Genomic DNA, 71002 nt, shown 5'->3' on the forward strand with positions numbered 1-71002 from the left:
CCAGCACCAAAATATATATTTAAAAAATTAAAAAACACACAGCCCCACCCCTCACACACACATCACCCCAAAAGCCACACAACCCAGACCAAAAGGGAAAACAAATCAAACTCAATGCCCTCACACAAAAGAAGTCTTTGAATTAGGATTTACAATTTTATATAGTCTTTCCTATGAAAGAACAAAAACAAAAAACCAAGGGGTAAGAGAAAACTTCTCCATAAAGGCCTGACAAGTCTTGGGAAATCTGAGAAAGCATATGTTTTGCCTAGAAGCTAACAAAGCAAATAATGACCAGTGCTTTTCGTAGGTTTGAGTGGGAGGCCTCAGTTCAACAATATCCCCTCCTAACCGAACACTCCATGGGGGTGCGATCCTTCAGGAGCCAAACAGCAGGAGCGCCCTGCGTCCTGTCCTCGCCTTCAAAGCATGCCCAGGGTGCAGAGTCTGCACCACACTGCCAAAGAGACAGTGCCATTCACTGCACGTTTTCCAGCACTTAAAAGGGCCACACTTCCCTTTAAAAAAGATGCCGAGTCAAATAAATAAATAAATAAATAAATAAATAAATAAATAAATAAATAAATAAATATAAAAAGGGGAAAAAAGAGTTCTCTACTGCAGTCAAAATCTGAGTCACAGACGGCTGCTCTGAGGAGTCCCTGCCGGGGAAGCACAGGGCCGCCGGCACGGACTCTACTTGGGCTCCTCGATCACACCTTTGCTGAGGTCTGTCATTTTGGGATATTTTACTTTCTTCTGGTCCAGCTCATTCTGAGCCCAAAGGAGTAGTTTCAGTAATTTTGCCAGCTTGGGTATTGACTCATGATTTTCATAATCTAGGACAGCTTGGTTAACTTCACTCCACACCTTCTACCTCTGCATCATGTGAAGCAGGTCCCCAAACGGCAACTCTTCTGGGTTGTCAAGGGCCAGCAGGGCCAGGGTGCGCTCCGTCTCCGTCAGGCATTCCCTGCTCTCCTCACCTTGCTCGGCCAGCTGGGTCTGTGCGAACTCCAGCGCCGCCTTGGTCTCACGCTGGCGGATCAGCTCTATGAGGTGCTGTTGTTGCAGGTGGAAGTAAAGGTACCGGTTTGTGGCCAGGAGCTCCGGATGGAGACTGTTGATCAACGCAATAGCCTCCTGGATCTGGCCTTTCAGGATCATCTCATGGATTTTGATCCGCTCATCAAGTGTTTCTAGCTCCACACTAGGTTCAATCCCAGATTCCATTCGAGATTTCTCTGCTGCTTCCTTAAAGCCCTCTGTGACCAAGTAGTTCATGATGAGGCGGTTCATGTCTGCCCGCTGGACATGCAAGTTATTGAGTTTCTCCATCCACTCATCTTTCGTGATTTCATCGGGTCTTTCTGCATAACTCATTCTGATTTATTTCGGCTCCAGCTCCGCTGCGCTGGTGCAATAAATGCCGTCCTCCTCGTGGAGCTCAAGCACCTCGCCCTGGGGCTGGCCGCCCCCCTGCAGGCCGGAGCCTTCGCGGGAAACACTGTCCCTTGGCAGGTCGCCTCCCTCCCGCGCTTCGCGGTCTCCACGGCCTCCACGGCTGCCTGCCCGGGAGCCGCCTGATCTTCACATTTTAAAAGGCAGATATTATCAGGCTGGTGTTACGCTGCCAGTATCACCAGTGAAGCTGTCCTGTGAGATGAGAAGTGGAACTGCAGTCCCCCCCTGGCTCCACGCTCCAAAGGCCACGTGATGCCTGCTTGTTGTGTCACCTGCACGCACATGGCTGATGCTCCAGTCTAGCATCTAGGATTTATTAGAAGGTGCTAGGTCGCTTTCTGAATTCCCAGGAGGGCCAGAGAGCCAAGTCAGGAGTAACACTCAGCCACAAGGAGAACTTTTGCAGGAGGATCCCCAGCACCAAGGATGGGGACGCTGGGATGTGCCCCATACTGCCCACAGAAACCAGCACCTCTGCTGCACACAGCCAGGCAGCAGCCACCCTGGGTGCCTTCCTCCACTTCATCGCCTGGCAAACCTAGGTCACCAGCATCGCACATGGAAGGAACTGGCTCTGGCACTTTGTCTGCAAGTCCAGGGACAGGGACGTGTCACAGTCAGCTCTGCCCTCAGAGAAGAGAGAGATTCCAGGCTTGTCCCCTGATCTCCCTCTGCTGTGTTACTGGGCCTCTTCTGTGAACCAGGGAGCATCCGACAGCTTTGTATAGAATGATTCAGCTCCTCACACAAATCCACAGAGGTAGGTACTACGCTCATTTTACGGACAAGGCATGGAGGTGGCACAGAGTAGCTTAGTGACTTGGCCGACGTCACACAGGATACAAATCAGGGCAGCTTCCTCTGGGGCCTGTGTTCTTTTCCACTAGCATTCTTCAAATGTCAATGACGGTGACTTAACATTTGACATGACTTTGGGTTTGCAGGGTCGGTTCGGCACAATTACAGAACATTCCATGCTGCATGTTACATGCTCACTAAAGACTCAAAAAGTCAGGCAAAGAGCACTTTGGTGTGTTCCCTCCCTATTACAGGATGGGGTTCCAGTTACCAGGTGGGTGCGCCCCCCACCCAATCCCACCTCTGCCCAGGCCCCGCCCCCGCCCCACTTGGCTCCGCCCACCTGGGCTTCCGGGCACCCACAAGGGCATCCCCTCCAGCTGTGGGGTGTGCCTGCGCACTGGAAGCCCGGTCCCTGGGGGCCACCAGCCTGTTGCCCGGCCCCGGGTCTGGGGGCAAACACTGGATGCCTGTAAATGGGAACAGCATCGCTGAGGCCGCCGCTGCACCCAACCTGCTGGTCTTTGGCGCCTGACCCCTGCTCCTGCCTGCGGGGCTGGGTGCTCGGCCTGCCTGCCCACCTGGCCCCTTCCTGCAGCCCTCTCCCTGCCTCGCTGTGTGGCTGTGTGTCCTTGGAGGAAGACAGGGACCTCTCTGGGCCGCCCCTGTGCTTAACAACAGACAGGAAGAAGGTGCTTCTGTGGCTGCCCTGAGGGCAAGGCCAGGCTGCCCACTCCCCCTACACACACACACACACACACACACACACACACACACACACACGAAGCTGGTAGCCACATGCAGTTAGACCTTTGGGGGGCGGGGCGGGGAAGCACCTAAGTACATAGGTCCTTAACTATAGTTTTATTACAGGAATAAAAAAGAACACATTCACATTATCAAAAAAAGTAAAGCATCCACCCATGTCCACTGCATGTTCCAATATGTCATTTTATGACTTAAAAGAAGAAAAGCAAAGTCCTGGGCCTTTTTCCTTGTCCCTAAGGGCCAGGAAGCATTTCCAGGGTTGGGTGTGCCTGAGCTTGCCTCACCACTGCCCCCTGGAGGCCTCTCTCGGTTGTTTCCAAGGTTTTTGGTTCTTTTTTTTTTTTTAATAAGTTTATTTTTTATTGGTGTTCAATTTACCAACATACAGAATAACACCCAGTGCTCATCCCGTCAAGTGCCCACCTCAGTGCCCGTCACCCATTCACCCCCACCCCCCGCCCTCCTCCCCTTCCACCACCCCTAGTTCATTTCCCAGAGTTAGCAGTCTTTACGTTCTGTCTCCCTTTCTGATATTTCTCACACATTTCTTCTCCCTTCCCTTATATTCCCTTTCACTATTATTTATATTCCCCAAATGAATGAGAACATATAATGTTTGTCCTTCTCCGACTGACTTACTTCACTCAGCATAATCCCCTCCAGTTTCATCCACGTCGAAGCAAATGGGGGGTATTTGTCATTTCTAATGGCTGAGGAATATTCCATTGTATACATAGACCACAGCTTCTTTATCCATTCACCTTTCGATGGACACCGAGGCTCCTTCAAGGTTTTTTGGTTCTAACCGCAGAGGGATGCTGGGGCGGCCCCTTGCTCCCTGGCCTCAGGACGGGCAAGCCCTCAGCCGCCGCACAGGCTCTCCGGCCCTGCCGGCCCCCATCCCAGCCTGGGTGTATGCAGGCGCCCTGGGGCCCCAGGTCTCCTGAGCACCGCCGGCCGGGTGGCAACATCTGGCCGGGTGCCCTCGCCCCAGAGTCGGGGGTTCAAGCCACACCCAGCCCCAGGCCCGCGGCCTCCCCGGGTCCTGTGCCACCCAGCTGATGCTTCCTGTGCACATGCTCCGCTCAGCACTTGCCAACATTTTAGTTTGTGAAAAGCTGTACCTCTCAAGTCAACAAAGGGTTTCACAAGTCCTGCTGCTTTTGCAGACACTGTGCGGGGCAACCCGAGATCAAAGCCGCCTGTCAATGTGGCATGTCAGCCTCACTTTTCCAAAAGTTCTATGTCCTGGCCCACAACCATCATGCTCTTATGTGGCGTCCAACTCGGCCACGAGTGGCTGGTTTCCATCAGCAACTTTCTTACAAAGAAACCCAAGTTCCATTACTTCTAGGTACTCGGTCCTTCTGTGGGGAGTCGTGGCAAGGACGTGCTGGGCAGAGTGTGGCCAGCCCCCTATGCTAGCCACTGCTCCCACACTCCTGCCCCCAGGGTCATGCTTCCAGAAACTTCCCACTTGCCGTGTGGGGACGGCAGTGAAGAGCTAAGTCACGGGCGTTGAATCTATAGGTGAGAGGGATCCGTTGTCCACACCACAGCACAGTGACAGGAGGGTCATAGCACAAGTGATACAAACAAGGAAGAGAGAGACCCTCTGAGGCTCTTGGATGTGGTGGCATGGGAGGAATAAGTTGTTTGTCCAACAAAATGAAGTTCACCATCTTAACGTGCTGCACAACTGGGTGGTTTTTGGCATCTTGGCTGTATCATGCAAACATGATAACCATCTAACTCCAGAACATTCCCCCTCCTGCACTTGCAAACATGACCCTGCTCTACGTCTGTGGGTTTGCCTATAAGGGAAGTGCAACTCAAAACCGCGAGATACCTCTTCATACCCCCTAGGATGGCTACGATCAAACAGTCTGACAGTACCCAGTGTGAGCGAGGATGTGGAGAAATCAGAACCCTCCTCCACTGCTGCTGGGAATGTAAAATGGCAAAGCTAGTGTGGAAAACACAGGGTTGTTCCTCAATGGGTTGCACATAGAACGATCTTATGACCCAGCACTTCCACCCGTAGGTGTGCCCAAGAGATGAGAACAGATGTCCACAGAGACTTGTACATGAATGTTCAGAGCAGCACTGTCCAAAACGGCTTAAAGGAGGGGGGGGAACCACCCCGATATCCATTAGCCAATGCAGGGATCAATGAAATGCATGCCCATACAATCCAGGGTCAGTCGGCCGTAAAAAGGGATAAACTTCTGCTCAGTGAAAGAGGGCAGACACCAGAGGGGATGTCCTGCAGGATCCCATTCGCAGGAATAATACGGTAGCAGGTGGCCGTGAGCGGAAAGAGCGGGGTAGGTAGGAGTAACAGCAACGGCCTCAGCGAAGCCTCGCTCTGCACAGGTGCTGCCTCTTGGTCCTCACCACAACCCCGAAGCAGAGAGTATTCCATCCCCATTTTAGAGACAAAAACAGTCCCGGGCCAAGACCTGGTCTAGGGGATGCTGGGTGGCCCCCCAACCAAGCTGGCCGGCTGCAGAACTCAAGCCCAGAGCAACGTGCTCCTGAGGGGATAGGGAAAGAGCCCTCCACAGCCGCCCCCAGGTCTGCAATCACCCTCCAGGCCAGTGGCAAGGCCCACCTGACACCCCCCCCCCGCCCCCGCCAGCTCTCTCTCGGGAAACCCACAGAGGCAGGGACATAGTCCCTGAACTGGATTGGTCCCCATTGTCCTGCTCCCCAGGAGGCTGGTGACACGTCATGGCCTTAGCATTGCTGGCACCCCAAGTAATGAGCAGCTGAAGAGGTGACCTGGCTCCCCTTCGCTCCCCCGCTGCGCCCCAGGTCTTCCCCACCATCAGCCCTCCCCACTGGGCGGTCCCTTCTTCGCCAACATGAGGAGGCCTCTTTGGGCCGCAGGCGTCCTGGGGCAGGAGGGCACCGTGGCTGTGTGTGTGTGTCCCCAGGTCCCTGTGTGGAAGCCCGACCCCCAGTGGGACGGCCTCTGGAGGCAGCTGGATGAGGGGGAGCCCTCAGGACAGGATCGGTGCACTTCCTGTAGGAAGAGGGAGGCCCACCTGTCCTCACAGGCCTGCGCCGGGGAAAGGCCGCCCGAGGACGAGGGGGAGGCAGCCAAGCACCCGCCAGGACCTGAAGCCACTGGCACCCCACCTTGGGCCTCCAACCTCCGGAGCCGTGAGAGAGAAACATCTGCCACGGCACCTGTCACAGGGTCGAGCTGGCCCAGACAGGGCAGAGTGAGTCGTGGGTTGGGGTACAGGGTGGAGCAGTGGCCTCCACACACTCCTGTCCCTGAACCTCAGAATACGACGCTGATTGGAAACAGGGCCTTGCAGAGGTAATGAGGTTAGAATGAGGTCCCTTGGATGAGGGTGGGCCCTCACCCCAAACCTGATGGAGGGAGGGACATCCGGCCACGGACACAGACGGAGGGCGGCCACGGGGAGACAAAGGTGGCGGTTGCAGGGACATGTCACAGGCCGGGGACCACCAGTACCTGCACGGCCGCCACAAGGAGCTGAAGGGCAGGAAGGTTGCTCCCCGGGGACCTCCGGAAACAGCATGGGCCTGCCACGCCGGGACCTCAGACTTCCAGCCTCGCAAGTGTGGGAGAATCAGGTCGTGCTGGCCCCGCGTCTGTGGTGCTGTCCCGGCGCCCTGGGGACGCTAACCCGGGCCCCAGGCATTCCCCCCAGGACAGCCACGTGGGCCTGGGTGTCAGGCGGGGACGGGGCACCTGCCGGGGCCGCTGCACCCTCCCCGCCCTGGCACTGCTGTGCTAGAGGACACGGGAGGCGAGAGCCCAGGGGCAGAGGCGGAGCGCGGCCCAGAGCAGCTGGGGTGCCCCCCAACCACCCCCCAAAGTGCTGACGCCACCAGCCGTCTCCTGGGGTGCCCAGGGCCAGACCCCTAGGGTGCTGTGGGGCCAAGGACGGCTGGGTCCTTGGCCCCATAGAGTGGGTGAACATTCTTCTCAAAGGCCTGAGCCCCACACATGGGGCACCCCCGCAGATGGGGTACCCCCACATATGGGGCACCCACATACAGGGCACCCCCACATACAGGCCCCCACATAGGGGCACCCCCACGTACAGAGCACGTCCTTTCAACCGCCAAGGAGCCCATCCTGAGCGGGGCCTGTGGAGTCTCCCTAAATCAGCACTGTCAGGAGCCCTAATTTCTTCATTGACGCTAAGGAGGGAAAGGTTCAGTCAGGATGAAAAGGTTAAGTCGGAGAGATTCAAAGCGTTCCTGCCATTTTCTAGGGCAGGTGGGGTCCACTCGGCACCGTGTCAAACGGAAATTTAACTGACATGGTTTCAGGGAGAAAATGCAATTCCAGGAAGGCAGAGGCCGCAGGCCCCGGCTCAGGCCGCCTGGTGCGGTCTGAGGAGTTTGACGTGTTTGCGCACCACACACACGCACACCAGCGATCCCACCACCTCTCCGGTCAGGCGGATCATTCCAGCCTTTCCCAGACTCGCTCATGGCAGCAAGATGCTGTCCCAGGCACTGGGAACAAGCAGGCATTTCTTCCACCAGTCATCAGTCCTGTGGGTAAGAGTGAGGCTGGGAGCAGGTGGGCTTCATGGAGGCAGTGACATCGGGAGGGTCTTGGAGATTCGGTAGAGCTTCCAGATGGACAAGAGAGGTCCCGTGTGTCCTGGAGAAAGACCCTGGACCTCGGGGCGGAGTGGACGCGAGCCCTCCCTGCAGCCCTGCCCAGACAGCATAGCTAGAGGCCCGTCACACCTCCAAGCCTCTCGGCCACTGCAAACCGCCATGCCCGACCTCCTCATCCCTTTGGGGTCCCTCCAGTCACCACCCTTGGCAACATCAGGCACTGTGCCTCTCCCTGGCTGGCAAGCGCTGAGGAAGAGCTCTGAGAGCCCCGGGAGCCCCGAGGACCCAGTCCTGGTCCTGGAGGCTGTCACGTTGTGGCTGTGCCTGGGTCCTCCAGCCCAGCTAGTCTACGCAGGGCCTTTGTGATAATTAGGAGGAGGTGCTCCTTCCTCCAGGCAGGTACGGTGCCAGCCCCGGGTGCAAGGAACCACCCGCACAACCCAAAAGTGGCCCCGGGGAGCCCAGAAAACTCCCAGGTATCTGAGGCTCTTGGGGCAGGCAAGTTGGAGCCCTGCCCCAGTGGGGGGGTCAGTGTCATCCTAGCAGATCAGGGCGGTCCCCAGACGCGTCAGAGAAGCCCTCTGGGGTCAAGGTCCACCAAGTAGAGCCAAGGAGAAACAGAAGGGCAGGTGGGGAGACTGAGTCTGGCCCCGCCTCTGAGCTCACAGGACAGAAGCAGTGCCTGGTCCAGCGAGGACAGACCCCAGCGCCAGCACGGCATGGCTCTTGGCCCAGGGACAAGGGCGATGGGACTTCAAGTGGCCTGCGTGCAGAGGCAATGACTCCATCATTGCCCCATTCCTGCCCCCAGCAGCCCCTGCTCCCTCCCCCCGGGATGAAAGGGCAGCGCAGAAATTCGCCCAGAGGTGCTGACCACAGAGGAAGTGCAGATGGCTGTGCCTTCGGGGCGGAGCATTCCCAGGGACGGCCCCCACCTCCTCCTCCTCCCCCTTCCCCTTCCTCCCCTCTCCCTCCCCCTGGGAATCTCTGGTGCTTGAAGGGACCCTGCTCCCCCAGCCTCCAGCGGTGGGGGCAGCTGAAGGCCAAGCTGAGCCCACTGGGCCATGCTCTCCCCTAATCAGAGGTTGGTTTAGGGGCTGGGCCTTCCTAACAAGCAGATGCTTAAGGATCATCTGTGCACCAGGCACCGCTCAGGACTCCGGGAACACGGCAGCGGAAAATGCAAAGTCACGGGATTTAAGTCCTTCTCTCATGGGAGGCAAGGCAGTCCCATGGCTCCCCTGTCAGGTCAAGGGGACCAGTGAGTCAAGCGTGGTCCGAGATTCCCCATCCAGCTGAGGTCAGGCCCGAGCTGGGCTTTGTGGGGCGGTGTGATTCCTGCCAAGCTGCTACGGCGGAGGAGCAGTCCCCAGGGAGAGTTCTGGAAGCCACACCATACATTCCTGCCCTCCCTCGACAAACAGCTGCTGAGCATCTGCTGTGCGTTGGGCTAAAGCCTAAAATTCAGACTCAACATTCAGGGCCACCTCCACACCTGGTGAAATCAGGTCAGAGGGGCCTCAAAAAGCTCCCCGCCCCACTCTGCTCCTGCAGATAAAGTGCCCTAGACAAGCCTCTCTCCTTGTCGAGGAGGAGGTTCGGCGCCTGTGTCTCCCTGGTCCCCCCAGTCCCCGACTGACTGGAGGGACTGGTTGTGCCCAGGCTAGACCAACACCTGCTTCCTCCCTCGGGTCTGGCACGCTGGTCCCTGCTGGGCCGAAGGAGCCTACGTGGCCAGATCTCCATGAAAACCCCCTGAACTCTAATGACTTCCCTGGTAGACGGCATCTCACCCGTGTCCTCAACCCCTCGCTGAAGGAATGAAGCCCGTCCTGTGGGATTCCAGGGGAGGGGGCTCTTGGCAGCTCACATCTGGTCTCCCCTGGACTTCACACACCTTTTCCCTTTGCTGGTTCTGCTCTGAATCCTTCTGCTGGAATCGATCTTAGCCATCAGTAGGACTCCCTGCTGCAGCCTGGGGCCCTCTCAGCAGATCACTGCGATGGGATGGGCTTGCGAACCTCACCACGAACCCCACATGATCACCAAGTATCGGGGGACCCACACCAGCGGAGCGGTTGGTGCTCAGGACGTGCTCGTGGGCTTGAGCCCCACACAGGATGTTGTGCTGTGACACTAAGGAGACGGGCTGAGCCTCCTGCTGCCGTCCTGAAGGCAGGCAGCCCCTGACCCTGCCCAGCCAGAGCCACCTGCCCAAGCACCTACGGAGCAGCCGAGGGTAGCAGCAGGACAACTGCCAGAGGCAGAGGGACGCGGAGGGGGACTTGCGCGGGCTGGGAAACGCTGACATCACGAAGCTGGCAGCACACTCATCGCCACCCACCTGGCAGCGTTTTGAAGACCTTGGCCTGATGAGGGGACTTAGGTGACGAGGCAGGTGAGAACACCACACCTCCATCGACGCTGGACGTCAGCTGCCGCCCTGGTGTCGGGGACCCTCGAGCCCAGTGGAAGCTGCTCCGAGTGAGGACTGCAGGATGGCCAGAGCTTTCGGCTCCTGCCTGGTCAGGACCCTCTCCCTGAGGCTGGCTTTTGGGGCCTCATGGGAGGTGTTGGTGGGGGCTGGGAGCTGTTTGGATCTGAGACAGCCAGGAGCCCCCCGGCCCACCCCTCTGCCAACCAGAAGCCCCTTGGGCCGGGCAACAGATCTGAAACGCACTCTTAGTTTGGGACAGGTGAGGCTGAGGTGGACTCCGCGGTCACCCACACCTACCACCCATGCGGAGTGCAGGGCACCCAGTCAGGGCCCAGCCTGGGAGCCCCTGTGAGCTGAACCTCCAAGGCCCCCGGCACCCTCGATCACTCAGGGTGGCATGTTAGCCACGGTAGGAAGTCTTCCTGGCTCAGGCAAGGGGTCAGGCCATGCTTGCTCCCCCCAACACCTTCCAAAGACTTAGATCCTGGTGTCCGCCTCTGAAATCTGTCACCTGTTCCCTAATAGGCGATATTCAGGAAAGCCCACTCTCCTGTCTACACAGAACTTCCTCATGCCTGCCCTCCGGGGTCACCCTCCCAACTGCTATGCAGCCCCCGGGGGCCTGGGTGCCGCCCCCACCTTTGTCGTGCAGTGAAGGAGGGGTGGACGAGGCCGGCAGGGGGCCGGTGGGGGAACCAGGAGCCCCCTGTGAGTGGTGACGTGGATTGAATCACCAAAAGCTGGGAGAGCTGCCCATTCCTGAGCTGAAGTAGCTTTCATGATCATTCAGTTCAAACTGTCAGATACACAAAAAACTGGATTCTGGGGACAAGGTGGGTTTCTGAGAAAAAGCAGGAATTTCCCAGATGCCTCGGGAACCTCAGGGACCTCGGGGCACGTCCACCTGCTGAGCTGTGCGCGCCTTCCATCCCCGCGGCGTCTCGGCCTGTCCCTTCCCGCCGGAGGGGAGGGCAGGTCGGGAGGTCCAGGGGCATCCAGGGGCGGGGGGTGGGGACCAGGGGAGCTCACCCCCCGGGGCACCCCACCCCTCAGGGCTGATGCAGGCGGAGGGAGGTGGCCGTGACCGGAAGAAAGAGCAGAGTCAGGCTGTGAAGCGAGTTGTGGTGTTTGTCCTCACACGAGGAGGAATATTTCTTCCGCATCTACGCAGGTTCCCCGTGTCTACGTGTAGAGCGTTCTCGTAAGGGGGCCCTAAACCTAACGGTCAGGTTCCCGGCCCTCGGGAGCCACGGCTGGCCAGCGCACGCCTGCGGCCACAGACTGGGAGGGGGTGGCCCGTCCTGTCCCCAGGGTGTGGCAGCCACTCCACCCCTCCCCAGACCCCTGCGGCCTCGCTGCGGGAGGGGTGGGCTCGGCCTCAGTGCCCTGGTCACCGGCCAACCTCTCCCTGAGGCCCGCGCGGCACCTGGCTGCGGTCGTGCAGCTCCTGGGGGTCGCTGCCACGAGGCCTGCCCTGGACTTGGGCCCAAGGCAGCTGGAATGAGAGCCGGGGGGTGGGTGCTGGGGGGCAGCAGCTGTGACCCAGGATCCAGACGCCCGGGCAGGAGAGGTGCGTGGGGCAGCTGGCGCTGTGCCAAGTGCTTTGGTGCAGAGGTTCCCATGTGGGCTCCCTGCCCTGGCCCGGATGCAGGCTGCAATGCCCTGTCCCCAGGCGTCTCCAGGCGGAGGGGCTGAGACACAGAGTCCCTCCCTGGCCCTGGGGGGCTCACAGGGCTACTGAGGGAGGGCGACAGATCAGGAGCGTCCTCAGCCCTGTACGCAGCTCCTGCTCTACTTCCCACCCTCCAACACCCCCAGAGTCCCCCAGAAGCCATGGCTTGGGGGTCGGTGTGCAGGTCTCCTCTTAGCACGCTGGGGACTGGGGACAAGGGTGACAAGAAGGACAACCTCCTGCCCTGGGCTGAGAGCAGCTACAGGTGCTGCACAGAGAGCGGGAGCCTGGCACCCCCTGCTGCGGTGGCAAGAGTGGCCCAGCCCCCACCGCTCCCACATCCAAAGTCTCCAGCTCCACCCCGTTGCCACTGTTAGGATTCGACAGATCTTTCCTTTGTCCAGCAGGAGAAACAAGTGGCAGCCTTATTTCCCGGTCCTTCTTTTTAACCAGAGCACACGGTTTCAACTATTAACTTAATCACAGGCTACCTGGGGGGCCACCCACCCCCTCCGGGGACCCTCTGGCCCGGCCCGGGGCTGATGTGCAGGTGTGCGAGCTCTGCGGAGGAAGGGCAGGGCCGTGGGGACGGGGAAGAGGTTCGCAGGGCTGAGGAACCCAGTGGTGAGGCAGGAGCGCCCCCTCTCTTCCCTGCGCTGAGCCGCTCCCACAGTCAGAACTTCCCTCTGGAAGGGCCCAGGGGCACCGGCTGCAGGACCCCAGTGGGAGGGCACTGCCCCTCCCCGGGCAGGCGGCAGCAGGGAGGGAGGTGGGCCCGCCTGCGGGGTAGGGGACGGACTCGTCAGTAGATGCGCCCCCTCCAGGGGCAGGACACAGGACACCAGGGAGCCAGGATAAGGCCAAACAACAAAACAAAATGTTGGCAATGATGGGGCTTCGCTGTGGCTTCAGCCTTCCCCCTTCCTGGGCTGACAGCTGGCAGGCTCACGATCACAGCACCACACACAACCCTCCAGCCACAGCCTGCAAGGAGGACTTGATATTTAAAAAGTCTGGTACGTATCCAGGTCCCAAGTTTCCTACAGAAAAAAAGACACCTTGAGTCTTAACCGATTTGCGGCCGTTCTTCTTAACGCGAAAACATGTTTTTCCTTCACTCAACTTCTGCTGTTTGTTGCAGACTTTCTGTGACACGTGGTAGCAGGACAGGGGAAGGGGTCCAGCACGGAGCTGACCCGGGAGGAACACCACGCACAGGCACACGTACACACTCCAGAGGGCTCACGATCTGTACGGAGGAAAGACGACCCACGTGTTTCTGACCATGACAGAGCGGATGTCAGAAATAGCTGATTAACTACTGGCCAGTGAGGATTCCAGGACCTGACATTAGAAGAGAGGAAAACGATCCTCTGGCCCCCTCCAGGTGGCTCTGGGGGGAGAAGGGCCCTACCTGACATGGACGAAGGGGTCAGTCCCAAAAGGGAGGGTGGAAATCGAGGAGGATGGGGTCACCCCCAAGGACGGCCAGCATCACTCTGCTCCACCTGGCACGGCACGCGCAGGTGCAGATCAAACTCGGGCAGGACCCCCTCCCTGCACCAGACCTATCCCTGGGGTCCTCTATACTCTGCATCCCTGGGTGGCTCAGTGGTTGAGCATCTGCCTGCGGCTCAGAGCATGACCCTGGGGTCCTGGGATCAAGTCCCATGTCAGGCTCCTCATAGGGAGCCTGCTTCTCCCTCTGCCTATGTCTGTCTCTCTCTGTGTGTCTCTCATGAATAAATAAATCTTAAAAAAAAAAAAAAGTGGCTACAGCATTTAAAAAAAAATAAAACTGCATTGAGCTGAAAATTGAGGACATGGAGAGGGAGGGAGGCCAGCCCAAAACACCCCAACCGCTCTTTGTTCTACAAACTCAAGACAGAATTCAGCACCGTTCATGATACCCTGACCACGCAGATGCTTCTCCAAGGGCCAGGCTCTGTGGGCTCTGCCCACCTGAGTTTCTCTCACAGAGCTGCTAGCAGAGGATGCTCCGCTCTGGGCCTTGGTGCATCCCTCTGGAGCTGGGAAGGACACCTGCGCCCTGGTGTGCAAACCACAGCGCTACCCGTCTGCCGGGCCCTGACGTCATTAGCTCACATCCCATGAGATGGCCCAGGCCCAGCGTGGCCCCAGGATTCCTCACCCTGCATGCTGGGCCGAGCAATTTCTGCTGCCCAGTGGGCTGCTCTGTGGGGAGCCATGAACAGGCTCAATAGTAATGTAAAGTGAAGATTTTCCACCCAAAATGAGCAGCTGTTCTCACACCATCAGAGAACCAGAGGGGGCGTCAGGCTGCAGGCCCCCCACCCTCCGCAGTCAGGATGCCCGCTCTCACTCTGGTCCCAGCTTGGGGGCTCCGGGGGTGCCGCACGCCCGGCCCTGGGGCACCGCTCCCGTCGGGGGGCTGGGGTGTCCTCGCCCAGGCAGGGCTGCCCCCCGGGCTCCAGAGCCCGGCCACCTTTCAGGGTCTCTCACACCTGCCACAGCCACCCAGTCATCACCACGAAGATACTCTGCAAACACAGGCAGGCAGGACCCAAATCTGCCTCGGGTCACACACTGGTTCCCAAACTGTAAGTGACCCGCCAGAGGGCCTCTGTATGGCCTTGAGCACTGCTGGTGCTTCCGCGGTTCAGAGGGTGTGGATGCTGAGCACGGCGTCGGGAAGAATCCAAGCCGGCCCTACTGATGTGGCCTGGACCGCGCCCCGGGGCCCGGGAGTCATGGCGGGCCCGGCTGCAGGGCCCAGTGACGCTGGGAGACACGGGACGAGCTCAGTCCAAGGGCCCCCGTGACCAGTCGCTCACGAGCTGCCCAGCCCCAGGAGCCGCGGAAACAACCCGAAGCCTGTTGCCGAGCCGTTGGGGATAGAGAACCAGCCCGAGCGCGGGATATTCAGCAGCCGCTTCCCCTCCTCCATCAGCTCCCGGCGCTCGTCTGTTACCTGAGGACTGGCCCAGGCTTCGCAGGTTGGACGCTCCAAGGACGTCGAGGCGACAGGGCGACGGAAGCGTAAATGTGCACACGTGCACTGGCCTGTCCACACCGGGACGTCGCCACTTCCCGCGTGCCCCTGCAGCTTGGCGCCCAGGCCCAGGATCAAGCTGCGAGGACGTCCCGGGCCGCGGCCGAACCCTCGGACCCCCCGTGGCTGGGGACCACTGCGACCTGCAGGTGACCACCCTGAAGCCGAGCATGGGCGGCGTGCGCGGCGAGCGGCCATGCTGGGCACCTCCCGACAGCCCAGCGGGAACACAGGGACCCTCTCGCCTCCCCTGAGCAGATGGGGTGACACTGCAGGTAACGCGGTCTCCCCCTCCCTGGGGCTCCAGCTCACAGGTGTGACTTACCTACTCAATGGACTCCTTCCGGAGGCCTGGGGCTCCTGCCCGTGGTGCCATCCAGAGGGCTGTGGGCCGCCAGCCACCGGGGCCGGGGCACTGCCCTCCCACCTGGCCAGCCCATCAGGGGGCCTTGGCAGCCCCAGCCCACCAGGGCCCTCCCGTGGCAGTCGCCGCTCCCCAGGACCACCCGCCAACAGTCCATCCTCCCGTAAGTGGCCATGGGGACATAGAAACCCCCTGCTTTCCCGTCCCGGCTCACCTCCCTCCAGCCTCTGCTTCTGCACCTGCTCCCAGCCATCGGGCCTTGTTGCTGTGCCACCACCGTGCCAGCTCCCGTGGGCCACTCAGCCCCAGCTCAAGGCCTTCCCAGTGTCCCACTCATAGACACTCTGTCACTCTGCCTCCAACACTGTTCAGAGCACTGACACCTGGCACATTTGTTGTTTCCTGCTCTGTGGGGTCTTCAGCAGCCCTGTCTTTGTGGAAAGGGCCTTGTGTCCTCAGGGCAGCACCTGCTAGGAGCACTCCCGACACCCTTGCAGAAGCAGATGAACAAGGGTTGTCCCAGGCTCCGTGGTGGAGCATTCCAGCACACACTCTGGGCGGCAGGCGAGGCATGTCCTCCCATCACTCACTGCTCTGTGAGTTTTTAGATACTTCCTCACAAATTCTAAGTATGTTACATTCTAAGCTACTTTTGATTGCTTGGCTGTTTACAATGGGTTACTCTCAGGGGCACCTGGGTGGCTGTCGTGAAGCGTCTGCCTTCAGCTCAGGTCATCAACTCAGGGTCCTGGGATCGAGCCCCCGATCAGGCTCCCTGCTCAGTAGGGTGTCCACGCCTCCCCCGCCCACGCTCTCCATCTCTCAAACAAAAAAAATGTTTTTGTTATTTTTAAGTGATCTAATTTGATGTAAGCCAGATGTAGAAGGCATGGTTTCCCTGGAGAGTCTCACTGGTGCAGTATCCCGCAGCTGGCTTCTCAGGAACGGCACGTCAATAGTGTCATGTCAGTGACGTGAGTGACCCCCCGGGCACAGAACGTGAGGGCAAACAAGGGGTGTCAGCTGTGATTCTTCTGTACAAAGCCTGCAACCTCAGCTAGATCCTGAATTTCCTAAGCCGACCGTAACATTACTTTAAATGGCTCTATTTAGAAGGTTCAAGAACATTAAATGGTAGAAGCTGCCCTTCCCCTTGAAAGGAAAGCACACACTCCAAACACCACCTGGTTTCCAAAGTTTATTAAAAATCAAAGAATAGAAAAACTTTACATAAAAATATGTCAATTTTAGCTTCCACATTGTTGTCTACACACAAAAAAAAATCGAAACATGATATCGTTTTGTTCAACCTGTAGTGCGTGACCACAGTGGTAGCCAGGCCAATTCATTCGGTTCACCATGACGGGGATGGAGCATGGCGCCTGTGTCTGTGAATCGAGCTTTAAAATGCACACCCCATGGGACACTCGCCCCGCAGGGGGTTCCTTAATGTAGGGTGAGTCAATATTGCTAATGCGTGGAGATTAGTACAGGCCTACGTATCAGTTTTTATAAATATTTCTTTATCAATAGATTCACAATTTAAATATCTTTAAATATTTTTGATAACTTTCAATCAAGAACTGCAGACAACATGTGCTACTCTATTCTGGAATGCCCCTGGAGAACCCGCAGCCGCAGCCGCAGCTCGCAGCTCCCAACGGCGCCGGGGGACCGGTCCCGGGGCGGAGGCCAGCCACGGGCGCATCAGAGGCGTCCTGGCTGGACCTGGCCCTCAGTCCGCACTCCAGAGCTCCCCACTCTGCACATCAACCAGGCGTCATGGTAGTTCAGTCTCTCAACGCGACACTCTCCACTAGTGGACTTCAAAGACCGACCTACCTGTAGTGTTCAGCAGGGCCAGAACCCCCCATTTCAAAAATGGGGAGTCAGATGACCTATGAGATGCAACTCACACCCAGGACAACTGTGGTGCTCCAAAAACTCAGGGTTAGGCAGGATGGATATATTCTTGTTCAAAAAAAGGTAACAAAGACAGTGGTTGTCATGGCGGACTACACTTGCATAGTATTCCTGTACGCCTCTGCGGTCGGGCGCCAGCTGCCCCGGCCCATCCCTGGGCTGTGCTCTCCTGCCATACGGTAAAAATACTCCCCCCCGGTGCAATGAGCAGCTGAAGTACTTCTCGTAGATTTGCTCTTAACAGAACGAACACATACTGCTATACAGATTCCTCAACGGAATCAACATAATTCCTTTCTCCACATTCCTAAATCTGGGCGCCCTTGTCCGGACGGGTACTCACCGGCCTCGTCCTTACAACAGGCTCTGTGACTGACACGGACTGAGCACTTCAACTTCACATTTTTGTTTTTTGTTTTTTTTTTTTAAGATTTTATAATGTGACAACCCTTCGTCCCCTTAGAAAGTTATACTTCTGGCACTTTAAACGCTGGATTTGTTGTCTACTTTAAAAGAACCGAAAACCAAAACGTGAAAGCTCTGCGGTCAGAGCGAGACAGCAGACAGGCCGGCCGGCAGGGCCGCGGGCAGCTGGTCAGAAGGCCGGGGAGCCGAGCCCCCTGCAAGGAAGCGCCCCCCGCCCGCCCGCCCGCCCGCCCCACCCCGCCACGAACTCGGAGGCCTTGTGTCTGACCACAGGAAAAACACAAAAATAAACCCCGAGCCCGTCACTCACGGTGTTGGTAGCGGTGCTCCTCAACCAGCCGACACGATGAACCCAACTTAGAAAATGCGACTCGGGAAAGGATCTAAGCTTGTTTAAAAAACCTCCTCCCTTAAATATAACTTATGTGAAAATATGAATTAAATAAAAATATCTGATATTGCACAAACCATAAGTTTTCAATATTTACATAGAAAAACAGTTCTGAAATCTGAAACAAAACGTGAGGGCAGTGACACAATGGCGACCTCCCAACCCTACCCACTGGGGAAGGAACGAGAACGGGGGCTGATCTCTGTTGCTCTGGCGGACGTGACACGAAAACACCCAAACCGCGAAGGAACCAGACTGGCTGCTGAGAAGCGCCGAGGCCTGCGTCCCGTCCCTGCGGTTCCCGGTCCAGACCTGACCGGGCACGGAGGAAGGATCCGGGAAGGCAGAAAACTGCGTCCATGTTTAATAAGGCTTCACAGATGAGCACAAGGAGCTGTTCTTTAAGATGGACGTGACCACCACACAAGGAACATGCAGAGTGATCAGCGGCGGGCGGCCCCCGGGGCCCGGGCCCACGTGCTGGATGCTGGTCTCAGGTCCCGGCGGGGCGCTAGTCTGTGGAAGAGCGGGGGGCCAGGCGGCGCCCTCAGGGGCCATTATCTGCTCAGACTGACGGGCAGGCTGTCCCTCGTGTGTGTGTGTTTTTTCCTCCTCCAGCCGGTGCGGTTGTACTGGTGGTGTCCACGGTTGCCCACCGGGGGCCGCACGCCTCCGCTGCCAACAGAGCCGTACGTGCCCCCCTGGCTGTGGTTGTGCGAGCCTTTCATGGACAGCTTCATGCCGCTGTGCTGCTAACGAGACAGAGAGGGACAGTGATGCTGGAGGTGGCGCTGGAGACCCTGGTGGGGCCCCCCCCCCCACCTCGCCCCCACCGCTGGGCAGCGAGCCTCAGTGTCCCTGAGTTATGTCCCTACCCTCCTCCCCAGAGACAAGGCCCGGCCTGTGGAGAGGGACTGTGTACAGAGGCTGCCCAGGGCTCACACAAAGTGGTCCCGTCCCCAATGCAAGTGCAGCATCTGCATGACATTTAATGTGAAGGAGCTCAGAGCAAGCCATGCTTACAGGTCACGGTTGCCACCACGCGTGACATGGCAAATACCCTGCCCACTCAGTGACCCACCGAGGTAGAGGCCGTACACCTGGATCAAAGCACACATGCACACATCCGCAGACGTGAGCATCACACTTCTAACTGGTCCTATGAGTCCACAGAACTAAGACGGGCCCTTGTTTTCTTTCCCCCACCTCAGCTCTGATGTTCTGGAAACACCTGCAGGAATTCCAACGTCCAGCAGGCTGGTGCTCGAGCTCCTGTTTGCAAAGTCATCACCTCCCCCTGAGTGTTTCCAGCAGGCCGGCGTGATATGCCTGGCAGGGCACTGAAAACCCCATGGTGACAGGAGGGGCAGATCCGAGGAGGAACGTTCTATTACTTAGCTCCAAATAAGAGTAACAGTAGGACTTAATGACACAGCTTCAAAGAGCCAACCCTTAAGCATTAAAAATTTACTGGCAAAAAACGATCAGATAAATAGCAGAGGAACCGTCTGAAGTACTGGAGGTCAGCGTCCCCGATACCATCAGCACCTGAGGGAAAACATGCGCCCTCAGAACCTGCATGGTCCATCACAGTTCTCGGAAATACTCGGACCCTTCGAGAGCACAGGAAACGAGTAACAACCTGTTTTCCTCCTACAGAACAGCTTCTCCTGTGCAGAATCTGGACTTAGAGAAGCCACAAGGGAGCAGGCAAGTGCATTCGTGGGGACCCCAGGTGCAGGCCCCGGCAGCAGGCCTCGCCCCCCTCTGCCCTACAGCGCCCCAGAGAAGGGGGAGGGGGCGAAACCCCATGGGCCCGGTGACACTGCGCACCGGGTCACACCAGCATTTGTTCCTGATGGTGTCATTTGCTTCTTGAAAACCAAGGTAGCTGGCATATAAATTAATTCAATAGATAAATGTGAAAATAAAATATTCTTCACTTTGAACCTTATTTCGAACTTTAGTTTTATGCTAACAAGTTCAATGGAAAAATGAAGAGTGATGCTAAACCGTATGACATTTAAAATAACACTTTTAAACCCTATGCACCACAGAGAAAAGCAAAAATGAAGCTAAATGATGAGAAAACAAATTCTATTTCAAAACACATCTCTGCGGAGCCCTGTGCCTGGCAGAGAGTGCGGGGAGCCCAGGCGGGGGGAGGCCTACCTTGTGGTACAGGTGAGGGCTGGAAAGAGGATTGGGGGAGGCGGACGGAATGGCCGGGGAAGACATGTGGTGAACGGCTTTCAATGCTGGAGTCCCTTCAACGCTGACTTGTCTGCAAGGGACGGGGGCCACTCCTAGGGTCGGCGGAGGTATTGTAAACCTGGTCTAGGAACAGAACGACCAGAGACGTCAGTGAGACATCGAGTGGACAGAGGTCAACAGTCCCCACGCCAAGCCCGCCAATGGAGGGCACTGCTTTCGGTTAGTTTGCATTTTACTACAACCCGACAGGATTCTGTTTTGCATCAGAAACATTCTACGTTCTCATACAGCAATTACAATAGAAAGTAACCAAGTCATAAAGTGTCATTATTCATTGAAGACCAAGCAACAACTCAATAAATCAGTCCTCAGACTAACACTCATCCCTCGATCTCTGGAAAGAACAGAAGCGTGGCCACCACCCCCCTCCCACCCCCGCACCACAACACAGGCCCGTGGAGAGATGCGGGGTAAGGCTGGTAACCCTGCTTCCTCTGCCCCTCTGGTCCTGGACGACATCTATCTCTGCATTACGGTGCCCACTGGCACACGGGTGCCGGTGTAAAGCCCTCTCAGGCCCCCAAGAACCGCACTGCTCACATCTAGACTAACTGTGGCCCCCGCTCTGAGAGCAGTGATACCACAGGAGCTGGGGTCTCCCAGATGGTGCTCCAGGGGGGCTGACCAAGCAGCTGCAGGGCAACAGGGGCTATAGAGCACATGCAGGGAGCCTTCCTTACGCTTTACCTAAGACCCCGCTGGGGCTGTAGCACATAGGCCCTCTCCTCGGTGGGGGCTTGGCTCCCCCCGGGCACCGCAGCACCAGAAAGAGCCCCCTGGTGTCCCCAGCATTCAGTGCCCATTTCATCCCGAGTGAGGCACTTCATCTCTTGGTGAGCTTCATGGGAGAGAGCGCCCATGATGCTGTATGGTGGGTGTTTCCTTAGTTACTACACTAGAAAGTCAAGTTTGCAGTTTAGAAATAAAATGAGAAAGTGGGCCTTGAGCCTTGGCTTAAAATATGAGCAATCTTAGCTTTAATCTCACTGGCTGTTAGCAAAGTGACCTATGAGACCAGGGCACCAGCATTTGATCTTCAACCTGTCCTGGACATGTCACACTGGGGTCAGATGCTCACCCTGGACTTTGTCTAAAGCCCCTTCAGTGCTCGTGAGCTCAGAGACCCTCACTGGGCAGGGAGGACCTCGGGGACACGGTCTTTTACAGAATGACAGGAATTACATGCTACAGGCCCAAAAAAGGACAAGCATGTCCTGCAAGACAGAAATGTACCTTCCAAAGATTTCCAAAGATCTATTTCTAATCCAAAGTATCGGCTACTCCTGGAGCAGCTGTCACAGCTCAGACGTGGCTCCCAGGGGCCCATCTCCAGGAGGGGGGCCAGCCAGCCATGTACCTGAGTGTTAGTTGTCATGACCAACGTTCTGGAAGTAGCGGACTGAGGTTTGCCACTCGGCATGGGCAAGGCGGTGGGTAAGCTGGCCAGCAGAGGAGTTGGCGCCTGTAGACTGAACTGGTAAACATTGGGCGTTGTGCAGGGTGGTGTGTCAGAATCCTGTGAGTGGAAACAGTAAGAGGGAGAGCTGCACAGAGGTGCACTGCTTCTCAGTTAGGAAAGCAGTGTCTGCAGTGTGGTCACGAGCACGCGGCCATATCTGCTGCTTCAAGTCCTCCCAAAACCCAAGAACGTTCAAGTGACACAGGACAGACCCCTCACTTCAATGTTTCAGCTCCAAACAAGTGTTTACAACAACTATCCAAGGAAGTCTCCCACAGCTGTACCATGAGCGGCACAGCTGCTCCCAGGCCCCAGGGACGGAGTCTCTGACTGCCAGCTGACACTCGAGGCACAGCGGGGACCCCTCGGTGCAGTCTTGGGGTGCCCCCACACACACACACACGGAAGGGAGAGAAATGAGCACGTCAGTAGAGGTTCAACACCCACCATGGATGTTTCCCCAGCACGCACACTCACAATGTCACTTCCAGAAAGCGAAGACACAGAGGAGGCAGAGGAGCCGGACGAGAGCAGCTGGGGGCTGGGCAGAGACAGGGTCAGGCGCTGGCTGTAGGGGGACTCCGGGTCTCGGCGCTGCGGCTGATCCCCATCACATGCACTGATTCGCTCTTTTATCTTGATCCTGTTATCTGTGGGGAAAACAGCCTGGCTGAGTCCCTTACCGTAGGACGGATGTGCACACCCCACCGGACAGCCTCCAGCCACAGCTGCCACTGACTGGACATGCTGCTAGCCAGACTGACAAACTGAATTTCTAATTTTACTTAATTTTTAAAATTATTTTTGTTTCAGTTATTGGAAAACCTTCAAATGTGCCTAGAACAACCTGGATACATCAACAGTTTTCAACTGTAAATCTTAACAAAATGTAAACCCAGTGCACGTTTCTGGAGAAACTAGGGCAGGATGTGCAGCAAGGACCCGTGGTCTCAAAGGCCCAGTGCCAGAATGGGGGCAAAATCTCTCCAAACTTGTTTATGCTGATTACATGGTGAAATGTTACTATTTTGAACACAAAATTGAATAAAATACATTAAAATGAATTTCACCTGAGTTTCTCTTCGCATTTTTCATGTAATTACTAGAAGAAACATTAAAGTCCATGTGTGGCATGCGTTGTACTCCCACTGGCCTAAATCTCCCAGCTGTAAACTCTTAGAGAAAATGCAGTGTTTCCTTAGTGTGAAGGATTAGCATTGAGGGACAAAGAGACACTACCACGTCAAGGTGTCAGAAGGTCAGGAGTAATGACCAGATGGGCACTCACCAAGCTCGGGCGCCGGGGGGGCCTTGCCGCCCCACTTTTCCTTGATCCACCGCCGGTAGTCGATCACTTCCTGAGTCACTTTGATGATTCTTCCTAGAGTACTGCAAAGGGACACAGCGGGGAATCAACGTGCCGCAGAGCTACTACGGAGCCCACGAACCCTTCTGACCAGTTCTTTTGTATTTTTAACAACATATCACTTTGCCAAGTGAAAGAGGAAAAAAGCTAAAATAATTCTATAAAATACATATAATTTCTGATGCTTGAGCCCAAATGTGCTCTGAGCTCACAATGTAGAAGTGGGTTCCCTCCCACACACATCCTTGAACCTACAGCTAGCTACTTCGAAAGACTGTTTCAACCCAGGGCCTGAGCAGGGGAGCATCCCCCGCCCCTGCCCAACACTCTTGAAGGTCTGGCACAGGCACGTGGTGGGTGCCAAGACTCCAAGCACCCAGCACAGGGCCCACCACCCTGCTGGGAAGCACTGTGAGCGGGCAGAGGGGTGCCAGGCCTCAGAAGCACCATGCTGCACTGTGTAGACAACCACTTCCCACCATCTGATTATTCTTCCTTTCCACTGCCCGCCCCCTTCACTCCCTCCCTCCGCCCCCCAATCCCACCACCTCCCAACCACTCTGCAAGTATTTCTCACTACCAACAGAAGGGTACACTGCAAAAGTGTGCTGTGATGCAGAGTGAGGGATGAGTTTGCAGGAGAGGCGGGGTGGGGCCTGTGGACCCACGAGCACTCACTTAGAACGCGACATGTGCACCGTGAGGACGGCCTGAAGAGAAAGCAGCACATTCCAAAGCGTTAAAAGGCCAGAAATCACTTCCCCAATAAAATACCCTGAAGAAACGGTCAACTCCCCAAAGAAGAAATTTTCAGTGCTCAGCCACGGATGAACCAAACATGGCCACCTCAAATGCCCGCAAGGCCTCCTTATCAGTAGCTCCACGTCCAGCTAGCACGTGCCGGCACATCCTCTAACACACTTCCTGAAGCCCGTGACAGGTAAGTGGTGCCAGCTGCGCAGAGGCTGAGGCCTGGAATTGCCATGCCACGGGGGCTGGGAGCCCAGCACAGCGACCCGGGGCGTGAGTTACCTTTCAGAGTCTCTGTTGGGGTAGGACCTCGCGAGGGGCGACACTGCGTGACTGAGAACAATGTAAGCGTAGTCAAACACCTGCTTCACCTGCATGGCCCCATAGGAACTGCGGCCAACATCATTTCCTGAAACAGAAAGGCGGCTGTATGACTCTGCAGATGCCGGGCCCTTTATCCAGATGTTTCTGATCTGCTCACGTAAGCTATCCTGAAGCGGGCCCTCGCTGCGGACACGCTCCCAGACCACATCAGCGGGGCTGCAGCAGGCACCTGGGAAATCTCCCGACGGCCACGGGGCCTGACCTGCAGCCTCAGATCCGGGTCCACCTCCATGAGATGTCATTCACAGAGACAGAGTGACAGTTCTTGAAGTCTGGTGACTCCCGAGGTGGTGAACACACCAGAAAGCCAGGGCGGCAGCCTCTGTGAGACCCAGCCGCGCTGACCAAGCGCGCGCACTGCGGCGGGCACCTGGCCAGGGCACCTCGCAGCTCAGTTAGCACTGGGACCTGCGGGAAGCAAGTCCTTTAGGGTAGGACATTCCAGGGCTGACCGCTCCCGTTTTAAGGACCAGACAGGTGGCAAATCAGATGAAGCCATCACTGAAGTCACCAAGTGAGCCCCAGTCGAGGAACTTAACTTTTTATAACAGCACAGTTTGGAATTTTAACTCACATATACATTCTTCACAATTCAAGTGAGCAGGATTTTTAGGAGCCATTCTAAGCTCTGGAATTTTATCTTTTCTAGATTTGATAGTACAATCCAGCAATAATGTGGGCTTTCATCTTTCAAGTACATTTAAACAGACACTGAAGACACTGGAAATCCCTCCAACTTCACTGATCGAACACAGACAAACAGATGTGAAAACATGTTCCTCTGCTGCCAGGGAAAGCCCTTCTGAAGAAGCATGGCCGAAGTCCTGTCATTTATCAACAACAGAACAGTCAGGAGGTTTCCTGTCACAAGATTTTTAAGAAGTGAATTTCACATTCCAGCAGCCATGAAACAAAACAAATCACTAAATTTGAGGACATTAAAATATACATATAGGAACTGAACAGTGAAAAATAGCAAATACAGATGCAAGGGACAAACTGGGGAGAAAATGTACAGCATGACAACAAGGAGGCTTCCCTAACACACGCAGGATCTCACAAAGTCACCAGGAAACAGTCGGCAGACAGATGGACAGAGACAGATGGACAGAGCATGTGAACTCGCACAACAGAAATACAAGGGCAGTGTACCTGGAGCGGACATTCTCCACCACCTTTTCTGTCACCTGTCCGTCACTGACTTTATCACCAACAGTAAGAACAGTGTCTCACCTAATAGATGCTCAATAAACATTTGTGGAATGGATAAATAAAAATTTGCTTCACCTCACTCATCATTTAAGAAATGTAAACTAAATGAACATGTATGTTGCACGGCTCTATCAGATCGGCAAAGACTAAAAAGACTGTCCCTAAAGGAAGGGGAACAAGCACCCCTCACTAAGCTGATGGACTAACACCGGGGAGACCACAGACCACCTTGAGACAGTCAATGCAGCAATCCTCGCAATGGAACATGCCTTACACACAGGGAAGGGGGCTAGGATTTGTGGTTAATTGAAAACACAAGCCGAAAAACTGTATTACGTGATCCACTTAATAAAGATTGCAATAAAAATATTAATATCCTTGTAGAGAAGAACTGGAGAAATACACATCCGGGGAATGCAAGAGGATTAGGACACACTTTGCTTTTCTATGTGACATACTTCTCAGAAGTGAATGGTTTATGATGAATATGTGACAAATACTTTCCCAATCAGAAAAAAAAATAAGCTCTTTTCCTTAATTTTCATTTTCTACATTTTTCTGGTTAATTATGAGATGTAAACAAAATTCCAACTTTATAAGAAATCAATTAGGAGCATTAAAGAAAGACTTCTGAAGGTGTCCCCATTAACTGTAAGGACTGTGGGACCCCACATCATGAGAGATGAGCCACCCTTGGCTGCAGGGATAGTAGGTACCCACCCCCTTCCTTGCACCCTGCGCCGGCCACGTCCCCTGGCTCACAGCAAGTGAGGAGCAAGGCGCCCTTACCAGGCAGCAGAGGGTCCTCAATGCACAGCATCGATGGTCTGTATCCACTGGTCATGGCTTTCATGATCTCTTCTTTGGCGATATAGGCACCTCCTTCTTTTATTCTAATACCAGTTTTCAAGTAATTAAAATTTCTTCCGTAGAGTTCAAAAAATTCTACAAGAAGCATTCCAAGGTTTTCATCAGCTCTCCGGGCATCAATTCTTGGATGCAACTGTAAAAGCGACAGATCCACAATTTGGATTCAAGTCATTTTCTAAAGAAGACCGCATGCAATCTGCTACCTAGTGGTCTCTCCAAGGACAGGCTATCTGTGGCACCTGCTTAGTCACCAGCTCTGTGAGGACACTACAGGCAAAATAGCCTGGAGTGTCTTTGTTGATGTAGCGTTCAAAAAAAATAAAACCTTCTAATCTGAATTTTTTATTATACTTTAATTCTCCAAAATTAATAATCCCTTGAGGGTCTTCCTACTAACACAGACATCTGAGTAACCACAAGTTACCAAAAATTGATCCATAAGCAGACCACGTTCTCCGCAATATAAAGTCATCTAGATGGTAAATGGTAAGTCTAACCTTAATCCCATTATTGCAAAAGACAACCCATAGAGGGCAGTGTTAGACTGAACAGTGTCATAGTGTGACAAACAGCGTGTGGAAAGGTTAATTTTAACTGTGTACAGGTGATTAGTATTGTGTCATAATATTTACACCAAATTTACATCCCTGCTTGTCACACAGATTAGCGCCAGCCTCCCATTTGGTGCCATGGTTTCTTTAAGCAGGTAACGGACTTGTTTTGAACCTAAGCTGCTGTCTATGGATCTGTTTCCAACCCAAGAGGCCCACCAGCAGACCTGCACTGCCCATTACAACAGCCACAGGCCATAGGCGAGTGTTTATATTTCAATTAATTAAAGCAAATTACTTTAAAAAGCTGCATTTACTAGCCACATGGCAAGTGCTCAGTAAGCACGTGTGGATCGTGGCCACCCTGCTGGCCACGTAGGAACTTCTACTGGACAGTGCAGGTGTGGATCCGGACAGTCATGTCCAGGGGAAAGCACAGTTCCTGACGGAAGCACAAAGCCTGAAAACATACAACATACAACTCCCTGAGGAGAAGCATCTCCTGACGCTTACTATAAGTACTTTAGGGTTCCCAAGAACTTCAGCTTCTGAGGATCTGCATGTGCCAGAGGCTCAAGGGCAGCATTCTGAGTTTTGCCTTACCTTACTCCCTTCCTGCCAGCCTTCTAGCCAAAATCAAACACGTGAGAGCTGCCAGCACAAGGCTGGGCTCTCTTACCTTAGTTAGCCAAGAAAGGCACAGCTCTGAGGCAGGATGGGCAAGGGGCATGGAGAGGTCAGCGGCCAGCCCAGCCATGCTACGTGTGGCCTTCCGTGGGGTCAGAGGACTGCTGCCAGGACCCCAGGGGTGAGGGGCCAGGAGGCACTGAGCCCGGGGCCTGGCGCCACAGGAACAAGCAGCAGACATGATAGCAAGGCTACTAAAACAGTTCCAATCAGGAAAACATGAGGAAAGAGCAGGTTGTATTTTAGTTCAAAATAATGTCCAAAAACTAGGGGAGAATGGCACCAAGATAACTTCACAGAGGAAAACGTGGAAGGCAAAGCAACGTGATTAAACCATAAGAAACTGTAAAAAAACAGGTGTGGGGTTCCATCTTCACTATTCTTCGAGATTCTCTGGCAAAGACGGGCCATGGAAGTCAAAATAATGAAAGATGGCGAAACCACTACTTCCATCAGCCATATCAATGGTGAGGAAATTGGCCAAATTCTAAACCCTAAGCATAATCAAAATACAAAATTAATGATACACACCTGGAAGAACAGCTAGAGTATACAGGGAAGACTGTGTGAAAAACAAAGCTTGAATTTCTTCATTCAAGAAAATATAAATGGGGTAGTTACTGTTTCCGTTCACTTAGGAACTACTTAATATATTAAAATATGTAAGTATGGTTCATCAACACCACAGCATTTAACACATACAGGCAGGTTTTCTATTGACAGCTGTTCTAAGCTTCTCAACAAAGGGCAATATAAAATTTAAGACAAAATATTTATTTCTTGTCAATCTGAGAAGAAAGGCTCTCTCTTTAGCAATTTGTATTTTTTGTCATATATAGTATCCAAATTTTCTTCTGAGACAAATTTTTTATCAGTCAGTAAACAAAAAATCAGGTTTTTTTTAATTGTCCATCAAGGCATGAAAGTCTCTACATGTACAGGGTCCTCAGTTCAGACTGGTGTACCCCTTATGGACAGGACCAGGAGAGCCCACCCTTCCTCAAACCGTTCAAACTCAAAAGCAAGCTATAAAGGAGAAAAAGGAGTAAGTATTGACCAAAATAGTTTTATTATGATAATCAGAAGTCAGTTTCCACTAAACCAAAACAGAAGAGTGGAGAGAGAGCAAGGACTGCTGGAATCCATGAAGCAACGGCTTCACAACGTCAAGGAAGAATGTGTTTCAATTTAAGTCTCAGTATCAAGGTCTCTAAAGAGAACGCACACTCACCTGTAGAAAGCTAATGGCCATTAAAATTAGGCTGTATGAGCTAATTCCACCAGTAAAAACTTCATTCAGGTCCCTCTGCAGGAGGAACTGTTTCAATACTAAAATCAAGTAAGGCAGCAATGAATATTTCTGTAAATTCCAAAAGAAAAATTTTTCTGTTAATTGTTAATATACCTTGAAAGATTTCTCACATAGCAAATTTCCCATAGTAGAAAGAAAAGCTTACTCCATCCTCTTGACACCTGGAAGGCTCTAAAGCCAATCATCCTCAACTTTCAGGGGCCTGAGAGTTAGTTATGTGAGGGGCTTGCTAAGACCCCACTGGGAGCCACACCCCAGGTCACAATTAAGCAGGGAGGAGATGAGGAAGCTTACGTGAAGAATCCCCAAACAAAGAGGAGCTCAGGAAGAATGAATGAGTGTATTCCTTCAAATTACTTCCCATGGCCTAGCTTGCTCTGCGACAGGAAGCAGAGGAGGGGATGGGGCAGTGAGCCAGGAAGGTCCTGGAGGCAATGCACAAGATCCCCATGCCCAGAGGCCCCCATGAGAGGAGACACCAGGGTGGTGGGGAGGTGAGCAGCTCGTGGGGCAGAAGGACAACACCAGAAGAACACGGAGAGCAGGGTGAAGGTAACGAGGAAACGGAGAGAGGCTGGTAAAGAGGGGAGGGGCAGGGCACTGGAAGCTTCTGAGGCTCTTGTGTTCTGCTGGGCACAGAAATGATCCTTCAGACAAGCCTGCTGCTGCAGGGTTAGGGAAAAACTGAAGGAGCAAGGTCCCTGAACCTGTGGGAAAAGGCACTATCCAGATTATGACCCTGGGGTTACCTCTATAGGGATTTTACCACTTTCCCTAAAATAGGAGGGCAAGACCAGCTGTTCAACTGGACCACGCACCTGGTTGGCTCAGTGAATAAGTCCACTACCCCACCCTTGGGCACGGAGACGATCCAAAGCAAGCAAAAACTACATTGTGATGCATTCCACTTGCAATAAACTAAACTCACAAATCAGGCACACTGAGCTCTAGGGAGAGTCATTTTGTAATAGTGAGAAAGCTCTCTAAAAATCACTCAGCTTTATGGTTAGCCAAGGAAACAGCTAAAGAATTTCAAAGCATCTCTAGAAACAATATTGTATGATAAACAACTCAATTGTATAGTCTTTATCATTAAAGACTAAACTATCAGTTTAGTTTCATGAGACACCCGACACGACAGGTTCCCTAATTTTACAGTGAGTGCTAACTCGCTGACAACTGCACCTTCATGTAATTCTTGATGAGCTCCGCTGCCCGGACCCCAGTCTCCATGTTAAAGCTGATGTCGACTTTAACTTCAGTCTCCTGGTCTGTGAGTTTTATTATTGGTACCTGCAAAGATTTAATTGAAAAAAACTATGCTTTAATGGCCAACATTCACCACAGTCTGGCTCAAAATGTTTCCTATGCTGTACAGAGGGTTTTTTTCCTAACTCACCAAAGGGCTGAGAGATCATGAACCCCACACTTTAAAAATGAGAAGAGAAGGGATTTTTGCCAATGTCGACTTCATCAGTCCCTTGAACCCAAGCCCCGTGCTCCACCTGCCCGCCCCCGAAAAGAGCTACTGCTCACCTCTGCCCAGCCCTCCTGGCCAGACTCAGCATCAGCCACTAATTACGGGAAGTCCTGGGCTCCAGGAGGAGAAGCTGGCTAAGTCCCTGCGCCCCCAGGGGTGCCTCCAGGTCCCCAAATTACGTTTGAAAGAATTTCTGAAAACAGAGTAACTTCAAAGCCAGTTTTTCAATTTTATGTTGTGCTGATGTTGTTTCTCTTGAACAATTCTACTTTGGGTATTCACTAAGACAATTTAAAAAATAAAAACAGAGCCAAAAAAAACACTTCCCTATAAAACCAGAGAAGCAGCTATTTTGAAAGGATTCTCATCAAAAAGACTTATCACCACAAGGTGCTCAAAACCAGCCTCATTAAAGCTGCCCCAGCAGCCATACAGACCACACTTCCTCCTACCCCCACACAAAGCCCATGTTCTTCCAGGAACAAAAGGCAAGACTTTGTTTCCTTCAGCCTCTAAGGAATGTAAAAGGATGTTCCCTTACCAAAAACAAGTGATGTCTAATCGAAGGTTTAAAACTCCTAGTAGAATACAGAGTGCACACCTCATCTAGGTCCTGAAACACACACCTGGTGGCAAACTGCCCAGGATACACATGTGACAGGGATGGGCAGCAGGGGATGACAGCAACTCCTGGAGATCACCAAGACCACCAGGCATGATGGTCAAGAAGACAGAAAAACAAAATGCTTTCCCAAAGAACTTACCACAAAGTGTTTCAGAAGGAGCCCATGCCTCCACAACACGCTAACTCCCTCATGAAGATATTCCTGCTCCCCAGCCTGGCCTGGCCTCTACATCCAAACCAGCATACCTGGTCAGAGACAACTACCACCTTGTTCTCATCAAGAAGCCAACACCACGGGACAAATGGCAGAGCCCCAAGAGGGCATGGTGGGGGCTTTCTACTAAGGGCCACTTGCCAGTAGGCAAGTGACTTACAGTTCCTGAGGCATCTCTAATCCAGGACTTAGATAAACCTCGACAAGCACACACCTCGACAAGCACACATCAAAGCACCCTCATCTTCCAACTTCTCTCCAAGATAAAAGGTTTTTATATAGATACAGTTTTAAACAATGAAAGGAATAGGCAAGTTTTGTTTCTTAAAGAGAACTTGGCAAATGGTAAACATTTTTTGTACTACCTGTACCCAAACAGGCAGCACCTGGATGCATCCTTTTCTTATAAAGACATCCTAACAAAAGTTGACCAATCATGTATTTTAGTGCCAAGTACAGCATGATGCTCTCACACCCTGCAGTAGCTCACACTGTCATGAAATACGTTCTCAGCTGGTAATCCTAACTATTCAAAAGAAATACAAATACATTTATACCAAGAGAGAAGTCTTCAAAAGTTTAAGCAGCAACTCCTATAAACATAAGCTAAAGACATGGGTGAATCGCAACTGCTGGCAGGTGTGCGAAAGCCTCCGCTGGGGCTGCGGGCCGAGGCCCCTACACTTACTGTAGCTTTGTCAAGGACTTTGATGGAGCACGGCTCAGCCACGTTGTGCTTCCGCAGGGCTTGCTCCAACAGCTGCAGAGGAGGACGCTCCCATTTTCCAAAGACCACTAAGTCGATGTCACTGGACAGAAGAAGAAGTGACCATGAACCCCTGGCTCACATCACTATCCAGTAACACACACCTCTGGGGTGGACCGGTGCTAGGGCCTGCATACTCCCATCTCCTTCCAGGCCATACACACCACCTATTAAGCATATCCCTCTGAAGGAGGGAAGACAGTTTATGAATTATTGGTTAACATAAGGATGGAGAACCCAAAGGTTGAAAGAGTTTCCCAGCATTCCCAGGTAATCAAGGAGGTTGAAATGAAAATGCCTGCCCCTTTGACGTTTCCTGGCTCTTCCTCCTGTGCTGTCTACATATACTGCATCACTCTTGTCAACCTGTGCTTTCCTGGGCACCTGGGATCTGATCACTTCCCCACTGGCCCTGAGATTAAAGTCCCAAATCCTGAGATTACAGTCTCTTCAGTGTCCAAATGCTAACAGTGGGTTAGAGGAGAGTAAGCTTAAGGAAACAGTGCACATAACACTGTTCTGGGATCAAGATAGTTCTTGAGAACAATTTTAGGATGCAAATTTGTTAGCTATTTTTCAATTAAAAAATACAAAATTCTGTTTAAATAGACTGTTTGCTTGAATCGTCATTAAAATAGAAGATCGATTTTCAAAAACATACCCAAAACTTTTAGAATATTTTGCACCGCATTTTCTTCCCATGACCCTCCCACTCATCTTTATGTGTCTGGTGTCTAGCATTTTTGTAACACAACAAATGACGTGCAAGAGGAAAAATACAACAGTTATCGTAACACTAAATTAGATTTTATTTCCTGCAATTTTTCCTCTATACTCCAGTCTTTTCCTTTAGCTTACATTCCTAAGCTGAGGGACCTACTTTTAGCCCTTAATAGGCACAGGCACGCAGACACTCCCCACCCCAACTAGACCCACATCCCCACAACACGAGCCGTTCGGATCTAGTACTCACCTGGTTGGAAGATAGAGGCCTGTACTAAAGCTGCCAAATATCTGTACCTGAAAGAGAACAGAGGTTGTCTCATGACACAGGACAATTCAAGCAGGCAGCCTTCTCCCACATCTCACTGAAAGGCCGCACCCCTACTCTGGGGAAAAATTAGAACTGCCCTGCAAGCTGGGGCAAGGGGGAAAGGTGGCAAAACACCATCAAAATCCTCTTACCCTTTAAGTTAAAGACCCACCCGAAATGGGAATTTTTAAAAACTCAAATGAAGAGATGAAACAATTATTGGCCTTTCCCACAACTGCTCAAAGCTGACAATTTTCAAACTCGTAGCTAAGGTGCAAAGGCAGGGCTTAGCCCCCAGGCACTAAAGTTTAAGTACAAAAACGTGGAATGTCATGAATGTTGTTGTAAAAGCAGAGGGACTTGGGACACCCAGGTGGCTCAGCGGGCTGAGCATCTGCCTTTGGCTCAGGGCATGATTCTGGGATCCCAGGAGGAGTCCCACATTGGGCTCCCAGCATGGAGCCTGCTTCTCCCTCTGCCTGTGTCTCTGCGCGTGCCTCTCTCTCTCCCTCTCTCTCTCTCTCATAAATAAATAAAGTTTAAAAAAGAAAAAAGGGATCCCTGGGTGGCGCAGCGGTTTGGTGCCTGCCTTTGGCCCAGGGCACGATCTTGGAGACCCAGGATCGAATCCCACGTCGGGCTCTCAGTGCATGGAGCCTGCTTCTCCCTCTGCCTATGTCTCTGCCTCTCTCTCTCTCTCTCTCTCTGTGTGTGTGACTATCATAAATAAATAAAAAAATTAAAAAAAAAAAAAGCAGAGGGACTCAAGGGACTGCACCTGCTCACTGGGAGCATGGGTGCCATCCACCAGCCCAGCTCATCCATCCATCACTGGGTGGTCTCCTGTCACCATCATGAGTAGGAATGATTGATCAGCATAGGCACCCTGGGCCATCACCAACTTGGTGGTCCACAGGACATGTGTCGCACTGCCTGTGCTAAGCACCCAAGTGCCCATGGCCCCCATCTCAAGCAACACACATTCATGTCAGGTAATTCTTGGAAATTCTTTTCCAGTTCTACAAAATTGAACATACACTATGTTGTGGAATGAGGGCAATGGGTAGAATTCTAATCTCAAGGTGAGTTTAAAAGAATAATCGCACTATTCCAGAAACAAATTCCCTTAGGCCCACCCTCCCAACCCCAAGGGTGCTGCTTGCGAAGGTGCAGGGAGTGGGAATGTGCATGCCAAACTCCCAGTTGCCGCCCCACCGCCCTCCCCGGGGCCGCGCCTGCGGAAGCCCTGCCACGAGGGCCAGGCCCGGGCAGGGGTGGGGACGGGGGGTGGCCTAGGGCCAGGGACACCCTATGACCCCAGCCCCGGGCGCGAGTAAAGAGTGAACCCACATCAGCCGCTGGCCAGAGGTCTTTAACCACGGTTTCGATCCGCTTCACCACCTCCCGTCTCATGGCTGCTTCTTCAGGACAAGGGGACATGAAGTTATAAAAGTCAATGATTTCCTCATGAAGTCTGGTGGACAAAAGAAAAGACACACCCAAGTTAGCGGGAACAGCCAAGCCCTCGTGCTGTGCTGCGCGAGCCTCGACGGCTCATCTCCTCCGCAGGCACAGGATAAAGGGGCGGCTCGGGGCAGACCGCATCCCATCCCGGCTCGCTGTGCCCCGCAGTCCCGCAGGCCCATCTGCCAGCGCCCTGAAGGCCGTGTCCCCGTCGGTCACCCGGGAGCCTGAGCCAGAAAACCAAGGGAAGCGCATCCCAGGGGCGCGGGGCGGGGCCTGCAGGCCACCAAGCCCCGAGGCCGCCACCCAGCTGTCCTCTCCTGAAGGCGCCAGCCCCCCAGGAGGTCCAGGGGCCAATGCAGGTGCGGCACAAGTGTGTGCGGCCCTCTTTTCCTAACAGACATCTAACTGTAGCCTTTCCAGCAGAAGGGGAGCTCGGAGAGCTGCCTCGTCCCCTTGCCTCAGGAGCCACCTCTCGCACTATCTGCCTGCCCAGGGTGAAAAAGCCCATCCTGGGGCGGGCCAGGGCTTGTGGAGTTCAGGTTCAGGGCCAGCCAAGGATCTACACAGAAGACTCCTTCCATGGAAGGAAAGATGGTCATCTCCAGTCAGTCTGGAGGATGAATTCTAGGGGGCAAGTAATCTAATCCTGGGAATAAAACAAATCAAATTCACTTGTTTCCACTATAAGTTTGATTAGTAAAACAAAGAGAAGATAAATAAAATTTGCTCAATAATAACCTAATAATGTTAGCTCAATAGTTAGCAAAACAGCCCACATACCAGAAGGGAATACGTCTCAACAGGACCTATTGGTCTCAAGTGACAAAGCCAAGAGGCATCACATCACCTCACCCCTGCCCATATTTCAGAAGAGATTAGTAATGAGGTCGAGGCACGCCCACGTTCCCAGAGCAGAAGTGGTGCCAAGTAGAACACACTGGCCTCCTGATTTCAAGGGTCCCGTCCAGCCAATCAGATACGCTAATGACACACCTATCTGAAAGGTATATTCAATCAGGCCTAAAAGTGACCTGCTGTAATGAGTATCAGGAAGAGTATTTTTGCTTTGCCTTCTGGACTAGAAGGAGCACTCCCAGACCACTGGCTGGACAAGCAGCCCTGCTGGCTCTTCCTCGAGGCGAGCAAGGTGAGGCGAGCAAGGCGAGGCGAGGCGCTGCCTGAGTCCCGGAGCTGCCCCAAGACCAGGGGCTCCATGGTGTGATGACACCATCGCTCCAGAAAGACACAAGGTCTAACCATCGTGACATCTGGGCAAAGTCCAAGAGCCCCTCAGCTGCCTGCTCCTGCTCAGTGGGCTCCTCAAGGAGCCCTCCAAGTGAGGAAGCACCAAGGATGGGGTCTGGGGCGGCAGACCACCCCAGGAAGAACAGTGGAATTGAGAGAGACCATGCTGGATCGGGGAGGCACCCCTGCCCCCCACGCCACTCCCACACTCTTCCTTGTGCCCTTCCCACAGCACGGTGAGGGGCTCACGGCTCACCACCTGATCCTGGCACCAAAACAATGCTTGCTCGTGTGACCAGTGTGAATGGGATGAACCAAAGCATGTTTGGGTTAAAAAAATATTTCGCTTATGACCTTGTCATTTAAGATCTACGCTCTCCCTAAAACACATAACCACTTCACATCCCAAGCAGTGCTAATTTGCATTACTTTACTCGATACTAACATTACACATGGTTCTCATCACTTTAAGAAGCTGCATTTTATGTTTTTGACAACGCACTTTCACAATCAAATGCTATTAACCACATGCCCAACTGCAGGCATCAGCTACAACACAGGTCATTCTATGAGTCTGTGACTTCCCATCCTGAGTACACCCACATATTCAATGCTCCAAAGCAGTTCATAGGTACATCCATGATCATTTATGTCCAGATAATCATTACTGCTCAGAAATAAACATGCACTCTTCTCACATATCAAAACCTCAACAGCATTTCACAGCAGATAAGTCTACATAAAATCACACTGAAGTCTCCTTATATCCAAAATTAGTTGCTACCTTATAGAGCTCAATGTCAGCCCACCAGCAGTCAGTCTCCAAATCTCCCATGACAATTTCCATGCTGTGACCATCACAGAAAACTCTCCTCTACGATAGATCACAGAGGTGGCATCTCAAAACCGGCAGGAAACTGATTTAATGGGAGGCCCTGGGACATAGCCTCACATGGCAGAGACGGCTGGCTGTCCACCAGGATACTGAGGGGCCCCTCCCACAGCCTCAAGTGGCCAGGGAGCCCTGGCAGAGGCTGAGGAGACTTCCTCAGGTTTCTTAAGGGAAGAGAGGCCCACAGAATCCAGGAAAGGCCCCTGGTGTAGAGCAAGGAAGGAAGGCGACACAGAGGGATAACCTAATAGTTATCTAGACTGGACCACCAACACTCTACTACTTCTGTTCTCTGTAGCTAAACCAAATCCTGACATAGGAACCTAAAGACAACAGTGTGAGACTCCTACCTTGTTCTGTACTTGAAAACATCACTCAGATGCAGAGTTGAATTTTTCAGGTGAAAAAAATCAAAGAGAAGAAAAACCCACAGGGAATCAAATGCTATTTTGGACTCGGAAGAGGCTTTTCTAGACTTCAATATAAAACGACAATCACAACACAAAGAATGCAGAACTTCTTTCCAAAACACATGCTGAAGATAAACAAATTAAAAACCAAATGACAACTGCCCATGGCAGAAAAAGGACAAATCGGACTCTGCAGAAAGGCCCAGGCCCTAGCAGCATTCTCTGGGGTAAGCTGACAATTTATCACTTCTGGGAAACTGTGATAGGAGACCCTGAAACACACAGGAGAATCTGCAGTGCATGCTCACCGCAGGAGTGCTGGCCATAAGACATGGTCCCCCGTGAGACACCGTCCACTCATTAAGGACAAGAAGATGTGGTGAGCTGATAAGAGAAGATGCCCAGGACAGACGGCTGGTACAGAGACAAAGATGTGGGCCCACTTCATACGAACGTCTGGCCCATATATGCACCAAATACATGCGGTCTAAAAGGCCACATGCCAACACCTACAGTATTTCATGCCCTGGACACCAGGATGGGCTGGCGTGAGAACACTCCACTTTCTACTTCAGAACCTCTATACTGCTTGAGGTGTTTTTGTTTTTTACAAGAATGTGCTCATCACATAAATTTAAAAAATAAACAGGAAAAAGCCAACTGCATTTTAGATGACAACTTGACAAGACTGTGATCTTTATATTGCTTTTGCTTGTACACATTTTCTAATTTTAATGATAAATATAGATTCCTTAAAAAAAAAAAAAAAAAAAAGTATCAAGTCAGTGAGGCTTCCAAAGCCCTGGTGCCTCTTCCCATCCACCCTAGCCAGGGCAGTAAGCTCCCAGAGCAGAGCTGGCTTGTGTGGGTCTGGGATCACCAGCAGGCCCCAAGCACAGGTAGCAAGTCCACTGTGGGGACACGAGCGGAGACCCACGTGCTCTGCAGCAGGGTGCAGCTGACACAACTTGCCAGGGGATGGACATGTTCTGTCCACGGGGCTACTGAGCACTTGAAATGTGCTACTGCAACTGAGGACCTGGATTTTTAATCTGACTCAATTTAAATCCAAAGAGCCATATGTGACCAGCGGTACATCTGGCTGCTTCTTCCTTAACCTCACCTAAGGCAAAACGTAACAGCAAGCAGACGGGGCAGCCCCATCAGAGCACACTTCTCGAGCTTTTCCAGAACTGGATGCCTGGGCTATGTCTCCTCCCCCAGGTCCTCCCTCTTCTCATCCCTGCAGGCCTAACAGTGCACAAAAGCAGAAGTGCGCCCTCCATCCCCACCCCCCCGCAAGGATAAGGCTCACTTGCAGAGCTCCACCACCTGCACACCTTCCAATAGGAGACAAACTTGATAAAAACACACTATTGCAAATAATGCTGCAATAAACAGAGGGTGTACATATCTTTTCAAAATATTGTTTTTGTTTGATTTGGGTACATACTCAGTAAAATTACTGGATCATATGATAGTTCTGTATTTAATTTTTTTTTAAAGATTTTATTCATTTATTCATGAGAGAGAGAGAGGCAGAGAGGCAGAGACACAGGCAGAGGGAGAAGCAGGCTCACCACAAAGAGCCCGATGTATGACTTGATCCCAGGACCCAGGATCACGCCCTGAGTGGAAGGCAGATACCCAACTGCTGAGCCTACCCAGACGTCCCTGTATTTAATTTTCTGAGGAACCTCCATACTGTTTTCCAGTGGCTGCACCAATTCCCATTCCCGCCAATAGTGCACAAGTGTTTTTTCTGCACATCCCTGCCAACACCTGTTATTTCCTGTCTTTCTGATACTACCCATTCTGACTGGTGTGAGGTTCCATCTCATCGTGGTTTTGGTTTGCATTTCCTGATGCTGGGCATCTTTTCACGTGTCTGTTGGCCATCTGTACAGACAATACATGGAAGCAACGCAAGTGTCCAATGACAGAGGAGTGGGTAACGATGTGGCAAACTTATACAGTGGAAGATTGCTCAGCCACAGAACAGAATGAACACTTGCCATTTGAAACTGCATGGCTGGACTTAAAGTGTATTATGTGAAGTCAAGACAGTTAAAGACAAATAGCATATGATTTCACTTATATGTAGAATCTAAAACACAGCAAACAAACAAAAAAACAGAAGCGGATTCATCAACACACGGAAGAAATGGGTGCGAGAGTAGGAGTAGGGGGACTGAGCAAGTAAGTGAGGGCATTAAAGATACAAACTTCCAAGTATAAAATAAGTGACAGAAATGAAAAGTACAACACAGGGAAGGCGATCCGTGATACTGTACAATGCTGTATGGGGGACAGATGGTGGTCACACGTTATCTGCCAGGAGCACGGGGTGATGCAGGGAATTCCTCCAGCAGCATGCGGTACACCTGAAAGTAATGTAACCCGCTGGCCAACTCTACCTCAATTAAAACAAACAAAACACCTTCTAATAGGTCCTGGAACTCTCTTTTCCAACATCCTCTAAAATAAACATCTTAAAACCCTGGAGCTAAATATGGACAAAAAAGAGCCATGTCTGTCAAAGCTAAACATTTTAGTTCTTGATATAATTTAAACACATACTCACTGCTACATTTACAAAACCATGCTTTAATAGCGTAACGAGATGTTAGTAACAATAGTGCCTGATTAGGGCATTTTCCAAAAGGAACTGATGTAATTATGGAATTGAGCAAAGACTGTTCTTTCATCTTCACTAGAAGGCACTCTTTCTCCCTCAACACTCTAACATGTCTGAAACTGGAATGCAATTTTCAATCAATGGCTGGGCATCAGATCAGCTCAAAATTAAACGTTTTTCTTCCTTTGTGCACATTTCACAATGGTGCATCCTTTTAGGTCAGTTGATCTCTACAGGAAGTTGTCTATACGAAGTTTGTATTTCTGACCCACAAAAACAACTGCAAATGGTTCAACTCTTTGCATGCAATGGCACCTTGGATTCAACAAAATATGGCCTCAGAAGCTGACCACAGGGCATCTTGGGGAGGCAACAAGAGTAGAGCAAGAACCAGGGCAATGTGAGGCCTGCACTGCTGCTCTCAGCTAGAGGGAGCTGTGAAAACAAACTCTAGAACCCCTGCACTGCACAAACCTCCTACTAAGCCGCGGAGCCAAGTGCACACGCTGCTTGGGGCCCGGGCAGAGAAGGCACTTCTGCTGCTTTGTGGTGGCGCTTCAGCCTCATGCTAAGTGGGTCACCAATGTGGGCAGGCGCAGTGGGAAAGGAGGCCGGCTGCCCTGTGTACGCGAGGGCTGCGGGCCCTGGCTGCGCAGATACAGCACACCTCTACACCTCTGGTGGCTTTCTCTGAGAAGCGGAATGCCGACACTCCAGCGAGGGGACGGCCCGTACAGATCAGGGGCAACCCTGAGACTCCATCTGGAAGAATCTCAGTTGACACCTCACAGTGAACGGAGCCCTAAAGGATTCATTTTCTGGGTATTTTAAGATGGCAATGGTAAGATTACAGTTTTCAGTAAATTTCAGGGTTTTTTTTTAAAGATTTTTATTTATTTATTCATTCATGAAAGACACACAGAGAGAGGCAGAGACACAGGCAGAGGGAGACGCAGGCTCCATGCTAGGAGCCTGATATGGGACTCGATCCCCAGTCTCCAGGATCTTGCCCTGGGCCAAAGGCAGGCGCTAAACTGCTGAGCCACCCAGGGATCCCGTAAATTTCAGTTTTAATCACAAAATCATAGACTTCTGAAGCATGATTTTCCAATGCACTTTTAAACTAAGTACTAGAAAATAAAGTTCTGTGAAAAATGAAAAAGACATATCTTATCTACAGTTGCTCTCTTATAAGACTCCAAATCCATTCAAAGAGTAAAGGACTGCTTAATTTTTAGTACATTCCAAATTAATTTCTGCTTTTAGTACCAAATGATGACGGTCAGCAACGATTTAGTGTCTCTCTTATGAGCACCTGGTATATGGTTGCCATAAATATTTATGAAACCCAACTCCATGGGCTATTTAAAAGGTGAAATGTTATTCAGTTAGCAAACCAAACTATCTGACTTCACAGCTAATAGAGCTATTGATGAACACAGACAACCCATTGCAAGAGGGGGATTTTTGATTTCAGAAGCTGAGCTGGTGGGGTTACATGGCTCTCAATTTTGTCTAACTTTGAATTGGAGCCAGGGAGGGCTGGCTGGTTCTGCACCCTCACTGGGGGCACTCGGGCGTTCAGCCCCCTAACCCTCGAACCCCAGCCCTGGCACAACCTGCAAGTGGCCCAAAGGTGACTTCTCTGTTCCCACCAAGGACAGGAAGATACGCTACAGCAGGTAAAAAAGATGCCTGAAGTGAAGACAAAGTACTGTATTTTAAATAAAACCCCATGGGAAGAAAGGGGGGGCACAGGAAACACACCTTTCCCTATAGGTGAATGATGCTTGCCTGCTCCCCTCGATTTTAAATCCCAGCGTTTCTTCTACAGAAAACCATGGTCAGAGGTCAGATTTTAGTCTTCATTGTTTTAGGGGAACAGGGAAGGCAGATGAACACCTGCATGGCCTCCAGCAAGGCCTCCAGCTTTTGGTCCCTGAACCCTCTAAATACAAGCCATGCTGTGAAGGGTCACCACGCTGGACCTTTGCCAGCTCACTGAGACCTTAAACCCTGACCACTGGCTCCCGGGGCTCCCCTGTCCCCATGGTCCCTGTCCATGCTGTCAGCTAACTCCTAACGCCCCCCACGAACCTGGTCAATTCACACGCTCTGGGAAAAATCAAGCTTTCCATCACAATGCAAAATACAATAGAAAATACCAGAAACTACCTTCGACTGTTAATCGATTCCATCTCCCCCGATCCCCCAACTCTTCTTAAAGCCTTTCAAGGCATTAAAAGCCAGGTTTCTCAGAAACTGGAGCTCCTTCCCCTCGGCTCCACAACATTCATGGTCTAGATTGTTGCCCCAAACAATGCCTTAGTGAAACCAAGTAGAGTTAGCCACGGGAGCTGTGAGGACCTGAATGCCCACCCCGCAGCACAGACCCTAATCAGGAAGTACCCACTGCTGAGCCTGCGGCAAGTGCAGACATCCATGAGGGAATGGCTGTTTCTATTTTCAGGCATGAACGATCTTCTTTAAATTACCCATGTGTTGATACAGTTAATGAACTAATTACAAATCATTTTTATTTATTTTTAATTACGTGACAAGGCAATTAATATCTGCGCACCAATTACTCAGAAAACCTTGAGGAAGGCCTTCAAAGTTTTTTTTTTTTTTTTTAATACAAGCTCAAAAATGGAATGAAAACACCTGAAACTACAATTAGAACCCAGTTTGTTTCCAGAACGTTCCTCTACTTATGTTGTTAATGTGGCAGCTGCCCTATCAGGCTGCTTTGTAAAGGCCTGCACTTGAGCATCTCTCTACTCCGGAGACCTACCTGTGTACACATCTTTCTCCAGGCAGGCTTTGAACAAAGCTACCCCTGCAAGTGCTTTTAAAATGTTAGTGGAAGAGTGAGGCCCTTGGGAGAAGCTGCCACAAGGGGAGGGGACTGAGAGCAACAGATAGGAAGAGGAGGGTACCTCTTTGGGGTAGGAGTAGGCAAGATGGACTGGGAAGGCACAGCTGCTATGACCCAGGGCCAACCCAGATCGAAAAAGCTAAAATCATCTAGCATTCACAAAACAGCCAGGTCAGAAAGGCTCTGCATTTGGAATCATCAATGCTATAACTCTGGCCCATGCACATTTAGCTCCCAGTAAAAGTGAGCTCTTCATCCCCTTCCCTCCAAAACCCCTCCTGGGTAACTTTCAACCCTGGTTCAGATAGATGTCTGGGGCCTTTCAGAACCTAAACTGAAGGCCAGCAAAGGAAATGATACTCTTCTACCTTAGCAAAGCAAACCCAAGGATGCTGTAAGTGCCAAGCAAAGGCCCAGGGACCAAAGAACCACAGGAGTCTTCGCCTCAGAACAGGAAGAACTCAGACACCAAAAGCTTATCATTAAGCCATGACAAAAATACTTAATTTAATGTATTTCTTATGAATCTACTGCTAGAGAAGAAAGGACATTCAGATATGGCTTCTAGAGAGAGAACCAGTGAGGCACCTGAGAGCTTCCTACAGACCAGAATGAAGCTAACCCAGCATTTCACAACCTGAGTCAGTAGACAGTCCAGTGATAGAATTAGTAGTACTACACTTTTGCATTATAACCCCCAAAACCACCCCATGCCGCAGGTACCAGCTGGAGAAAAACCACCTGCTTTTAGCATGTCCACAACCCATCATGCAGCAAAAATGACCAAAGGACTCAGTCTCCTGACACTGGTGCCCTAGAGAGACCACAGTGCAATCCAGGACCTTCAAGCCTATGGAGGAGCTCACAGCCAGGAGAGCAGCTGGGGTGCAAGGAGAGGTCCAGAAGGCTCTTCACGGTGCTGGCTTTCTTCTGTGCTGGCTCAGGCCACCTACCATCAAGCCATGCATGGCAGCCACAGCACAATTACCAACCACTGCAGCCACCTGTAGGTGGTTCAGAGGGAACCACACAGCCATGTCGAAAAGTCAGAGCCTGAGCCTTGTTTGCTAGCTCAAGTAGCTACATCATTTTTGAAATTAAAATAGCTGTATGATCTGTCATCTTTCCAGAGATCCCTACCCTCAATGGGAAGGCAAACTGGGATAATCTTGTAAGGAAGATTAGTGTTTAAGAGTCTGAAAACATTAGTATTCTGGAACACTACACAGCACCAGCCACATTACCGGCATTTTCATTAGAGCCCCCCAAATAGTCTCCAATGCAAATGCTACTGTCTCCATTTTACAGATGAAAAAGCTAAGTATTCATTAGGCAGATGGTAACCAGCCCAAGATCATGCAGCCAAGACTCAGACCCAGAGCTGCGTAGCTCTGGAACTTGAGTGTTTAGCCACAAAGCTAGGAAGTCACACACTCAGGTGACCTGGCACAGAGAAACATGTGCAGAAATTCACTGTGGGTCCCTTTATAAAGAGCAAAAAGTCATAAATGTAATAATTCTATTTAGAGGATCATGTACATTTGTATAATATTTTTAATTGTTTAAAAGAGCTATTTGATGACTGAAGGAACCACTTTATCTTGAATTAGATTTAAATAAATACAAAATGATACCTGTATAATGTATTGAGAGTAGTATTAAAAACCATACAAAGAAATATGCTCAAGTGTTAGCAGGAAAATTATGGGTAATTTCTCTTCCATATTTCCCAAATTTCTTCAATAAGTATATTATTGCTTTTATAATCATAACACCCCCATCCAAAAAAAAAAAAAAAAAAAAAGGAATCACTTTGGTTTCATTCACTGATACTACTTTACTTCCAAAGGTCACAGGACAGACATTTCTGCTTGTGTTAAGTCTCTGGTCTCCTGCTTCTATGTTAGGGGCACTCCAGCAGGGGCATCTCCTGGCTCCGTCCCAGCCCACAAGTGAGCTAGGCCAGGACCATAGAGGCCAGGGAACCCCTCTGATGGCTCAGCATAGAGGTCCAGCAAGCTACAGGCCCCTTCAACCCTAAAATTCTGGTTCTAATGCCACCCAAGCCACCAGTTCAGGAAGCTACTCTAGACTGCAGCATTCACTCCCACAACAGACAGGGCTCCTGAAAACACCACCCCCACAATCCCAGAAAATCCTCTGCAGATGCAGAAGAATGAGCCTGAGGAGACTTCTCTGAGGAAGGGGGTGTTCTCTCAAGGACCCCAACTCTCTCTGGCTACATCCCACCAGGGAGAGCGTTAGCTCCCTGTTAAGGCCTTCTCTAGGGGCCCACTCTCATCACAGCACCACTGCCAAAGAGCTGTGCTGAGTAAGATTCGAAGGCTACGTTTAGACTCTACAGGAAAAAGCCTGTCATTCGTTGGTGATCATATCATATCAATATTCTTCTTATTAGCTGACATTTACCACCTGCTGGCTCTGTCCAGGCACTGCACGACACACTTCACTGAGCATGATCCTGAGAAGCACCATCATCACCCCTCCTTATGGAAGGCTCAGCAGTTAAAGTGCCTCCAGAGACACATGTCTCGCATAGAGAGCTCAGGCAGGGCAGCACCTCTACTGTTGGCTCCTGATGCTCAAAGCACTCCCTGGAGCTTCCATTTCCCACCAACCGCCCCTCCCTGTCTGCCTCCTGCAGGCTTCTGGAATCTCCACACTCTGCCTCCACCTCCCTAAGCTGCTCCGTTCCCACCGGCTCCCTCCCTGGCCTTGACCACTCAAGAGATATCAGATGCCAGACACGAGCAGTCTCACTACTGGTGATGCCGTCCTAAGGGGACAAGGCATCCCAGCGCCCCGACAGAAGACATGACAATCACCTTCCATGTCACCAAGACTCGAAGAGCATCTGGAAGAGCCTATGTCCAGTTCCATGGGGCCCGCAGACATGCACACAGCGGGAGCCAGTGCCCCGCACACTAGTGCAGTAACATCTGGGAAGTCTACTGCAATGAACTGACCTCACTTCACTGAACCCAGTATCTGTACAGGTAAAATTCAATTTACACTGTCAGAAAAAACTAATATAACTTTTAACTATCACGTGTTTACTTTTCATTCAATCAGCCAGGATTGTTTCCATCCAGTTTAAGGAGGAAACAAGTCATCTGCACCAATTCTCCTGGGCACAAACTAGACGTGGCAACCTCTTAAAGTCTCAGGAGGGGGGCCAGCACTCACCAACCTCCCAAGGCCCCACCAAGATGACTGGGAAATGTTTTAAGAGAAAGGAAAACACTACTGGAATAAGAATGGGAAAGGACTTAACGGATCCAAGGTTTAAGTCAATATGAAAGTGCAGAAAGCAGGTGTGACTCATCTTTCTACAGTGATTTCCTGTAGACCTACTATGTAGCAAGCACTATTCTGATACTGGCTACGGAGTAGCGAGCACAACAAAGTAAGTAAGGCCCTTGCTCTGAGTTTGGGAGTGGGCCGAGGGCAGCATGGAGAGGGGAGATAATAACCAAAAAAAGTAGAGTGAACTATGCAGCCTTCAAATGGTGACCCACAGCCATCTACAGCTGGGGTGGTGAGGAGCTGGTACTGGAGCCTTGATGGAAGAGCAAGCAGCAGCCAGACATGCAAGGGTTGGGGGACAGCATCCTGGCAAAAGGGTAAGCAGCCCAAGGCCCCCACAGCAAAGATGAGCTCGGGAGGCTTCAGGTACTGGGAGGAAGCCCAATGGCCCAGGGAAGAGGGGTGCCTGGGTCTGGGGTGCAGCAACCCTGGGCCAACTTCAAACAAGGCTGTCAGGCTCCAGAAGAAGCCCAGTGGCCAGGAAGAAGAAGACCAAAGAGGCCTGAGAAAGCCAAGGCCCTTTAGAAAGACTCGGGCCCTGACACAGGTGCCTGCCAGCTGCCCCAAGCCCATACTCTCCACCCATGGGGCTGCCAGGTCCCAGAGAGGCCAGCCCAGAATGCAGCCAGCCTTTCAAGCCCGCGGCCCAGGCTGAAATCTCCCAGCGAGGTGGAAAGGGCACAGCAGGAACACACGTATGCCACATCAGCATAAAGGCAGCCTGTGAGGTCTGCCCTGGCAGCAACCCCATGAACACACCACAGCAAAAAAAAAAAAAAAAAAAAAGAGAGAGAGAAAGAGAAAAGGAACAGTACACAACAGAAACAATAAACCCAGCAGCAAGAAACACAAAAGCTGAAATCGGGAAAAACCTGCTATGGGGCCTCATTCAACAGAAAAGCAACCTCAGCCAGGACACGTCACTAACATCGGGGTTCCCCCCATGACAAGCAGCAGAACAGGAACACGCCCCGCGCGCTGGAGCAACAAGAGCCGAGCTCAACAAGATGAATGCAGAGGAAACAGAAAAGGATTCAGGTCATCTGAGGGGAAGAGGTCCCCCTGGAGGGACAGACACGCTGCCAGTAACAGGGAGACAACTGAGAATGGGTTGGCAGGGCGGTTGGGGGTGGGGGGGGGGCGGCCTCCCTAAAGCCAAGGCACAGCCTGCCCTGTGGGTGCAGCTCCACTCCGAGCAGGAGTGACATCAGGGGCCCATGCTGAGACAGACGCTGCTCCCAGGGCCAGCGTGGACAGGAGGAAGGCTTCGGAAAGGCAACTGAGAAATTAACCTCTGGGAACCATCTTCACCGACGGGGGACTCAGATTCCTGACGACATTCCCAGCCAGGGAGACGGGTACTAGGCACAGGGCGGGCCTCAGGGAGCGCAGCACCATCAGCTCCCTTTACAACCTGACCGAACACACACAGCAGGAAGACACTGACACAGGCCTCCAGGGGCAGAGCCGGTGACTAAGCCCCGGGCTGCGGCTGCAGGGCCCCAGGAGCTCCACCAGGCTCAGGCCCCGGGCGCCCTGGCCAGCGGATGGGGAGTGAGGGCGGGGTCACAGCCAGAGTGGCACACAGGCCGCCCTGCAAGGCTCACGGCAGCACGCAAAGGCAAGGAGATGGCTCCGCGAGCTCTGGCGGGGAAGATGCCCCCTCAACAAAGCCCAGCAGAAACAGGGACCATGCGGGGAACCCAGACATCTGATGGCATCCCAGAAGAGCCTGGGGTGAGCATGAGGGCTCTGTAAAGACAAAACCAAGACTAATCAACTGCAAACTGGTTTCCTGCGTCCAGGCAGGACTGCAGAGCCACCAGGAGCCCAGGCCACCCGGGGTCAGACACCCAGCAGGATACGGATGGTGCCCCACTGGGTGCTGACATCAAGATTTAATAAGTCCCGACAGATTATGCAGAAAAGGACCTGGCACTCCGGAAAGGCTCAATAAATGGCAGCAATTATAATTACAGAACAAAATATAAACGCTTAACTCATGGTGACAAATAATGTAACGCAAATCAGGACGTAAAAGGCTATTTTAGTCCGCTCAGGCCACTGTAACAGGACACCACAGACTAGGCAATTTAAACAACAGACATTTATTTCTCACAATTCTGGACGCTGCAAGTCCAAGATCAGGGCCTGGGCACTGTCAGGTTCCGGCAAGAGCCCCCTTCCTGGCCTGCAGATGGCTGCCTTTTTTTTTTTTTTTTTAATAATTTTTTAAAAATTTATTCACTTGAGAGAGAGAAAGAGCAAGCAAGAGCACAAGCCGAGGGGGAGGGGCCGAGGAAGAGGGAGAGAGAGAGTCTCAAGCTGACTCCACCCCCAGAGCCCAGCCTGACTCCATGCTCAATGTCACAACCCTGAGATCATGACCTGAGCTGAAACCAAGAGTCAGACACTTGATGGACTGGCCCACCCAGGTGCCCTTCATCATTTTCTTCCATTCTTGGTCTCAGCAATTCCTCCTAGAAACTAGTATTTCCATCTAGGAAGTTCCATGTTACCTTCACTTTCAAGCAAAATTAATAATTTAGCAAACTGTATTTAGAGAGAACATGAATTGTAACAGAAGAAGTCCTGCTGATTCATCCATGTGTCCATCCACTATGGGCTTAGAGAGAGGTCCACAACGACAGTCACCTAACAGCACTTTGGTGATCTCTGGGTGGTAGACTCATGATTTTGAAGCTTTCTTTTTTTAAACAAACACACACACACACACAAATCCATTTAATGAAAATAATGATTTAGAAATCCACAGAAAGCACTCTTAACAATTAGTACACAGAACTATAAGATGCACGGTGTCACACACGGTAGTGGCATCACTGACCACGTAAAGAAGTCACTCTGGAAACACACGGTGAAGCACCAGGCCTCATGCCTGGTTTGTGAGAAACTAGTCCAGACTCCTCTTGGGGAGATCAGGACAAAGATGTCCATTTTGGGGTACCTGCACTGTTTAGAGCCCAATGACTTCACGATGCTCTCTGCAACCTGAGAGGATCATGTCCCTCTACCCAGAGATGAGAACTCATATAATTATTTTCTCCCTATTACCACACCTCTTTGAACAATCCCTTCTTTGCTCCACATGTCTAGTGGTTAAAAAGATGTGCTGTGGGGCAGTCTGGGTGGCTCAGTGGTTTAGCACCGCCTTCAGCCCAGGGCGTGATCCTGAGGACCCACAATCGAGTTCCACGTCAGGCTCCCTGCATGGAGCCTGCTTCTGTCTCTGCCTGTGTCTCTGCCTCTGCCTCTCATGAATAAATAAAATCTTAAAAAAAAAAAATGTGCTGTGGAATCAGACTGCCTGAGATCCAACACCGGCACTGCACCCACCAGCTGGGTGAGCCAGTGGGCCCACTCTGCTCTGTGCTATGCTCCCCACCCCCTGCGTACCAGGAGGGCTGCCCAAGATGCTGTATGCAGGGGTGCGGGCTCAACAGGCCAGTGATGATGATGACAGTGACAAGTGCTGAAAACCCCTCACTTGACAGGAAAAAAGGAAGGCTGAAGCACCCACCTGCAAAGGAAGGTGCCGAGAACAAGGGGCCATCTTCCCAACCATAAACTTCTTACTTCCAACAGTCTTACCCCAAAAGCACTCCTATAAGGCCATTTTAACAATTTTGCAAGCTTCAGTTCATTCCAAACCTTAACCTGTGACTATTCTTGCAGGTTCCCATTCTTTGGAATTTGGTCTCCGTTCTATGTTCTGTTTACATCATGCTTGCACGTAGGACTGTACATCAGTCTCCCGTGAGTCAGTGTCTGATGGAGCCACATTCTCTCTAGACTGATTCATCATCAATTTCCTTCCACAAGATAACTTATCACAATACTTTAGGATCTCCGCATTTCACAGGCCACCTAAGGTATCCTCTTTTATATGCTGGCTATCTCTTCAGAGTTGTCCTTCAATTTTTAAAATTTCTTTGCTTAAATTCAGAGATGTCTATAGCAAAATACTGCGTTGCACCATGGCTCCCATCTCTGCCAGTTCACCATGTTCCTGATTCTTGCTCTGGATTCAGGCACACCTGTTCCCATCGTGGGGAGTCAGCGGTGGCACAGGCTGTCTGGTCCAGCAGGGAAGCTGGTGTCTGGTCCTGCTGGGAAGCTACAGTTCTCCTATCTTCTGGTTGCACCTTGGGCAAGATGTTCTATCTACAAAAGCTTACTCTCTCTTTAAAACGAGCTACTGACAAGAAGAAATGGGGGGAGGCAGTCAACAAATGCTTACTAGTCCGGCTTTCATCTCTCCGTAGTCTTCAGTTACAATAGCAACTCATCAAATACTCCATTTTTCCTAGATAACAACTTGTAAGAAAAAAATCCAGATAGGAGGAGTCCTGCTCCCTTCAGGACCACCTCACCTCCCAGGCCAGTCCTGGAGTGTCTGCAGAAAGCAGGAGTTTCAGCATACTGTGGCAGCAGGACTGGCATAAAACTCCTCCGACCCCACCTCCAGCATCTTCGTCATTTGACCGTCCAAGTCCTTACAGGAGAACCTCAGTGCTCCCTCTCCCCTAATATGACCTCTCTTCAGAAAAACAAAAAAGCAAAGGGCCCTCTATAGACTCACTGAAGCTGGGAGTTGCTAACCCCCCTCCCGCACGTCTTGAAGAGGTCTCCTTCACTGAACACTGCCTGGAGCTCCCAGACATCAGCGCTGGAAGGCTGTGAGCCTGGCTAGGCGTCTGTTTTCTATCTGCTGAAGGGGAATGGTGCTACCCATTTCCTGAGCCTGCTCTAAGAACACAGGGAGGAAGAAAGTGATGCAGAGAGCAGAGCCCTGTAGAGCCCCTGCCCTGGGAGCTGTGACAGCCACTGTGTGCCTGAGAAGAGCGGTCGGCAAGAGACTGTAGGCAGGAGCGCCAGGCCACCACCTCCAGGCTGGACTAGATGCTCTGAGCCGTACCGAGCTTGTTCCGCGTTGCCCTCCGCCATGAGCCGATACTATGCTTCCTGTGCTATTGAAACAGCAGCCCTTTGAAAAGAATATACGCCAGAAACTCAGAAACACCAGTTCTAGAGCTTTCCAGTGGTGGCTTGCTGAGTACTACAGCTTTTGCTGTTGTTCCCATTTGGATTTATTTAGGCAGCAGTTACTGAATCAAACACTGTGTTTCAAATAAAGAGTCTAAAGTTACTCTAGGTTGGTGCTGTCCAAACATAAGGCTATTTAAGTTTTCATTAAAATTAAATGCAATTAAAATTCAATTCCACAGTTGCATTAGTCACATGACAGGTGCTCAATGGCCACATATCCTAGTGGCCTCTGTACTGGACCGCACAAAACCAGAGCTCTTCAACCTTCACAGAGCAAGCCGCTAGACAGCGTGCTCTAGCTCTGCAGTGCCCTGTCCCTTACTTTTGTTTTCTTTGCTGTACACAGAAGTTAGAAGCTGCAAAGGGCTCAGAGAAATAACATCCACTCCTACTAAGTGCACAGAACAACAACAACAAAAAAAATCCTCAACTTTCAACAAGTCACACATGATGACACACCTGATGAAATATGACAGGAGGGCCTAAGAAGCTCTGGAAAGATATGTATTTAAAACCTACAGAACACATTATGTGGGCACTGGTTAGATTTTCAAAATCAGAAAAGGATGCCTTGACTCAAAGGGAGAAGTATCCTCACAACATCGCATTGGTCCCTGAAGACTTGGAACTTTAGGCTTTAACAGTTTCTCAGAGAAAAGCTCTAGCCTGAGAGGGAAAGTTGTATTTTCAAACTCAGAGCAAAAAGCTTTTATCTGTCCAGTTGGCAATGAGCCCCGCCTAATTTTTGGTTTCAATTTCCTCAGAGAAGAGAGGAGAAAGGGGAAGAAAAGGAGTGGCCTTCTCAAACCTCCACGTGACAATTCACACGGCACTTCCTAGTCTCCTTTATGTAGCGTGTCCTACTGGGGGGGATGTCGTACGGACACTTAGCTTCATGGGTGGAGAAGCTGAGCCTCAGAAGTCAGAACCCATGATGCAACCAGTGAAAAACAGGCCTGTGAAGGAGGCTCCAGGGGTGCAGGATGCAGGCTAATGGAGCGAGCCCAAGGCCACAGGCATGCCTCCCAAACGGTGGGAGACACATGCCAGCCAAAGAGCTCTAAGCAAAAATGAAATGATTTGATTTTTCATTTCCCTTTGACTCCTGCATCCTAGCCACTGCTTCAGATCCACAGAATTCCAGAAACATGATGATCACCTGAAATCTCTCTCCAATATAGAAAGACAGAAACCACCTACATCCACATGTTATCACTTAGGAAATTAACTCCAATCTTAAACCACAGGAGGACCTAAATGGTTCTGCAGAGCAGCTGATCTGGGAATTAAAAAAGAGCACAAACCCACAATAAAAAGGCATGTTGCTGACAATGAAAGACATTCTCTGACAACGGGAACCTCAGAGACGCTCCCACCGAGTCTGCCCCGTCTGTCCGTGTGGAAACAGACAAACCTCTGTGCAGACACCTGGTGTGTCTGGAGGGAGCTTGGGTGCCTCCTCCTTTTCTCTGGCAAATGGAGCTCAGGCCTCCCCTAGCGTGATCGATCACAGGACACCCACCAGGTGGCTGAAGGACAGGCAACGTATCTTCATACTTTCCAGAGTTTTCTAACTTTACCTGGATAGGTATTAGTTTCATAATAACAGAGAAACCAACTAAATCTAAATGGTGATGTCCTTCAAATACAGAATTTTTTGATAGCTTTCTGCTTTTGAGTTCTGCATTGCAAGGTATAAAACTGGTTTAACCGCACTCCTTGGGAGAAACAAGCAGATAAACCACAATCAATTTTAAATTCTGCTTTTAACTAACTTCAGAGTTGGCAATCAAGTCTTCAAAAATTCCAAAACAAACAACAAAAGTTACCTCTAGCATTTGACTTAAACCATGAAGCTTGGCCACCCCTCCCGTGTTCATGTAAGCTAGGAGACCCTTTCGCTTGCTCATTCACTGTTCATCAGAAGCTTCCTCGCTTACTCAGAGGAAGCTAGCAGCAGCTCGTGCTTGGCACTGGGTACAGGCAAAGACACAGCCCCTTCGCCCTAAGGGGATGCGAGAGAACAAGGGTCAGCTGTCACCTGTGTAAGAGCAGCAGTCACTCCACAGGAAGGGACCAGAGAAGAGCAGCGGAGCAGTGTTCTTGCTCTGCCCGCAGGAGGCACAGGGCTCTCCCACTAACTTGGGCTGCCATACAACTGGTGGGGTTTTGTGCAAACCAAGACAGACTACTATGTACTTACACCTAAATTCCAGAGGCTACTGGAATGAATCACCTGGCATCCCCGCCTACCTGCCCAACACACAAGAATGACAGCTTTCCTAAGCTGGCCAATGCAGGGTGTCTCACAAATGGGACTCTTTGATCGCCATCATTCTCATGTTTTCATTCACATGGCTTTCAAGTAAACCACTCTTAGATGACCTATGAGAGGCACAGAAAAGCACTGGGAGCTAGTCACTCTGGTTGCCGGAGTTCAGCTGTGAAGACAAAACCAGAGGACAGGACCAGCAATACCAGAGTCATCATGATGGGCTGGAGTCCAGTCAAAGGAGAGAACTGCTGGAAAAGAAAACCACATCCTCCTCATTACCTACAGGAGCACACCTCCATGCGAGGCAGGAAGCCTCCAGAAGATATTCCACACCCCAATCCCCAGAACCTGTGGCCAGGACAAAATCATCATCACTCCTGTCATCATGCTGTACTATAGCATGCCCTTAAGAGAGACAATGACCTGGGTAGGCAAATACATAAGCCCTGAAAGCAGAGGGCTTCCTCCAGCTGGCAGGGGCACGGTCAGAGAGATTCAAAGCCCTGTTACTAGTGTGAAGATGGAGGGACCACAAGTCAACGAAGGCAGAGATGGCTCTAGGGAACTGAGACAGGCCCCCCGCTGGCAGCTAGCAAAGAATCAGGGACCTAAGTCCTACAACAGCAAGGAACTGAATTCTGCCAACAGGAATAGTTTGCAGGAGGACCCTGAGCTCCAGCCCAGAACACAGCAGCCAACACCTTGCCTGCAGCCTGGTGAGAGCCTGAGCAGGAAGCCAACCAGCTATCCCAGCTTCTGATACGCAGAGTTCACAAAAGAGTAAATGAGTACTGGTTTAAACCGTTAAGTTTGTGCTCATTTGTCACACAGCAACAAACTACCATTGCAGGACAGAAATCTCAGAGAAAGACATTTAATTTGCAGTGCAAGTCCCACACTGTAGAAAGATACACCCCTGACCACCTCACCTGGGACACGTACTGGCACGGGGTGGGGGTGGAGAGCAAGTGTCTTGGGCAACCGTCTTAGCCAAAAGGCCGAGAAGCGATTTGGGCAACCGTCTTAATCACCAAGATCACCCACCTGCCTTTACGCCTTTACTCTGGTGCCACACACCCTCGGCAGCCTTATAAGACCAGAGCCTTCCGAGCGGCCTCTCCAGAGCCACGGCCAACAGGAATCTCCTCGGGATCCAGTGAGCATGACACCGTGACCCCTCACCTGTCCGGCTGTGTTCTTGTGCAGGTTTCTCAACTTCAACATCACAGTGTGCTATTTGTTTTGTTTTGTTTTGTTTACAGCCCTCTTTCATGCCATAACTAAAAAAGCAGATCCTAAACGATACCGACCTACCCTAACACACAAAAAGTCCTCATTTTCCTGGGGTAACTATCATGCCTCCTCCCATCGCAGGTACAGGACTCCACTGACAATGGGAGACAAAAATTCTGTATTAAATAGTGACCTTAAAGTCTGAGGCTTTACCCTGAAAAACAAATCTTAAAGTTATGAAAAATTGATACTTTAAAACATTCACTTAAAGATTATTTTCAACAGCACTCGATCACAATTTCTAAGAAGCAAACAGCCCTGCTTACTGCTTCTCCATCACAAGCCCCCAGCAACAAGATGTGGTCCACTCCACCCTACTCTGACTTCCACAGCATGAGCGTTAACAAGGCCATTTTCTGCAAAAAAAACATTTGAGGTCTCTATTTTCCCCAAGGATCCCCTCCAGCCTGTTTAACATTCCAATCCTGTTCCAGAGCATCTATCCTGCCCTCCTCTTCTGCAGCAACCCCTTTTCAGTGTGTCAGCAGCTCTAACTGTGCCCCTGGTCATATTTACCCGTCAGCAGTCCTAACTGTGCCCCTGGTCACGTTTATCTGTGACTAGGCGCAACCTTCCCCAACTTCGTCATGACCAGCATCCTGCACTAGATTTTCAATTTCACCTGGCAGTGACAGGCCGTGGTAGACTGGGCAGAAACAAGCAATGTTATTATTAAGGGGGGGAGGAACCTCCAAATAGGAGCTAATTTCATGGGGTCAGTGCAGCAGCTAACGTGTGCACGGTGTGGTCATTGCTGTTTCCATCCACAATCTCACGCCCGTGGGGTCGCAAATGACGCACACTGAGAAATCAACTCCCTGTGTGTGCCACCACTACCTCACGAGGCAGGTCTCGCAATAACCTCTCCTGTGTGTCCCACGATGTTTACAGGCAGAGGTGGGAGACACAGCGAGGCCTGTACAGGAGTGACGATGCTGTAGTCTGCCACGAGCCCTGCCGGGCTTTCACCTGCGCCCTCCCACTGGGTCCCCACGAGGACGTGCTGGGGAAGGGAGGCATAGGCACAGTACTTGAGGAAGGGCCAAGTCAGGCTGGAAGCATGGGGGGGGGTTGAAGGGAGGGGGGGTGGTGTTCTTGGACACTCCTCCTCCAGGCTCCGACTCTTGGAACAGAGTGAAGAGAACACACCCACATGGGGTAAGACCACCTAGGGTCCTGAGGGGTGTGGCTAACCACATCCTGTGAAAGACACATGTCCATTTCTCACCAGAGGAAGAACTGAATTTTCTTTGAGGGTACAATGATGTCAAAAATTAAAACACTGTTGAGGCACCTGCAGAAAGGATGCTGCAAGACTGCTACACGCTATCAGCATTCCGGAGGACAACCCGCAGAAGGCCAAAGCCCACTCGGATACCTGGCCAGGGCCACGGGGGCCTCCTCTCTCTCACTATGCTCTTCCCGGGGCTCTACGGGGCACTAGTAAGGATGCAGCAATGTAGCTGGATCCAGTCTCCCACCCTTCCTCACCTGGGACTTCTGCCTTGAAGCTGAGGTTTCTGAAGCTGCCAGGACTGACCAGGACAGAGTAACAGCACTCTGCTGGGCCAGGGTGGTGGAGTTGAGGGCCTGTGAAAGCGTCAGGGGCCAGAGGTTGGGACGCACAGGGCCCAGGAGCCAGTCTGCACCTGCCCGCGTCTCTAAGTCTCTAAGCCCAGGTACAGAGCACATTTCACACGGCTCCCAAAACAAAAGTTTGAGTGTCCAACCAAAATATAGAACCAGCACTAGAGCGGCTCCAAAGCAAGCACTTCACCTTCACTGCTTTGAGGGTTCCCATCCTGATCCCTGCTCTCCTCCACTTGTTTTTCGTTCACCTCAGCCAAGGATGAGATGGCTGGCAGCCTCCTGAAGCCACACCACTGGTCACGTTTCTAAGGGCAGAGTCCTCCACCCCAGAAAAGAACAAACACTGCAGGTTGCTACACGGGGTACCACGCAAATGCCCAACTGGCTTTGGCTGATGCTACTCAACCTCCCACAGCATCAGGGAACTGCTTATCCTTTCTTGAGGACAGCAGACACGGTCCTTCCAGAATGGCCTGTCCTGGGACTGCACGGTAAATCTGCGCAGCTGCTCATCAACAAGCTTCCTTTCTCCTGCCCAGGCTAAGGGCTCTCTCATCACAGTTCTTTCCCCTTCTAAACTACAGACACTCGGTGGTGGTCTTCCCATCACTCTGAGTAAGCTGGTGGCCAGGAGCAAGTTCTAGACAAAGCTATTTCTTGATACCAAAAAATGAGCTGCCATAATAAGCCCAGCGAACCTCGATGGAAAGATCATGAGAAACATCTCCCACCTCTGACTACAGACACAGCTCAACTGCTCAAGTTCTGCTCTGCCTTACTATTCCTCTGCTCTGTCCCTCCTGAAACGGTGGCCTGCTAGTAGCATTCAGAGTAGCAAACCAATAGGAGGCACCCCACCCTCCTAGACACACGGCAGGCAATCCTAGCAGGCTCCTCCTCTAGGCGGAGATGGCAATAAGTGGCTAGACCCGGAGCGGTACACAGCACCCACAGACACAGGAAAGAAGGGTGGGCAGCAAAAGAGGGAGAAAAAAGGAACATTAATACCAAGAGCATTACTGCAGGGCCCCTACTTAGGTAAGTTAAAATGTGGACCTCCACTGCTTCAGAACCTACTCTGCAACCCTCCTCGTGGCCTCTGAGAAGAGTTCTAACAGGCCAGCAGGGGTTGACGGGGTAGGACCCCTCAGCAGACCCCCAGGCAGTTGCGCCCTAGAGGTAGGCTAAGAGTCTCAGGCTTTAGTCTTTAACCTCAAGAGGACAGGGGGTGCCATCACAGGGTTCTAAATGGGTCGGACCTAACCAAACCTGATGGAAGAGATTATCTCACTGGCCCTCTTTCATGCCATAACATGCCACTGGCAGCTAGTTCTGGGAGAGGCCCAGAGACCAGCAACAGTGCGTGTAAGATGACCACCTCTGGCCACTGGAGCAATCTCCACCAGAGGGGACAAACCTGCACGAGGATAAAGAGAAGGTACGGAGGATCTGATGAAAGACAGACAAGGAGGAGCGAAGGTCGGCACACCTGCACAGGACAGACCGTGCTAGTGTGTGCTGGACAGGGGCAGGGTTCAGAGTCAGGATCAAGAAACTCGCCTCTTCCAGGCCAACCAGTGCCTCAGATCCTAGCAAAGAAAGTGGTACATGGTGGGCTTGTTTACTAATAAAAACAACAGGGGCTCCTGGGTGGTTCATTCAGTTAAGCTTCTGCCTTGGGCTCAGGTCAAAATCCTAGGGTGCTGGGATCAAGCCCCAGGAGGCTGCTTCTCTCTCTCTCCCCCTCTGCCTTACCCCAGCCCGGCCACTCGTGTTTTCTCTACTAAAAAAAAGAGAAGAGAAGAGAAGAGAAGAGAAGAGAAGAGAAGAGAAGAGAAGAGAAGAGAAGAGAAGAGAAGAGAAGAGAAGAGAAGAGAAGAGAAGAAGAGAAGAGCAACAGCCACGTACATATTGAAGCTTACTAGAAGCCCAGGGGCAAGGAAACAGCTTCTTCCAGGGCCTGAATTTTTTGTGGAAGGGCATGATGCTGCCACTGCCTAGTAGCTCATGGAAGAAACAAGACTTGGAACTGTCTGGACCCCCGAAATGCTCTTCAAGTGAAGACCACATGTCTTCTTTTCCTAGTGCCAAGACACAGTCAGTTCTGGTGACATGATCAGCTGGAAACCTGCACCACCACCCCCCAACCACCACCAAACCAAGGAACTCAGGTATGAATGCTATACATCAAGGAATCAGTTCCCCCAACACCTCTTCTTGGACAGTTTGACAAGTAAGGACTGGAGAGAGAGAGAGGCGGGAGGAGAATGGCTCCCACTTGGGACTGAAATGCAAGCTGGGGGCTTCAGGGAACTTAGAGAAAGTAACACTTCTAACTCAAACCAGGTGAAACAAATTGTAGGACATGAGCTCTGAGGGTATATCTCACATGCTTTAAAAAAGTACCAACTTAAGTATCTTCCAACTTGAATGAACGTTTTAGAAGAAAACAAAGTTACTTTAAGAAGTAACTTCAATATGTAGCAATTGCCAGATTTATAGAACTTAGTGTTTGTAAAAACCCTAAAAAATCCTGGAAAATCCTTACATAGTTCTTCAAAGAGCATGCAACTTGCGATGAAAGTTCATGATTTCAGTCTCGAAATACACAAAACCTATGTACAAGTGCTTTGTGTGCAGGTGCTGAGAAAAGGGCAGCAAAAGGGCTCGGTAAGTGGCATTCCCACCTGCGCAGCCTCACCTGGAACTGCCTCAACTCACACTCCGGCCCCCCCCCCCAGCCTGAGGTTTTTGGTTTTCTTTCTCAAACCGTCCTTGTCATTTGTAATTGCACTAAAGCTAAATCGGATTTGTAAACCCCTGTAAACTGACATGCAAAGATTTAGAACATGGGTGGCATCTTCCGAAGAATACGTGCTGCAAACGTTTTTATTTTCTTCCGGGTGCTATTTAACGCTTTTTTCAAAGACTGCAAAAGATGCTTTTTACGTAAATGTCTGCCTAAAATTAAATGCCAACGCACAAGCCGTCATCCAAAAAAATAAAAAAATAAAAAAAAATTACTTCTAAACTCCCTGTTGGTTACATTGTATCAGTACCGGAAAAACAAACAAACAAAAAAAACAAAACCCAAAAAAACCAAACCCAAGAAAAAGCACCAGGAATCCTTTCCCGAAAGGCGCTCTCGGGGAGCACGAGTCAACGATTCGGCCACCTTCCGGCTCCCGGCGCGCAGCCTCCCGGCGGGGCCCCCACTCACCCCTGGATGCCCGGGCTGTAGGCGCGGCTCTTCCACGGCGTGCCGGGCCGCGGCGCCTGGGGCCCGGGGCCGCCCCCTCCGCTCAGCGCGGCCGCGCGGCTGCCCGACAGCAGGTAGTTGAGGCCGTAGGTGCTGGCCTTGTTCTCGCGTTTCCGGCGGCCCGGGTGGAACTGGTGCTGCGGCGGGGAGCCGGCGGGCGCGGGGCCGCGGGGCCCGGGGTGCCCGTTGGCCGCGCCGGGGGCGCTCGGGGGGCCGTCGGCGAAGTGGAAGAAGGCGCCGCCGCGGCCGCCCCCGCCGCCCCCGCCCCCGCCGCCGCCGCCCGCCCGGCCGAGCGAGGCGCTGCTGGAGGACGACGACGAGCAGCCGGGGCTCTCGGTGCCCGACTCGGCGTTGGACGAGGACGACGACGACGACGACAGCGACGGCGACTTGTGCAGGCGCCGGGCGCCCTCGGCCGCGGGCCCGAGCGCCGTCAGCAGCGCGGGGGGCAGCGCGGCGGGGCCGGGCGCGGGCGGCGGGGGCGACGCGGCGGGGAGCGCGGGCCCAGCCAGGCCACCACCGCCGCCGCCGCCGCCGCCGCCCAGCCCCGCCGCCGCCCCCGCCCCCGCCCCCGCCGCGGCCGCCGTGTCCAGCGCGGGCGAGTTGAGGCAGAAGTAGGACGCGAAGCCCGAGCCGCCGCGGCCCACGCCCTGCGACGTCTCCCAGATCTGCATCCACAGGGCATTGGCCGGCCCCTTCTGCTCGGGCTGGATCCAGGCCACGCGCGGATCCATCCACGCGCCGCCCCGCGGGCCCGCGCGCCCGCCCGCCCCGCCGCGGCCCCGCCCCCGCCGCGCCCCGAGCCCCCGCCGCGCGGCGCACGGACGGACGGACGGACGGACGCACGGGCACACGGCGCGCGGGGCAGTGGCCGCGGCTCGGGCCGGGGGGCGGCGGGGCGGCGGCGGCGGCGGCGGCGGCGGCGCTCCCGTCGGGTCGGGTCGGGTCGGGGCGGGTCGGGTCGGGTCGGGGCGGGCCCGGGCAGGCCGCGGCGGCGGCGGCGGCGGCGGCGGGCGGGCGGGCCTGGCGGGCGGCCTTCAGGCGGCGCGGGGCGGGCGCGGGGGCCGCGGCGGCGGCGGCGGCGGCGGCGGCGTTCCACTCGGGCCGGGGGGAGAGGCCATCGGAGAGGGGCGGGCGGCCGGGCAGAGGGGGCGGGCCCAGGCGCCGCGCGCCCCGGGACCCGCGGGAGGGCCGCCCCGTGCGCCGGGCCCTCGGTCACGCTCGCGCCGCTCGCTCCGTGCTCCTGCAGCGGCGGCGGCGGCGGCGAAAAGACACTCTCGGCGGCGACAGGGCGCGGGGGAAGGAGGGGGCGCCGCCGCCTCCGCTCCAATGAGGGGCGGGGAGGGAGCGGGGCGGGGAGGAAGCGCGGCCTCCCTCGCCGGGGCCCGGGCGTCAGTGCGCACGCGCGGCCGATTTCAAATCCTCACTAGACACCGCCGCCTTGGTTACCGCGCCTGCGCACTGGGCCGCTCCCCGTGCGGCGGGGAGGGCGCCGCGTCGGAAGGAGACGCGCCTGGGAGGGGCGGGAGGGGCGGCGACGGCGGCGTAGGTCCTTCTAGACCAGACTGGGCTGCGGCGGGGCGAGGGACAAGCGAGGAGGCCGCTGCGCCGCCCTTCCGCGCCCCGGCAGCCTCCGCCGGCCCCACCTCCCGCCGCGGCGCGCAGGCCGAGGCGTGGAGACATGCGCGCTGGGACCGGGGTCCCCGGCAGCCGCCCGGTCGCGCTGCGCGTGCGCAGAGACCGGCCGCCGCCGCCGCCGTGTGGAAGTTTCCGCGCCGCGGGGCGGGGTCGGGCTGTGCGGCCGCTGGCTCCCGATCCGTGGGGGGCCGGGCCGGCACGGGGCGCGCTGCGGCCGCCGTCCCAGGGAAAGGACACACGTGCCCCGGGCTCTGCCGCCGGCCGCCAGCGGTCCGCGAGCGGCCGGTCGCCCTGCGGTCCCTCGTGCCCGCGCCCGCCCACGTGCTCGCCCGCGGCCTCCCGGGGGAGCGGGCCCCCCTCGGCGGGTGCCGTGCAGGCATTTCTGCTCCCTTTTAAAAACGGTTTCTTGTGCAGAAAACGCAGTCCGAAGTTTGCAGTTAGCTCACTGGCGCGATTCCCCGGGCGGCCCTGGCAGTGCTGCCGTGGCGCCGCGGCCCGCGCGCCTGGGTGCTGGGTGCTGGGTGCTGGGGGCCGGGGGCCGGGGGCGGGGGGGGCGGGACGGTGCCGCGGCCGCACGCTCCGGGAGTGCGCAGCAGACGCCGGGGTGTCCTTACGTAAGAGCCTGTGCCCCGCGAGCCCAGCCCGAGACGGACGCCGAGCGCCTCCCGGAGCCCGGCCCCGAGGATGCTCCGACGCGGAGACGGGCCCGAGCCGGCTCGGCCCCTGCGCAGTGCGCGGCGGGTACCGGGTACCGGGCGCTGGGAGCCTCCCGACGCCGCAACAACGGGAAAAATCCGTGCACGGCCCACTACGGCCTTTTGGCAAATGGTATTAAAAACACAAATGCCTGTTTTGGTTCAGGCGTTGTGTATTGTGTGTGTGTGGAAATTACAAACCCAGGATTAGAACATGTGCATTAAATTGGAGAAAATCACACCCAAACCAAACAGCCATTATTCTGGATCCCCTGGGGTCCGGGGCCCAGGGCCCAAGTCCCTGGAGTCTTCCCAGCCTACCTGGCCCATAACCCACAGATTCTCTGGGGTCTAACCTGCAGGAATCATCCTGAACCCAACAACTACCCCGCCCTCCCTCCGTCTTCTTACCTACAGCCCTTTCAAGCCACCACTATTTCTAGGGTATTTTGAAACAGTGCCTCCTTGCTAGTTTCCCACATTCCCTTCTTGCCCTCTTTGGCAGTTTCTCCACAGAGCAGCTTGTGATTGATCCTTAAAAAAAAAAAAAAAAACGTAAAAGCAAATTATGTCACTTTCCTGCCCAAAACTCTCTAGTGGCTTTCTTTCTCTAACTCCTGCTTACTCTGCTCTGCAAGCCCCTGCATTGTCTGGCTCTTCTCCCACTTTCTCCCATTCACCTTCCAGCTCTGCCCCTAACCCAGCCTGTTCCAGTCATAGCAGAGCAGGCACTTGCGGTTCCCTCTACCTGGATGCTCCTCCCCGACCTACCCACATGGGTCACCCTTTATCCACTCTCACACCTTAGTTCTATCTAAACTACAGACCTAACCCTCAACACTTCCCACTCGCATTCCCTGCTTTATTATTCTCTTAGCATTTATCTCCGTTGGCTTCCTAGGACCACAAACAATGAAATACCACAAACCGGGGGGCTTATAACAACACAAATGTATTCTCTTACAGTTCTAGAGGCTAAATGCCGGAACTCAAGGTGTTGGCAGGGCCTTGCTGTCCCCGAGGTCTCTAGGGGACCATCTGCTCCATAGCTTTCTCTTAACTTCTGCTGATTTCCTTGGCCTTCTTTGGCTTGTAGGGGCCTCACTCCGTACTCTGCCTCCATCACTGAATAGAGTTTTCCCTGTGTCTATGTCTCCTTGTTATGAGAATGCCATTTGTACTGCATTAGGGTTCACCCTAATAACCTCATGTTACCTTGATTCTATCTGCAGAGACCCGAACTCCGAATAAGGCTGACATTCTACTGGTATCCAAGGTTAGGAGTTGAGGCTCATCTGGGGGAGGGGCAGAGGGGGGGCACAATTCGATCCCCTGTGCCATCTCATGAATTTTATTTACGTTGCTTATCCTGTGTCCCTGCCCCCCCCCCCCATTAGAGTCTAAGTTCCACAAGGAGATGGCTTTTTATCTGTACTTTTGCCTGCTATCTGTGAGCTTGAGGACTGTGATTGCCATGCGGTAGGTCCTGGATGGAAATTGGTGAAATGACCGACTGGTTGACCAACTCAATGGGAATGAAAGCCTTGCCTGGCTTCCAGGATCTATCCCAGATTACTGTTTACTTCTTAACGTTTTAAATTTGTTTCTCCCCTACAGCCTCCTGCTCTATCTTTGCAGTTTGTCTCTAGCTAATGCCTCTAACTTTGGCTCATCAGCCATAGTCTACTTCTTGTAATTAGATCCAGGGTTTCGTTATATATGATTTCATCATAAGTTTTTATGCAAATTAGAAGCAATATGTTTCTTTCTGTAAAACGAGAAATAATACTAAGTCAAATGCAATCCCTGTGACTCTGGCCAGGGGAAATCTTTCTCATTGCTTACCACTTTTCCCAGATAAGCCCAGCTTTTTCCTTCTGTGGCCAAAACCAACTCTTTTCTCTCTCTCTATCCTTATGTTAGAGGAGGAGCATGAGAGATTATACTATGCTTTTAGTGATTCATTCTTACAAATAGTTTCCAAAGCACAGACTACCGTGGACTTCCTGTGCAAGAATCAGATATGCTGGTTAAAATGCAGATAGCAAGGGCTCACCTAATCTGTAACTTTCTAAGAGTGAGGTCCAGGAATCTGTATTTTAAGTAAATTCCCTGGGCAATTCTTAAGCACAGTGAAGTTTGAAAATCTCTGCCTAATTCAGGGTTTCCAAACTCAGTTGCTCTCAGAAACTGAATAGTTTATGTAAGTAACCAAAAAAAAAAAAAAAAAAAAAAAAAAATCCGGGTGTGTGTGCATTAGTCAGCTACTACAGGATAATAAAACACTCCCAAACACAGTGGCTCCATGTAAATGTTTAGTATTGCTCACAAGTCTACAGATCAACAGATTGATTGTATGGTTCTTTAAAAAAAAAAAAAAGATTTTATTTATTTATTCATGAGAGACAGAGACATAGGCAGAGGAAAGGAGGCTGCCTGTGGAGAGCCTGATGGGGGACTCAATCCTGGGACACAGGGATCACCACCTGAGCCAAAGGCAGACACTCAACCACTGAGCCACCCGGGCGCTCCCAACTGTGTGGTTCTGCTGATCTGGGTCAGACATAGCTGACCTTGGCTTACAGATCACTTAGAGGCTGCAGTCAGCTGGCAGATGGGCTGAGACTGGCTGGTCTAGAATGGCCACACTCCCATGGTGGGCAGTTGGCTGGCTGGCAGCTGGGACACCAGGGTTGATTGGCCCATGTGTCTCTCATTATCCAGCAGGCTAGCCCCAGCTTGTTCTCAGGATGACTAAAAGGGTTTCAAGAAAGCCAGCCAACAGGTATGAAGGACTGGCGTGCCTGCACCTCATCACCATTCTTTGAGCCCAAGCAAGTGACCAGGCCTTGACAAGATTCAAGAGGTGGGGAAATAGCCCTCACCTCCTGACCGGAGAGGCTGCAGTCACATGGCAAGGGGTGTGGGATGCCGGGGGCAGACAATGGAGACCCCAGTGTGACCTGAACGAGGAGGGGCTAGGACCCAGGAGAAGAGAGCACCTGCCTGATGTGAAGAGGTATAAAGCGACTCTTCTACAGCTGGCAGGAATGCAGGACCTGCCCAAGGTGTCAGCAATGTCCATTCTCATGAGAACCCAGACAAGCAGGCATGAGCCTGAATTCTGCTGGTTCAAAATGTCGACCTCCAAGCAGATGCTGCTGGTTGCCCACACAAGTCCTTTGGCCCCACCACCCAGGAGCCCCAAGAGCCCTGGTTCTGCTCAAGTATTTGCACAGCCAGGTGTACAGAAGGGGTCTCTGGCGCTCCCAATGGTGTCATTCTTTCTGCCAATGCCAACATAAGCTCAATGTACACCTCCATTCTAGAGGAGAAGGCTGCTGGGACACTCTTGGGAAAATCTTCCAGGTGAAGAAGAAGAGATGTGCCAGAGGACACTCCCTGCTTCACCAGTGGACATGGTTCTATCTGCGTAGGATGCCTGGCATCATTGCAGCCCCCTTGAGTCCAGAGAGGTGACAGCACCCTGGCAACCAGGCCAGAGGAGGGAAAGATGGCCCAGACTGCCCCAGCAAGCAGCAGAATTGACTACACCACAGCCCCCTGTCAAGCCCCCCGCCCCCCTGCCCTCCTGCCCCTAGCATCCGAAGTGATAAACCCTCACGAGTTGCTGCATGTTCTGGGCAGGCCACACTGTCATTTGTTGCAGAAAGCACCTTGACACAGCAACCAATTCAGAAAACGCTAGCATATCGCGGAGGGCAGCCTATAAGACCTGGTGAGTCATGTCTATCTTGTGGGTAATCTCTGGCCGCCAGAAGGCAAATAATATGATGGGGTAGGGCAGGTGGTGGTTCATCTGCACCATGCCCTAGTGGTTCTGTGTTCAGCCATGAAGAAAGGTTTTCTTCAGAGAGGTAGGTTCCTGCCTGCAAGGGTGGATGCTGAACTCTTTGAAAGTTTCAGGCACCAGTGCCACTCATTAAAGGAAATCCTGGGAGTGAGTTTTCCTGCAGAAGTATCTTCCTTTGGTCCTGAATTATGGAAAGTTTCAAACTTACATAACATTGGAGAGACTGGGCAGCCCGGGTGGCTCAGCGGTTTAGCGCAGCCTTCAGCCCAGGAGTGATCCTGGAGACCTGGGATCGGGTCCCACGTTGGGCTCCCAGCATGGAGCCTGCTTCTCCCTCTGCCTGTGTCTCTGCCTTTCTTTCTCTCTCATGAATAAATAAATAAAATCTCTAAAAACAAACAAACAAAACATTGGAGAGACTACATGTGTTGAACCCCTTCAAGAACTGTCAATTCAAGGTCACACTTGTTCACCGTTGTCCTCACCTGCTTTCTCCATCTCCGATGAATTTGAAGCAAATCCCTGATTATATGTCCTTTCACCCATAAATAACTCAGTATGCTTCGTAAGTAAGCATATTTATTTTGAAACATAACTACATTACCACATCAAAGTATTAACTAATGGCTTACTTAATACCATAATATCTGATCCATGATAAATGTCTTTGATTACCTTATAAAATTTTTATTGGTGGTTTTGTCAAAATAAAAGATCTGTATATTGCAATTGATTGATTTGTACCTTCTAATGCTTTTAATCTGTTCTCTGTCATCTTTTGTTGGGGAAGGGGGAGTAAACTGTTGTTCAAAAACATGGTTCATTTGTCCTACAGTCTGGATTTTGCCAATTATGCCTCCCTGTGGTATCATTTAACACGTTCCCTGTCATCTATATTTTTTGTAAATTGAGCGTTGAATCCGCGTTCAGTCTCACTGCAGAGGTGCTGCTGTGTCCCTCCTGAGGCTCACAGCATCTGGTGCTCTCTTTGGTGACATGAGTGTGAGCTCCTTCGATGAACATTGCCTCAAGCCCTGCTCCAGTGTTTCTGTGGTAGGAAACATCCCCTTCAAACCACACAGGATCCCAGGACTGCCCCTCTCACGGAATTTGAGAAGCAGATGCCCTGCAGATGGTCAGCTCAGACTTTTTGCTTTCCAGATGAGGAATCTGAGGCTGGCCCACAATCAAGGCCCAATAGGGACAACCAGAGCTGGGGGCTCAGCAAAGCAAATCCTACGAATGGGACCCCACAAAAAAATTAGCTTTATGTCACCTGGAATATGACACAATGGAACATGGGAGAATTGGGGGAGTGGTCTGTAGGGAATGTAGAAAGAGGGTTCCCCCAACTTATGCTTGGACTCTCTTTGTCCAGGGAGGCACGCCCTCATCCTGGTAGGCACACATGGTCTTTCACCAGAAAGTGAGCTCTATGGCGGGGGCGGTGGGGGGCAGTAGCGGGGGGGGGGGGGGGGGGGGGGGGGAAGGGGGGGGAAGGGGAGCGGGGAGGATCTCAAAAGGCTCTACCTAAAAAAGGGAGGGAGGGGGTAAACTAGGTGAGGAGGTGGATATGTTAATTAGATTCACTGTAATCATCCTGTTGCTGTGTAGAGGTGTATCAAATCACCACGTTGTGTACCTTAAATAGATGGAATTTTGTATATATTTGTTGTATACCTTAAATACATACAATTTTTATTAATATAAATGAGATTGAATTTTTTAAAAAGTTCTTACATAAGTTACAGCACATTTAAAAACATTGGCTTGAAAAAGCAGAAAATAGATATTTGACAGTGTTTAAAATTAATATTAAATATTAAATAGGTATAAAGCAGAGAATATTGGAAGTCTGTGAACACAGAAAATGATAAGTCTCAGTTGTCAAATGTGATACCAATTTGTGTAGAAAGTCCTGTTTCCTCACAGTGTGAGATAAATGAAGTATTAGGCATATTCTCCACTTTAAAAGTCTCAGTGATAACTCTGGTTTCTCTTCAGATCATATAAATCTTCTACCTTTTCCATGTCTCAATGATGAAAATTAAGGAATAAAGTAGTGGTAAATATTTGGAGCCTAATTAAAAAAAGTTTCCACCTGGAAGTAGGAGAAATGGCCTTGTTTCTCCCCAGAGTGACCTTCCCCCTGCCCTGCTCTCCTTCTCATCGGGGCAGGGCACCTGGAAATGAAAACCCCAGGCTGTGCTCCCAACTGGCTCTCCGTTCCCTTCCTGGTGAGCTGATTCCACCCAGAGCCAGAGCCAAGAGGTCTTGTCCTCCTGCAATAAGTAGAGGGCTTGGGCTTGGGCTCCAGGAGGCCCACCCTGGCCCCGCTGTGACCCCACCGGCCCCTCAGCCTTTGTTCCCTGGCTGCCCCAGCTCTAACCCTCGTGCCCTCATCAAGGAAGGAGGGTGGTGTCTGCTGCCTGTGACCTTTTCTCTCAGAAAAGCAAAAATGTCAAACTCCCACACTAGACTTGCCCCTGTATCTCCTTGACTGGAACTGGTTATTAGGCTTCCCTTACCTGCATGAAAGGCTGGGATGTTAAGATACAGAATGATCCAGAACAGCCTAGGCCAATGTCAAGATACTGCTTGTGTCGGGCATATGCCACGTTGAAAAAGAGTGGAGTCTGTTCGCAGAGGAGCAGCAGCGGGAGGGTATCCTGTAGGCCCTGAATCTGGTCTGAACTTGGTCCCTACAACTTTGCTTCTGAGAGCTACTTTGGACAAAATCTAGTTTCAGGTTAACACGGACTAGGGTGACCTCATCAAGATGACTTCTTGTGAGGTGCCCTCTGACATCTTGTGAGGCTTAGCAGATGATTCCACCTGCTTCATGACCCTAGAGCAGGACTTCTCACTCAAGGGGGCCCATTTTGTTTCCTAGGGAACGTCCGGCGATATCCAGACACATCTTTTTTATTGTCAGGGCCCATGTGTAGTTGTTGAGGCCCTGTGGTGTCAGGCACACAGACAACCAACCCCGTCTCTGTGCCAAGTGTCCTTGGTGCAGAAAACACAAAAACACAGTGGCATGCATGGTGGGCAGGTTATTGGGGGGAGGAGGGGCGGTGAGGAGGATACAGAGGAGGTGTTGCCAAGCTGATCCTACAAGATGAGGAAGAATTAAGCCAACAGAGGGAGGTAGAGGGCAGAGAGATGGAAGGAGGTTCCAGGAGGAGGCGGTGAGAGAAGCAGCCCTGAGGACAGAAAGGCCCCCCGCTGCTCCTGTGGCTAGGCCCTGTTGTGTCTATGAGAGAACCAACATGAGGCCGGCGGTGTGGACCGAAGCAGGCATGGGAAGACTGTGTGCCATGTGAGACCACTCAAAGGCTGCACTGGGAGGTGCCCCCTGGAAGGAGCCCCTGGAAGGAAGGTGTACACCCAGGAGCAGATGGGACTGACTTGGGCTTTGAGAGGCTCACTGTGCCTTGGTAGCTGGAACAGTGATAGAAATGAAATAAATCTTGGCTGAAGGTGAGGTGGAGGTGGGGAGGACTTGGAGAGAGGTACAAAGGCAGCAATGGGCACAGCGTCAGCTCCAGAAGGAATATCTAGGAGAGGAGAGATTCAGCAAGTAGCCATCATTTTTGGAGGGAACAACCTAAAGTCCCAGCACATGGCCAAGTCAGTTTCTTTCTTATTGACACCCAGCCCAGTGTGGGTCTGTGATGGGGCCTGGCCATGACAGGGAGGCTCCACTCCATGTAGTCATTCAGGGACCCAGCCTCTTCCGTCCAGAAGTTCTGCTGTCCCCCTGGGCCCTGCCATCCCCTGAAGAGTGCCGGCCTGAGAGGGAACATACAGGGTCAGAGGTCCTGCTGGAAGCCTAGGGGCCAGGCCTGTGGTGGCCCCACACAGAACTCGGGCCTGTGGCCCCACCTCATGTGGCAGAGTCTCCAAAGTGTCGTCAAGCTGAGAGCCCAGAGCAGGAAGGAAACGGGTCTGGCCAACAGACACTACTGACTCTGCCACAAAATGTTTCAGACGTAAAATCATCATCGGGCCCCATAACTGATCCCATATGGAGGAGGGAAGAGCTGCCAGCTTCCCACCCAGGAGCTTGGGGTGGATGCCTTAGGTGGTGGAGCACAGGAGCCACTGCCTTAGCCACTGCCTTAGCCACTGCCTTAGAATAGCATGGATCTATTCTAAAAGCACCACAGGACACTTGACGTGTGGCACGTGTCTTCTGTGTGACCTGCATTCCATTTATAGGACCAGCGTTTCCTCATGCATATATACACACGTACACATATATAAATGGATGTGAATCTGGGGTGTAAGAGACAAACCTGAATGTGACACAGGAATGTTCCCGTTTCTTGTGTATCATTCTTACCTACTGAAGGCTCCCTCACTTCCTGATTCCCCTTGCTCCCTGGCTGTAACCTTTAGGACTAGACCACAAGGCACACTTCCTGTCTATGTTATACTCCAGATCCTCTACCTCTACCACCCGACACCTGACACCTGCAGCTGAGTGGTCCCTGGGCTGCCGTACCCCCTCCCACCAAGGTCATTGGGAAGCCTTTCAGGGTACCGGAGCCCGACGGTCTGGCCTGTGGACTTCGCTGAAATTTCCCTGTTTTGGGACTTGAACCAGGGCACACAGCGCATTCCCAAACTCAGATCAGTTTCTTTGGTCAGGAATGGGGACCGTGGAGCCAGTTTTCTTTGCAATGGCTCTGCCATTTCCTGACTGTGAGGTCTCCGGCACGCTGATTAACCTCTATGGCCTCAGTTTGCTCATCTGCAGAATGAGGACAAGAATTGTAACTTAGGCTTCAGATAGAATGACGATTAAGAGGACCAGCACACAAGACGTATTTGCCAGAGAACCAGCGAGTTGCACCTGCCCGATGTGGGCTCATGATGCCATCTCTCTGAGGTTCTTAGAGAAGCTGGAATTTCCTTTGCGAGTTTGTCTCAGCAGGTCTGTCCTCTAATGAAGGGAAGATGTGGCCCAGGGAGCACTGTTCCCCGCTTCCTGCTCTTGGGCAGGCTCCAGATTTCCCTGTTGATGGAAGGGAACAGCTCACTGCTCCCCACTCTAATGAACTCATTAATTTTTCTATTTCTCTAACTATTCTTGGTTCCCAGATGAACCTTGGCATGAGTGTTTGGTTCCATCATGTAAACTGGGGTGGGTCAGCTGGAGGCATCTCTCTTTGCAGTCTTCGCTAAGCCATCCCTGGAGTCACGAGCTTCTGAACTTGATATTCAGCAACCAGAGGGAAGATCCGTCTCAGGACACACAGACAGGTAGGTGACTTGTCTTTAACAGGCCAGGGCACCAAGGGGAGGACTGCAGGACGCTGAGGGAGCAATCGAAATGGGGTTTACATTCTCTAACAGGTCCTCACGTGTGTCTGTGAAGGACGAACTGGGCTGCAGGGTGCCCGTTGAGGCAGGGCACCAGTTCCACGGGAAGGGACATGGACACTGGTACAGGGGGGTGGGGCTCCAGGGGACCCAGAGGCCGATTCTCATCTGAAGGTAGAGTCATCAGGGTCACCTGGGTCGTGAGCGGAAGGGAAGGGCAAAAAGCAGGTCTCAGTTTGGTGGCCCGAGTGAGGCATGGACCAAGTCTTCTCCTCAGATGGAGCACCCCGGTGGTTGGGGGAG

At 52.2% G+C, this 71002-nt stretch overlaps 1 protein-coding gene and 1 pseudogene across 2 annotated transcripts; both read right to left on the reverse strand.

Annotated features, from left to right (window-relative positions):
• Nucleotides 1-621: 621 nt before the first annotated feature.
• LOC144302184 (glucose-induced degradation protein 8 homolog pseudogene) lies at nucleotides 622-1403 on the reverse strand (annotated as a pseudogene).
• Nucleotides 1404-16338: 14935 nt separating this feature from the next.
• Nucleotides 16339-59987, reverse strand: TENT4A (terminal nucleotidyltransferase 4A). 2 transcript variants are annotated; one of them, XM_077879624.1, is made up of 13 exons: nucleotides 59183-59987; nucleotides 34228-34351; nucleotides 32818-32864; nucleotides 31767-31887; nucleotides 29945-30052; nucleotides 28679-28807; nucleotides 26129-26342; nucleotides 24026-24152; nucleotides 22916-23016; nucleotides 22105-22277; nucleotides 21526-21684; nucleotides 20067-20231; nucleotides 16339-18643 (listed from the first exon to the last, which is right to left on the reverse strand). In XM_077879624.1, exons 1-13 carry the CDS (start codon nucleotides 59953-59955, stop codon nucleotides 18452-18454), a joined length of 2433 nt encoding a protein of 810 aa, XP_077735750.1. In that variant the 5' UTR covers nucleotides 59956-59987; the 3' UTR covers nucleotides 16339-18451. The 2 variants fall into 2 exon arrangements, with proteins under 2 accessions (XP_077735750.1, XP_077735749.1); XM_077879623.1 differs by having other exon boundaries at nucleotides 16339-18646; nucleotides 59183-59986.
• Between the last annotated feature and the right edge of the window lie 11015 nt (nucleotides 59988-71002).

Source organism: Canis aureus, chromosome 31 (assembly GCF_053574225.1).
Source record: "Canis aureus isolate CA01 chromosome 31, VMU_Caureus_v.1.0, whole genome shotgun sequence".
Lineage (NCBI taxonomy): Eukaryota > Metazoa > Chordata > Mammalia > Carnivora > Canidae > Canis > Canis aureus.

Bases quoted from the DNA above. Each gene is read 5' to 3' on its own strand.
- TENT4A (XM_077879623.1), bottom strand. From the start codon at position 59,955: ATGGATCCGCGCGTGGCCTGGATCCAGCCCGAGCAGAAGGGGCCGGCC. The intron at 28,808-29,944 runs GTGCAGTTGTCA...TGGAATTTACAG, and splicing joins TCATCAAGAATTACATGAAG to AAATATTCATTGCTGCCTTA. The intron at 23,017-24,025 runs GTAACTCACGCC...GTCCCTTTGCAG, and splicing joins CCCAACAGAGACTCTGAAAG to TACTCTAGGAAGAATCATCA.